General features: G+C 40.5%; 1 long non-coding RNA gene across 1 annotated transcript; it reads left to right on the top strand.

Moving 5' to 3' along the window:
• The first annotated feature begins 38,619 nt into the window (after nucleotides 1-38,619).
• Nucleotides 38,620-47,442, top strand: LOC144588506 (uncharacterized). The gene is made up of 2 exons (XR_013544123.1): nucleotides 38,620-44,984; nucleotides 46,286-47,442. It is a non-coding gene; the product is annotated as an uncharacterized LOC144588506 (long non-coding RNA).
• Nucleotides 47,443-72,089: the final 24,647 nt, after the last annotated feature.

Below are 72,089 nucleotides of genomic sequence, written 5' to 3'. Positions count from 1 at the left end.
CAGCCAACAGAGTGTTCAATGTGAAAGGGATTTTTAAAAAAAAGAATTGTTAATAAAACAATTTGAAGTGAGGGATAAGAAAATGTAAGGGAAGGCAAAAAGTTTTTGTAATTTTGAAATTCGTAGATGTTGGCATAGTTTTCAAAAATGAAATCCTTCCCCAAATTCAGCTGCAGTTACACACTATTAAGTCACTTCCAACTTGTTTATCCATTCCCAAGGAAGCGGCCATTAAAGCACTAACAGCATAAAACCAAATGGCATTGTTGCTGGATTGCTACTAACATGAACGAAGAACAACAAATACAGCTATATCCTGTACAGACAACAACATGTTGGATCTCCCAGACCAGTAAGTGTTAAATTGGGAACATCTTAAGGGGGGGAGGGGAGAGATGGCAAACCTAAATTTTTAGCACTAATATGGATTAAATGTGTAAGGATTCAAATCCAGAGCTTTATGAGTTAAGCTCTCAGAGCTCTACACCTGAGTGGACACATTTATTAGTACCTTTTTAATATTTGAAGTTTTTAAGTCCTTAATTCTTTCAATCTCATACATGAATGTGTTGGTTGGTTTTGGTAAATCTTTAGCAAACTGAACTGAACTGCCATTTTCACTCTTCATGAATGGAAGATTTGGGTAGAAACTGCAATTTGGTTAACTCCTTAGCTGCCTTTTACTGCTTTTGCCTAGTGGAAAACTTTTTCCCATATCCCATTGCTCTTGGTAGGTTTTCTTGTGTGTGATAGGATCCATTGAGGTTCTACTGGATGGGTTGAAGACACTCAAGGGCCAAGGAAGAAAACACATAAACATACCAATAGATTAGGGGAATGGATACTCTTGTCTCCAGACTTGCAGGTGCATCTAGGGCCCAGGTCAAGGAGAGACAGGGACACAATATGCATATCTACATGTAACCAATAGATTAGTGTAGTTGGCATCAATAACCCAATGAGGGACTAGATCCACACTATATGTTCAGAGTCTTCTGTGCTTTTACTCAGGGCCTGTCCACACTGTAAAATTTGATGTGATCCACCTGGTGCTTAAAAGGTCCTTATATTCAGTGCAATCTATTTTAATTCTTGGTAACTGTTCCTAAAGACAGAACAAAGAGCTATTTTGCACCTCAGTGAGTTGTTCCACAAAGATTGCATGCCCTAGCCCTGTGCCAGAAAGACACAGGCTGGTTCTTGAAGGGGAAGGATGGATCATTTAAAGTAGAAACACAAGTGGAGAAGGTCTTTTTTCTGTGCCAAACAGTACTATTAGGGAACCATTTATCATAACAATATGTCAGCGTGGACAGGCTCTGATTCCCATTGCTGAAATTGGGTGCAGGCAAAACAAAAATAACCAATTGCTGAAAGAGCAAAGGCAAACAGCTTGACAAACTTTTAAGCAAAGACAAAACTTCTATTGGAATTCTATTTAACAGGACAAATGCCTCTTTTTTTTTCCTGCAATAATTACACCTTGCAAGAGCAATAATTATCCCTCACAACAGGAATATTGCTTTACCATGAATGCAGACACCATGTAAGACTAATTTCTCCCTTATATTTGCGGGAGGCAAGATAGTTTTAGTGCTTTTTTCAGTGGGATAATATATTTCAAACCAGCTTCTTTCTTTTTGTGACCCTGCCTGCATTTTAGTTATGGGCAAAATGCCATGTGACAACTAAAAGTTGTGTGAATTTGTTTTTGAAAGGCAAATAGCAGGGACCAGGGTGTCTGTGTGTGACAAGGACTGGGACTATTATATGCTGGGAGAAGAAGGCTTAACCCTTTCCTTTCTCCTGTCAGAGTGCTATTAGCCCTAGAAAAGAAGATCGCAGGATCTTTGACTGATGGAGCCTTGCAGCTTTTCCTCCCCCAATGTGTAAAAAGGAATAACAGGCTGTATAAAAAAAGGCAATCCCTTTGACATGCAAGTCCATTCTCAGGGTTAAGCACACCTAAGGTGCAGATTCTCATGACACTTCAATGGCTAACCTGTTTTATTTGGCTTAAGCTTTTGTGGAGACTGTATTACACCCGATAAATGGACTACAGCCCCTGAAAATGTATGTAGAATACAACTGCTTGGGCCTAAATCTGATTGCTAATCCCAGCTAGAGTTAGGGTTTCCAGACATCCGGAAAAGGGAGGACATGTCCTGCTTTTTAAGCGAAAATCCTGCGTCCGGCAGGCAAAGCTAAAAAGCTTTAAAATGTCCGGCATTTCTACCTGAAAATGTAAATCACCTCTCCCTCCCTCCTTGGTTGTAAGGCATTTGTAAATCCTCCCGGCAGCGGCTTGTAAATCCTCGTTCTGATGGTTCTGATCGGAGATAAGCCAGTTTAATTGGTCCCCCGCTGTGCAATAGAGCCGGGGCAATCAGTGACTGCTTCCGGGGGAGGTGACTGAGAGCACGAGGGAAACTTCAATCAAGGAGGGTAGACAGGTGCGAGAGAGCTTGACAGAGGCTTGTTTAAAAGTAAGATTGGGGAAAATTTAGGGAGGGAGGGAGGATGTATGTGAGTGAGAAAGAGACTTAGTTTTATAAAATCATGAAAAAAAAGGTTGTGACTGCAAGGGAGAGACGGCTCAAAGGTGCGAGGGAGGGATGGGTAGAAATGGACATGAGAGGAAATGGACATAGTGAACTGTGTGTCAGATGGAGGGAGAGGGAGAGGGAGAGACATACACACACACACACACAGAGACTTGACTTTTTCATAAAACCATGGAAAAAGGAACATTGCAAAATTTAATCTCCATTGCATTTAGCTCTGCTGAGAACAGCAAGTATTTCAAGGTAGTAGTTGTACAATTAGCTGTTTAAATAATATTCTTTGGTATTTTGAAAAAAGCCTCCATTGAATTTATTTTTATTTTTTAACATGACTGTTTCTTGGACAGTTCACTAAGAGACGTTTATTGGCAGGAATTGTAATAAAATTGTATTGATTGCGGGTTTAATGTGGATTCAAATGAAACATTCAATATGTCCTCCTTTGTCCTCCTTTTTGTCTTTCTATGTCCTCCTTTTGGTACCAATGTATCTGGCAACCCTAGCTAGAGTAGAACCATTGAACTGCTGAATGGTGGGAGCCAATATTTATGTAAATCCTATTGATTCAATAGGTGAATTCTAACTGGGATTATCAATTGGATTCAGGCCTCAGGAGTCTAAAGACATTTTGTAGCTTTTGCTGCAAAACCGCTGTCTCATTCAGACATTTTTTTTTCAGATCATCAGAAAATCTCTAACTCTTTGGAGGTGCAGCCTTCCACTCCCCAGTTGATCAGCTGAAGGACCTTTGGGTGAGCTGGGAAGTTCCTCGCCTTCTCCGCTAGAAATGGAGCATCACTACTTCCTCCCAAAAACATTCTTAAGGAAATGTTACAGAATGCTGTGGAAAGGCTCCCATCTGAGGGCTATCCATGGAGCTGTCAGGATGGCATGGGGGGGGCACCAGGGGAGGAGCACATCTGCCGTGATTTCTAACTACCCTTATGACATGAGTACACCCACAAATACAGCAGCAATCTCTGCCAGGACCAAGAACTGGAAAGGGTTACTCTTTTGGGGGGCTTCAGCTCTCAGAATTTCACAGCCAGCATTGATGCTATTTTAGATCGTAACTTCTGCCAGTTCTAGATTGTGAGAACTACTGTACCATCCAACAATACCCGGAGGCCTGTATGTGGCCCACCTCCAGCATAATGTGAACGCAGAACCAATGGTGCCTAGAATATATGCTCAATATTTATGACCAATGTTCAGAACTTTTGCTTCTGTTTTCCTTTCTCCATTGTTAACATTAATGTGTGCAAGAACAACACACATCCATCAAGATACTCCAAAGGACTGTAGGCTTATGGTTTTATTTAAAGGGATATTAACTGGTTTCTGTCCCCTTCTGAATTATTGCATATTTTCAAAGTTAGAAACTATAATGATCAGATATGCTGCTTCCCCCCCCCCCCCGGAATACCAGAACACTTTTTTGCAAGGACTGTAGTGCTGTTCACAGATGCCTGAAGTTGCTGATAACAGCAGGATGTGCTTTCCCCCTCACACACAGCACACAAAAAATTGTGAAGGTGTTCTATAATGATAAACACAAACTAACATGAAAAAAAACTAGAGAGGTTTGGACCAAAGAGCTCAAGAGTAAAGGCAAGTGAAGGCTGGTGACATTTTAATCTTAGAAATGCAGCTGGCATTGATTTTGCTGTCCCTTTGGCCCCAGTTGCAACTTCCCCGTTGCCTGGACATTCCGAGTCCATGATTCTGCCCCTCCATGTTTTTAGTGGCTTCTTGAGATACCATTTGTCTCATGATTGTACTTTGTGCTTTTACAGCTTCTTTGGCATTTTTTAAAATCATATTTTGCACACAGTCCTTATAACTGTGTACTGAAGTCTTGTTTAAAAATACTTTAACTAATTAATGATGGGGCCACTTTGCTCTCTGCTAGGTTACAGATGGCTTTTGGTCATTTTAAATATATTTATCTCATAATGTGATATAAAAATAAGCACAGCCTATGCTCATAAGATACATTTTCTCTCACCTTCCACTCCCAGTTAGAAGATTAGGGAGCCAAACTCTGACATTAATAAGCCAGGTACTGTTGGAGGTTTTTTTTAACAGCCTCACATGCTGCCTGGAGAAGCTGTGGCTCAGAGGAACTGTTCTTGGTTCGGATGACTGTTAATCTATCTAGCACTAACCGATTGTTTTGTCTCTGAATTCAAAGATAGCCCCACCTCTCTGCTGAGAGTAGTTTCCCTTCAGTATGTTGAGGTCTGTTGCTGAAATCAGTCATGTTTTTCAGTTTATTATTTTATCTGTCGATCTTTAAGTAAATGAAACATTTTTATTATTTCTCCTTGTTATGTCTCAGAGTGAGCTATTGAAACTGTAAATGCCAGTGATAAGAAAAAGGGGTGAACCAATCTGGGGAACTTGAAGCTATTCTGCTCTGTGAATCCATGCACTTCTGCTGTGAAGTGCATGGATTGAAGAATGTAACCAAAATTCTAAATTTTGCAACAGATTCTAGTCCCAGCTGATTCATGAAACTCAGTCAGTGACCCAGGCAGTCATCCTCTCTCAGCCTGATCTACAGGTCGGAGGAAGAGAGATATGAATGCTGCCTTCAGCTTATCAGAGAAAAGACAAGATATAAAATGATAAATGAAACTCTTCAAATAATATCCTCCATGCTTACATTCAACATGGAGATTGAAGGAACAGGGTCTTCCCCATCCATCCTGTTGGTCTTACCTATCATATATTATGGCTAGCATGAGGTTTGGAACAGGAATCTATGTGTATAAAACTGTATGTGTGCAAACATTCATTGCACAGGGTCCCCAATGAGACAGACAGTCCAGAAGTCATGTGCACAAAGTTGGAAGTATACATTTATCTTTGAATTGTTACTTGGGAATGTGTGGATATCCACATGACAGTTTCCTTCTGTGCCTTGCAATCACATGAGCAGGGCATCAGCTGATTTCCTTAAATCAAGGAAGAACATTTGGAGACCTGGTGGGAATCTTGTGCTTCCTCCATGCTCACACGGAAACCTACCATCTTAGGCTCTGGATCTTGATTGGCTTGGGTTCTGATACTTATAGATGTCCTTTGAATCTGTGTTATAAATACTTCCCTGCTCCTAGAGTAGGTTGGCCTTACCATCCGGCAAAGTGAGGTGAACACATCAGATGGGAGATACTGTGGGGGACCAGAAAGAGCCCCCCCCCAGCTGTTCTTTCTGAACTTCCCACCACAACCATTTCTCTCTCTTGGTAGGCAGAGCTGTATGTGACACACAGCTTGTGCAGCATCTCCAAAACTAGCCGACTGCCTTCTGGTGTGGCAGAAGATACAATCTTATCAGGAATGGTGAAGTAAGATCCAGCTCCTGATGTAGCTATGTTATGTACTCTGGGCGAGCCTTGACATCAGCTGCTACACAGGAAAGCATATATAGAGTATATTTGTTACACACACACACAGAGAGAGAATACAAGAGTGTGGATGATCTTGCTTTTGGTCTCCAGTGAAACATCCTTACACTTAATTATCTTTCATTCATTCATTGGAGTCCTTCTGAGTCTCAGTCTTCACCTCTTTTCTTGGCTGCTGACTCCATTTGGATTGATGATTGAGCAAGGTATACAAAATCTTTAACAATTTCAAATCTGTTTCATTGTCAACACTAAAGCTATATAGTTTTTCTGTAATCATGATTTTTGTCATCTTCGTGTTCAGCTGTAGTCCTGCTGTGGCACTTTCTTCTTTCACTCTCTCCAAAAAGTTGTTCCAAGTCTTTGCTGCTTTCTGCTAGTAAGATGGTATCATCCATGTATCTTAAGCTGTTAATGTTTCTTCCACCAATTTTCACTCCTCCTTCATCTGAATCTAGCCAAGCTTTCCATATACGTTCTGCGTATAGACTTAAAAGCTAGGGAGATAATATGTACCCTTGTCTGACACCTTTGCCTATAGGAAACCATTCTGCCTCTCTAACATTAGCATTTTGACTACAATATAGATTATGCATCAGGACAATCAAATGCTGAGGCACACCCATTTCTTTCAAAAACATCCATAGTTTCCATGAACTCAGAGGCTTTGCCTTGTCAGAGTCTGTAAAGCACAGACTGAGCTTCTGAAATTCTTTGGTGTACTCCAGCAGCCAGTAGATATTTGTAGTGTGATCTCAAGTGCCTCTTCCTCTTCAGAATCCAGCTGAACCATCAGGCATTTTCCATTCCATATATGGTAAAATCCTTTGTTGCAACACCTTGAGCATCACATTGCTTACAAGGGAAAATAAGAGAAATGATCCTATAGTTACTGCACTCCGTAGCATTTCCTTTCTCAGGGGCTGGAATGAATGCATATCAAACACTTCTAGTTTGTGGACCACTGTTCTGTTTTCCATATTTGTTGGCATATGCTTGTTAGGATGTTGGCAGCTCCAGTCTTTGTGGCTTGAAGTAATTCTACAGGTATTCCATCAACCCTGGTGATTTATTTCTGAATATAGATTCAAAGGCCAATATCCTGTTTGTTTTCCTAGAGTGCAACAACTCAGTGAAGGGAATGATCTACATTTTCCCCTTGCAGTCACACAGTCAAGAAACTGCCCTGTTCCTTCAAATAGGGTTTTCTGCTGGCACAAGGGCTCCATAGATTCCTCCAGCACAAGTGGCAAAGCCAGAGGGGACCAGAAACTGGAAAAGGCCATTCCACACACCCTCTGGGAGCAACAAGATACCAGTCTCCTTACTATAGAAATTTGTTTGAAATGAACACAAGAATTCATATATTAAATGCAACCAGAACCCCATGCGGTACCTTCAGACTCGCTGACTCACAGGGCAGCAGGCCTACTAAATAATTTTGACCAGATGCATAGACTATCTCAGAAGCATTCTCCAGAGTGTCCAAAGTCCAATTCTTATGTTTAATTTACTGTCAAAATGTTAATGTCTATCATTACAAGGCTTTGCAGCACACTGAGAATAGCCCATAATGCAAATTATGTTGAAACATGTGGAGAAATCAAGCAGTCCATAGAACATTATGTCCCATGTGGATGGAAGCATTAACATTTGAGAGCGGATGTGAATGTTCCTGCAGAATTGCTCTCAATTCCCTGAAATAGAAATTCTTTAATGCCCTACAATTAGGACTTTGAAGCCCCATGAATCGTAGCTCACTATAGTTAAGTGTTGAGCAGACATTCTTCCATTTTGGGAAGAACACTGCTAGTGATAGAGATATGTGATTTAGCTGGAAGGCAGGCAAGAGTTGGTAAGTAGAACTGGAATAAACAGCACATGTGTGTGATAAACAGATTTTGGGCCCTGCTGTTTTAATTAATTTTGCTTGCCAAATTTCCAAAGTTGCAGTGACTGAAATGATCGGCATGCTCTGGGACAAATTCTCTTTCATTCACCGCAGGAGGAGGACAGCTCCTGTAGTACAGATTTTAAAATATGTAAATGTGCAAATCAAAGGTCCCTCTACTTACTGATTGCTTAAGTAAAAATAAGAGTTGACCGTCATCTCAGGAAAGTGATCTCTGAGGCATTGCTCTTCAGCATCCATCTATTTTTCTTTGGACCATCTTAGAAGCAAAAAGAGGCTTAGTTAGTGGAAATGCAGGATTATTCTGGGGTGGCGCCCTGGTTATTGAGAACCAGTGTAGTACAGTGGATGGAGTGACAGACCAAGACTCAGGAGACCTGGGTTCAAGTCCCAATATGGCCATGAAAACTCACTGACAGAGGATGGCAATGGTAAAGCCACTTCTTAAATATATCATGTACCTTGAAACCCTATTAAGGCCACTGTGAGTTAGATGTGACTTGACAACACATAACACACACATACCAATTATAAAATTCCTCTCCCACCCTAAGTTAAAAACTAGTTCAGTCTCTTGTATGATAGCAAAAACAATGTTATTTTTTGCTTTGCATGATTTGAGATAAGAAAACATTGATTCTGCGCCCCCCCTTTTGTATTTTGCTTTAATTCTATTATGGTTTGAGTCGGTTTAGTGCCACCCCCTGCAAACCACCACAGAGTGAGAGGGACCTTGCTAGGGCTAAAAGGTGTTATAGCTTTTCCCATCTACTATTCTCTAGAGATGTTGGAATTTTACTCCCAATCTGACAACCAGCTGTGCTCAATATGTTATTGAACTCAAACTCCCATCCAACAACATCTACAGGGCCGCTGGTTCCACATAGCTGAAGTGTAGCTAGGGACAGCCATCCCCTTAGTCTGAATGTGGCAGTTGCCTCACATGCTAGAACAGTGAGGCCAACAAATCTTTTGCTACCTGCTTCCCCAGAGAAAGGCCCCTGCCAGTCCTGACATCTGCAACTGCTCTCCAGAGGCTGGAGAGAGCCGCTTTCTAAATGAAGAGGTGAGCTGTAGCTGCTGTTGATGATGCCCCCTCTTCCCTTTTCCCAAAGACATACGTAGAGGCATCAATGACACTCCACCCTGTTGCCTGAGGTAGATGAGGAAAATGGAGAGTTGTCCCCTCAAGAAACAGTTATGGTAGGCCTTCCTCTTACAAACCTGAAATGGAAGATCAGCCAGCAGTGACGTGAGGGGATTGGCTGCGGTTGTTCTCTTTTGCCATCTTATTCCCTTGAAGTTTGGGGAAAAGGAGCAAGGATACCATTTGTCCTTCTTCATCTGCTTCTCTAGCATGTTGTAGGTGCTCTAACTATTGCGGTGCAATATAAGGATTATCTTCTTTTTTTTTTCTTCCTACCTCAAGCAGGAGAGTTTGGGGCTGCCTTGAGCCTAGCATTGTATGGATTGTATTATAAAAGTGTCACAATTTTCTGCAGAATTTTTAATCCAGCCAACAGAATCTAAGGGGAAAACCAGATGCAATGAAGGAAAAGTTGGGAAAACCAAGATGATCACCCTATTTAGGTATTGTCTAGTTTAAGGAAAGAGGGAAACACTCCTTCAATGCCTTCATCTCCTCACTCCGGTAACACAGAGAAAAACAGTATGAAAAGAAAACTCCTCTTTTATACTTCAGAGACTTTCCACACAGTTGGGAAGCTGGGAAAATCAGGTTCCCTGATCTCATGGAGAACCACCTTACATGGAAGAGGTTTCATCTTGAACCTGTTGTCAGCCAGGGTAGAAATGGATGCCAGGAGGAAGAGAAATATAAATGTACATTCCCCTCAGATGGTCCCCCAGGTCCTCTCAAAGGTCTGGATTGTCCCAGATATATTTCCACCTTCTTGAGGCTTCCTAGCTGTGTTGAAAATTTTAAACATGACACAACTGCAAGGCCAAATAAAGGTTGAAACAGAGATATTGAGACCCACTGTTTTTTTTTTAAATAACTGAGTGGTGTTCTAGCATTTTTCTGGTTGCTTAAATTTGCACCTCTGTGCGAAAGAGTATGCCACATTTTGATTTGAGAAGCATGCTAATGAGGAAACTTTGCAGAGCTTAGTCAGTGCCAAAAAATTAAGAGAGGTCTAAGTTTGAAGCCTCCTTTGAGCTTGAGTCCCAGATTAAATGGGCCTCCTGTCACCACTACCGCCCTCACTGGCTCTTGGTCCTGCCATTCCAGACACATTGTTCCTCTTTTGCCTATGCCTTCCTCTTTGCTTTTTCCCATGTGCTCATGAAAAGAAGATTTCCAGAATCTGCCTTTGCCAGGATAACCTTTTTGTCCTGCCCTCCATTGTGTGATTCTTGCACAAATGGCTTTTCTTCTTAGAAATAAAAATATGCTTCACTTGGGGACCAGCAGCAAAAACGATTGGTATTATGGAGGGAGATAGTGTGTTCCTTCTGTGTCTGAGTAAATGTGGCAACAGCTGCCTTCTGCTCAGCAGAAAAGAGCCCTCTGCTTTTTCTTCAGGGCCGAGAGCTGCAGGACACATACTCTGAGTGCTGAGAAGGGAAGGATACCAATACTGTATTTCCTTTCTCTCAAGCCAAGTCCACTCTCTTCCAATTTGCACTTTCCCTCATGGCAGCATTTCCCTCATCTGCACGCACCATCTTGATGCCTTCAGAGACACAGGTCGGTCAATCAAATTAACCTCTTCTGGAGCACAATTTAAATAGGCCAAAGTTTAGCTCAAGCTAAAGAAACTGTCTTTCAAGCAATCCAGATAAAACTTTAAAAAAATTAAATAAATCTGAAATTGGCCATTGCTAGTTGAGGGATTCTGGGAGATGCAGTCCACAAACCAAAATTTTTCCCATTCCTGCTTGAAATAAACTCATATTATGGGAAAGGGATGAGGTAAGCCTGCTTTGCTTTTGCACTTTTTTACTGCTTTCACATTTTCTTCTCACTTATTGTTTATTCTGCAGGATGGTCATAGAGTTCCTACCTGGAATTGCATCCATTTCTATTTGGGAGCTGAAACCGTTCAGACACACTACAATCCATCTACAGTATAGTTAAACATTCTTAATGCACCAGGAAAGGGAAAGAAAAGTAAGGCCAGCCCAGGACATTTTCTGCCTGAGGCAATTGACAGCATTCTGTCACCTCCCTGGGTCAGAGTTTAGAAATCACTGACCCATGTTACGGTTAACTTGTTACTTTCTGTGGATCGCATGGGCATAATGGTACAGTATTAGTCTGATGAAAGAGTTAATCTCAAACTTTTTAGCATCACATCAAATTTTAATTTTGGGGACAACCTTGTGCCTCCTCATCTTTTCTTTACCATCATCCTATCTTCTTTTAAACCAAATGTTCAATTCATAATTTAAAATTTAAAATAAACACAAAACTTAATAAAAGTGTATTTTAAATTAATAAACACAAATAGTATTTTTAAAGAAATCATATGTTTTAGTAATAATACCTTTCACATAAATTTGTTTTGTTTAAACTCATAAAAATACTGTATATGTATTTCTTTATGAAAACATCACTATTTCATCCCTTTCACCTTTGAATTTCTTTGGCTGTAACAGTGTAGGTCTGAAAAATGGTCTGAAAAACCTGCAATGACTGACAGAATATTTCCTACTTGTTGGCTAAAATCCATGGAGTAGAAAACTGAAATAGAGTAGGCCCATTGAATCAATGGGAATTTGGTGTAAACTCCTCCATATGTTCCATGGATTCAAATAGTTTAGCATTGTAAGTTACAGCTAGAGTAGACTCATTTGAACCGATGAAACCTATGGAAGAGTTTACTCATTATTTTCCCATTGACTCAATAGGCCTACTCTAGTGCAGTCTACTATACTGAGCAATAGGATTGGGCCTCTGTGCAATAAATACTTGTTTCTTCAGAAATGTTGGTTGTGGGAGGTCACTGAGGGGTATTTAGGACTGTTCATGTATTTTTAATTACGTACATCCTTATTAAAAAACAAACAAAGAGCAACCAAAACCCAGTGTTTTTCCTCAATAGATAATGCACAATGAGCAACATTAATGAACCACTTTAAAAAGTATTAGGCAATGAATAATTAAAAATAATAATATTCCTAACTTGGCATCAGTCTATGTATAGCAGCTGAATTTTATTTCAGCCTTGGCAATGATACAGTTGTCTTTTACCAGTAAATAGTCCATCATTGGACTCATTGAAATCTTGCCAGTCAGTTTCTCTCAGTGCTTAATGGTGGAAAAATACTAGTAGGAGATTTCTGAATGTCAACGAGCATTTGAAGATTAACAGGCTGGCAATGTTTGATTACGTTTTGATTACCTCTGTCCTAGGTAACAGAGTTTTAAAGCAGTGAAGTTTTTGAATTCTCAGGCAATTATAAACTGCTAGTTGAGGAGGGACTTGAAACCACCCCCTCCATAGGCCTCTTGTAGATTGCACCCATATCCAACTAAGAAGCTGGTGTAGCCTCAACATCAGCCATGTGGCTTTGGGACATTAATAACAGCATGTAAATTTTGAAGCTACTCACAATAACTTGATGCACATCATTCAAGAAGATTTATCACCAAAAGCTCTCTGTTTGTTTGTTTTATATATTTTAATGGTCGATTAAAGGTATCACCTGTTCATGCTGCTCTTTGGAAATCTAATGCAGGATTAGCATTTGTGCTGCCTTCTTTAGAGGTCTGCGTTGCTTCTAATATCATCCCCTTCTGTCTTTGTAAATCAGGAAGTTACAAAGGGCGAAATCTAATCCACTCTTTAAGTTACCTTCATAATGTAATGTTGTGCCTTTGTTAATGGAAACAGAAATTAGTTTCCTTTCCTAGATTACTAGACATTTCCAAGCTCTAAACAATCCTTTTCATCTTTGGCAGCTGTTTTGTTTTAAAAATCAATCCATCCTGGTTTGTCTTCATCCTTAAAAAAGCTCATCCGCATCATGAATAAATATGTGTTCCAGTAGCACATACATCCAGCAGCAGGTAGTAATAACTGCTGAAGTGCAGGAGCTTGTTATGATATGCCCCATATCCACATACAGCAACTGCAGCAGCAACAGGAATACCTGATTTATTAAGATTAGCTACCAATGGCATTAAGGGAAATCTGAAGGTATAAAATGTCTTTGAGCTAAGTTCAATTTTAGTCTCCTCAAGAATAGACCTATTGGCCAAAATCCTGTTGCTCGGTGAAGTAAATCACGCTAGAGTTGTTGTTGTTGTTTAGTCGTTAAATCATGTCTGTCTTTCGTGACCCCATGGACCAGAGCACGCCGGGCCCTCCTGTCTTCCACTGCTTCCTGGAGTTCGGTCAAATTCATGTTGGTAGCTTCGGTGACATTGTCCAACCATCTCATCCTCTGTCGTCCCCTTCTCCTCTTTCCTTCACACTTTCCTAACATTAGGGTCTTTTCCAGGGAGTCTTCTCATGAGATGGCCAAAGTATTGGAGCCTCAGCTTCAGGATCTGTAGACCCACTGAATTAATAGGGATTTGGTGAATCAATTTCTCCATAGGTTCCGTTGATTCAAATGGGTCTACTCTAACTGTGACTTTAGTATTGATGCAATGGATCTACTTTAGTTTGATTTATTACACTAAGCAACAGGATTTTGGCTGTTGAATCAATGGTACTCACATTAATGTTGTCTTGAAACATTCACTGATACCCTGTTGAATATCTTCATGAGAACAAATGGCAATGATGTCTAAGTTACTTTAATTTAATTTAATTAAAAGCTTCTCCTCCTTCTTGGTTTCCAAGGCTTCATAGGGATCTCTTTTGATCTGGGGAAGCCTTTGGGAGCCTTGGAATGTTGGGGGGAGGAGGAGCCTTTAATGTCTAAAAACTGTGGCTGCCAGTCCTGCTGGTAAAGAGTACGTATATCACCAGCTGATGACATAATCAACATGTACACCTGTTCAGGTCCACCAACAGGATTCCAGCCAATATGACCATAATGGTGACTAACTACTTCAGGGATAGGCTTTTGAATGTATAACTGCGACTAATTTTCAAGATCTGGATGCTATATTGCTCAGTTGAGAAAAGATAAACACTTCTATGTTCTTCGGCAGCTCTTATCCCTTGGAGGACTTGAATAAAAATGAGAGGAAATGTAACCTGCCACATAAATATTCCCTGTCACTTTTATCTATCCAAGAATCCAGAAAGTCTTCCCCTACGTTTAGGGCCTTCCATATCAGACTGCACTTGACCTTTCCTTGATCCCAATTTAAAACTGGCAGTTTTTCAACAGAGAGCATCCCTCACCAGCAAGGGCATAGATCAGAAATGCTATCAAAACTCTTTTCCTAATTTTTATGAAATAGAGACTACAAGTCTTTCTTCTGGCCTGAGCTTCATCTGTTGCTCTCAAGCAGAAGGCCTACAAATATTTTATGACAGCTTCTTAGAACATTGGATTGTAATGCAAAAGGAGTGCTACTGAATGTTTCACAAGGGTTTTACAGCTAGTAAAAAATGATTTTAATTGTGATAATAAGAGTAATAAAAAAAGAGCAAGATTCTACCCTTCCTCATCTTTTGGTGGGGGCAGTAATTTGTATATAATTTACAGACGGAAATTGAATGGAAGAAGAATCTCCTCCTGAAATATGGCTTAAAAATAGCAGCAATTGTCTGCCTGATTAAAAAGCTTTGTGAGGTTCTTATGCAAATACCACCAGAAAAGCTGTATGGTTTTATTCTCCCCTGTGATCCTTGTATTAATGTATATAATATTTGAAAAAGACTTAATTTTGCTATAGATCTAAAACCGACACAAAGCTTTTCTGGAATATGCTATTTAAAGAATCATTTAATGTAAATTCTTTTCTTTTCCATCTCTGAATACTCTGCATACTATCAATGCATAATCGTGCCTGCTTACATCAGTGCTACTTTATGTAAGATAATTTGCCGTGTGCTAAAGGGAGACAGGTTCTACTTTTCAGCTCCTCGATTCTCTTCCAGTTCAACCCCTCTCCCATAACATTACCTGTACCACCTAAAATGAATAACAGCTTTACGTATTCCAATGTATTTCAGTGTTGTTTAATCTATTCTAATACATTTTAGCTTTAGCCATGGGGACTGCTGAATGGTGGCTTCCATTATTAACTATAAACCCTCAAATCTGGATCTCCTCAAAAACTGTGCCAAAGTTTTGCAGATCACATTGAAATCTCATGTGTCCAGATACACTGAGAGGCAAGACATGGGAAGCTGATGAGGCAGCTTTCCTACAGGTAATTCCTGTAAGATTACAGGCCCTAAGAAATAGTCAGTAGATTTGCAACACATTTACTATCCCAAATAAATCCCCTTCCATTGTTTTCTTCTTTGAGGTAACACCATTACTTGAAAAAGATGACTGTTATTTCTCCATGGATGTAAAACTGTTGCCTTAAAACCACAGAATAGCTGTATGGATCACAAGGTACTGAGTCATATTCAGTCAGTTACACCTATGGCCTAGTACAAATATTAAAAACTACAATAATGTTGGTGTGGAGTGAAAAACCCAATGTTGGTTTTGAGGTGCTCAGTAAGCCCTCCCACTGGTACACCAGTTTCACCTCTTAGAGGACTGCTGTGAAACAATTGCAAAATTTTAGCACAAGTTGAGAATCAAAGGGACAATGATACTTTTATAGATATTAAACAGAGAACCCACTTTTAGGAACAGTTCCACTGTCTTGGAACAGCCAAAAATTGGTTGCTGTGAAGACTGGAACAAGGTTTAGAGGGAACAGAAGTTCTGAGTTAATTGGAGGTAGTCTCTGCTAAACAGAAGGTTTTGGAGCTTCTTCCAGTGAGAAACTAGCTTCTGGCCACAGACTGTGTAATGAAGAAGGGTGAATAAAGAAAGTGTGTTTAAGCAGCGTTGAAGCAGAGGCTGGATAGCTTCAGTATGTGTTTTATAATGCGTAAAATGGAGCAAATAATTACATACCTGGAAGAATTTCCTTTCACTTAATTTCTTTCTGATGCTCATGGAGCCCATCAGGCACAGAGAAGTAATGTGATGCCATGTTGGCTGGAGGGGATTTTGAGGGTTGTAGTCCACAACAATAACAGGACCAAGTTTTGGAGCAGAGTGGATGGCCATGGGGAAGGATGAAGGCGGGAGGGAGGCTGGGAAAAGCATTGGCAATGTGGATCATCTAAGTTTATGGGACATCTTCCTCCTCTTCCTCCACTACCATCACCAATAGCAAGAATAATTACAAAAAAACTATCAAAATAAGTATAGTTTGGGGTTCCAGCTGGGCATGCCCTTCTTCAGTTTACTCCATTACATTTCAATACCCTATTTACCTCTTTTTCCTTTTTTTAAAGCTGACACCATTCTGTACCTACCAATCACCCTTTCTGAGGTTGGATTTGGTGGAGAAGTTGCATTGCAGAGCTTTGAATTTCTGATAAAATTCCTTTTTGTTATGTAGTAGAAGTCCCTCCCCCCACAACCTATGCATATTGTGCCTGATCCAGATTAGTTTCCTGTATGTCTGCTTGCAAGTTGCAAAAATATCCTTGCACACTATGCATGTAACATGCCAGATTCGGAGTGTGTGCCCCTTGTGGCCCTCCAGATTTTGAGTGTTATCTCCTCTTCCCTAGCCAGCCTAGTTAATGGTGAGGGAAGAGGAGGTTTACAATCCAAGAAAGAGAGCTGCCCATTCTTCATCCCTAGGGTAGCCTTCTGCTTCTGGAAATGATGGAGTCCACAGTTGCATTCTGGTCATTAAACAATGACCACTGCGAGAAGGCGACTTCCTAATGACCAGAGTTGCTATCAGTACACGAATTAAAGTGCCTTCAGCTCTCTTGATGGTCTACAGGGGAATTTGTATGAGCAAAGTATACAAAGCCCAAATGCTGCTTGACCAACAAGAGAAATGGATCCCATCATTACATTTTCCCAAAGCCTTAACATACATGGGGACTCCTTTTCACCCAGCTATCTTCCTGCATGGAAGGAATTCTTATACTGTGCATCAGTCTCTCCTGCTTTCACACCATGGAGCTGATTATCTTTGGGGGAGCTTTCAAAAGGAAAGCATCTTAGCCAGCCCTGCTTCTCCCTCTGTGGAAGAGGAGTCGCTTTCTTCATGCATTGCTAATCACTTTCACGTTTGCTCCCTCCTGTGCTCTGCTTGGTCATGATATTCATTAGCCTAATTGACAAAAGAGTTGCAATGCATTTACCGTTATTAAAACGATTAACACTTCTCTCAGAAAATAAATAAATAAAAATTTTAAAAATTATTTTTGGCTCAAAAGCAAACTTTCCAGAAAAGCAAAAAGCAAGGAAATAAAATGCATTTGGAAGCACTGCATGACCAGAGGTCTAGTGGAAGCAGAAACGACTCCTTAGCTTGGTACTCAAGAATGTGAGCTGAGAAGCCCTGAATTCAACTTACGCCTCATCTATGAACCTGCTAGATCAGTGGTCCCCAACCTTGGGCCTCCAGATGTTCATGGACTTCAACTCCCAGAAATCCTGGCCAGCAGAGGCGGTGATAAAGGCTTCTGGGAGTTGTAGTCCAAGAACATCTGGAGGCCCAAGGTTGGGGACCAGTGTGCTAGATGACTTTCAGGATCCTGACACGTGAATTTAATTCTCTCCTTCTGCCACTGTTTCTGTGCTTTGTATCCACCTTCGCAGAACCTGTCTGCAGAACACAGTACGTAGGAATGAACTGCTCTGCTCAAAGAATGTTATCTTCTCATTGCCAGGTTTCGAGGATCTCTCAAACCCAGGCATTTGCCATGGGCTGGCCAGAAAAATTGCCTGTACTGAGATATACCACATAGCCGGCTTCTGGAGACAGCCCACAAAATGTGCGTGGCTCTGAGAGCTTGCAGTTAGAAAGCAGCTCCTGGTGGGGAACAGCAACAAGTCTCCAGAATTTGGGGAGTTCAGAGGTGGTGGCAGCAAGTTTGCTGATGTGGTTCCCCTTGGGGGAGCCACCTCACTTCGGCTAGTGGCCAAACTGTTTTAATGCAAAATCACTATTTCAGAGGCAGAAATTGAAACATGCTGTTGCCAAGAGGTTTTCTTCTTCTTCTTCAGAAAGTAGGCGTGGGGGGTTCCAGAACAGACTGGTGGGACTGCACAACAACCATGAGAGCTGCATGCAGCCTGAGAGTTGTACTTGGTCCACCTCTGCTCTGAATCCCAAGGTATGGCAAGGATATTTAAAATTTATGCAGCATTTTAAAAATGATTACAGGACTTAATGTTGGGAGTTTTGTTTGCAGCTTCACGTGCTGTCTACAGTTTGAATGACCGGGAGGGACTTTTCTAGGCTGGTGTGATTTTCTATCTATCCAGCACTAGCAAATTGTTCCTTACAGCCTTTGAATTCAAAGAGAGCCCTGCCTCTCTGCTGAGTGTTCTCTTTCTCTCTCTTTAGTCTGTTGGTGGCCATTGTTTGTTTGCTATGGATCTGTTTGGTTGGTTGCTAATTATGTGTGGAGTAAAGAAAGCAGTATACACAAGTCTGTAATTTCAAGCAACCATAAGCAAAAAAATGTTTTTACTCTTTCTCTTCACAATCTCTCCGAGTGAGTGATTGAGACTTTAATGAGAAAGGGGTGGACTCTGGGGAATTTGTAGTTATTCTCCTCTGTTGATCTCTATACTTCTACTTCATAGCAAAAAGAGATTTTTAGTAAAAATTCAGTACTGCAACATTTCACATGTAATTTTTTTTAAAACTAATTCTTATAACAACCTTGTAATGTAACCTAACGTTTTAATTCCTGTATCAAAGACTGTGGGGGGGGGGGCTATATCTGGAACACAGAGAACTCATAATTTAGGTGTCATCTGAAGCCCAGGATTTGTAACATTAGTTGCTATACAGTGGTGCCTCGCATAGTGATCACTCTGTTGAGCGACAAAATCGTTTAGCGACAGTTTTTGCGATTGCAAAAGCAATCGCTTTGCGATGGTCCTATGGGTTTTTTTTCGCTTTGTGATGATCGCGGGGAAGTGATCATGGCAAAGCGACCCTTTTTTAACAGCTGATCGGTGGTTTCAAAATGGCCGCTGGGCAAACAAAATGGCCGCCCGCTGTTTTTTCTCGCTTAAGAGGCAGCGAAAATGGCGGCGTTATGGAGGATTTTCGCTTAAAGGTGAGGTTTTAAGCCCATAGGAACACATTAATCGCATTTTAATGCATTTCTATGGGCTTTTTAATTTTGCTTAGCTATGTTTTTGCTTAGCAACACTTTATGTAAAATGTGTAAGTACAATGGATGTCTTCCTTAAAAATAAGAGCTCTGAAGGCAGGGAGAATGATATTGTGAAAAGGCTTACTGTTCTTCCTCTATATTGGACTGCACTCCTCATAATCTCCAGATTATAGGAGTTGTAATCTTATAACATGGAAGACACAAAGTTGGTGGGAAGGCCTGAAAACCTATTACTCTTCCTGGGAATTTAGAATTGAAACCTTTTATTTCCCCCCTTTCCAATCTAAAGTACATAGCTCATTGCCTTAAAATTATTAGGTAATTTAAAAAACTCATTAAAATGATTTATTGAGGAATAGAAAACAAAGGAACTTTACCACACAACTTTGTTGATATGAGAGATTTTTGCAAGACAAAAAGATTTCACCCATGAAAAGGAAAGGAAATGGGCAGCACCTCAAGAACACACGTTGCTTATTTGTGTTAATTTTTTGTGTGTGTGTGTTTGTGCTTATTATCATCACTAAGAAGAGTACCAGCTGACAGACACTAAGGTTCTAGTTCTTACATTAGCCTGGACCAGAGTAAAATCTCTGCAAATGGGGTTGGTTCTTAATGGAATTCACAAGCATTGAATTCCTGTAGTACCTCTCCTTTCAGTGAGAATGATTTTTTTCGAATGCCATTGAAATATGTCGAAATGACTTCTTCTTTAGAGCACGTGTTGCTGTTGTTGAAAGAATGATTACAGCATGACATGATGATGTGGGGGGCTGGCACTGATGCAGATAGGGTTGAAATAACCAAAGGCAGATACTTTGTAGGTCAACCCAAGGTCTCAAAGGTTGCTCTGGTTTTTAAATGAATAACCTTCAAAAATGGAGATATAGCAGAGGAATAGCTAGCCCTTTCCTTGCTGGTTGGTTTTCCACAACCATCACAATCACATTATAAGAAGATGTGCATTTAAAAGGACAAATGAGAAGTGAGGAGCCTAGTGATTTACCATCAGGAAACAACTACAGTGGTGCCTTGCATAACGAGTGCACCATTTAACGATGAATCCGCATACCGATCTAATTTTTTAGATCGCTAATGCGATCGCATTGCGATGTTTTTTTAAACAGCTGATCGGCGGTTCCAAAATGGCCAACGAGTGCCTAAAATGGCCGCCGTAAGTGTTTACGCTCCCTGCCCTCGCTTACCGAGGGTGCAAAAATGGCGGCGCTATGGAGGAACTTCGCTTAGCAGTGAGTTTGGGAGCCATAGGAACGCATTAAACAAAGTTTAATGCGTTCCTATGGCTTTTTCCATTCCATTTAGCAATGTTTCTGCATAGCGACGATTAATCCGAAACGGATTAATCGTCGCTATGCGGGGCACCACTGTACTGTACTGTGGTGGGGAAGCCTGAAAACCTATTACTCTTCTCAGGAGTACTGCTTCTTCATTTAAAACAGCAGCTTGAGCTGTTTTTCACTACAGTGGGAAAAAAATACTGTAGTCACATACATTTGTGTGCAATTTCAAGTTTGTGCTACCTATGTAATTGCCTGTGTTTAATTTAAATAGGACCATTAAAATGTAAATGTGTATCGATCAAATTAAAATCAGGTCTATCGCATCGGTGCAGAAGAAAGATCCCCACCGAGCTTTACTGTACTTGAATATCTACTCTTACATTTTTTATTTCTCGTATGAACAGGATGATGACTAATGATCTGATGGATTTAGTATTCCATTCATCTCTGGCCATCAGTTATTTGGTGTTAGATCGTGGTTATCCTAAGTGGGTATAATCAGTGGTGTATTATAATATCATGGTGTGAATTTAAGTGGTGCCAATTTCCCTGGGATGTAACATTTCAGACAATAGATGGAGAAATTTGGATGTTTAAATGTTCTCTTGTTAAACTTCTCTCGCATAATCATGTGCTGTCAAATCAATTTCGACTTATGGCAACCCTCTTCAGGGCTTTCCAGGTTCAGAAGACTTCAGAAATTGTTAACCATTCCTTTCTTCCAAGGGTTGTGTAGCTTGCCCAAGGCCAAAGCTGGTAATACTCATTGGAGGCGCAGTGGGGAATCAAACTCCCAACCTCTGGCTCTTTTTTTTTAAATAAATGGTTTTTATTATTTTTAGAACAAAAACAAACACAAAAATACAGAAATACAAATAACAGTGCTTACTATACACTAAATTCTACCGTGCACCACGGGACCCCCATTGGACAATATTTTTATTACAAACTTCCTTTCCAACATTGTATAGATTGTTGTTTAGAGCCTTTCCCCTTTCCTTTCACTAATACAAATTCAACAAATCTACCCCAAATAGCATAAAAATATTTGAACTTATTTCCCCTTTTCATCTTGAGTTCACTATTCAATTTATCATTTAATGCAATATCCCATACTTCACCATATGAATCTTCTAACTTAATATAATTTTTATCTTTCCAAAACCTAGCTATTAATATTCTAGCACTTGTCATAAAGTTAGAAATCAGTTCCTTCGAATAATAATCAAGATCTATCTTATCAAAAGCTGACAACAAAGCAAATTTACTGTTAAATTCAATATCTTTACCAAATATATCACATATTTCCTTAAAAATCAGTTTCCAAAATTTCTGAACCAATTTACAATCCCACCACATATGATAATACGTGCCAATTTCTTCATCACATTTCCAATAAACTTTAGAGTAATCTGAATTTATTATATTCAATTTCACAGGAATCATGTACCACTTTAAATAGATTTTTAAAAATGATTTCTTTATTCTTACCAATATTAACCTTAAAACTCTCATCCTCCACATTTTTATCCAATCCTCTATTTTAATTTCTTTCTTTAAATCATTTTTCCAAATTAATTTCAAACCTTCTGTTCCTATCTCTTTTTTAAAAATTATATTATATATTCTACTTATTAATCCCTTCATCAAAGCATCTTTCTGCATATCTTCATGTGATGATAGAAATTGTTCATACTTAGTGCATTCTCTACATTTACCATTAATTTTCAACCATTCTTTTGTCCAACTATCTAATTAAATATTATTATACCACGATAGTTTATTAGTTTGAAGTTTGACCATAATCTGATCCTTCAGTTTCATTTTACTCTCCCGATCCTTCAATCTTGCAACATTTTTATCCATAAACAAATCCACTAAACCCTTCAGGTTTGTAGGAAAATTTTCTATTTCAGTCACTAATTGTAATGGTGGAGTCGAGGGACATAACTTATCTCTGTATCTATTCCATATATTTAACATATTTCTTAAAAAGGGGTTATTCATCTAATTTGTTGTATTTCTTTTTATTATATTAAACAAATATTTTTCAACATTCCCATTTATTTCTGAGGATTCCGTATGCCACCAAATGAATTTCACTTTATTGTATATAATCTCTCCAATAAATCTTAATTGATTTGCTATATAATAATTTTTTACAGTGGCCAGAGCATTGGAAAAGATCATTCTACATCCCAATCCCAAAGAAGGGCGGTGCCAAAGAATGCTCCAACTACCGTACAATTGCACTCATTTCACACGCTAGCAGGGTTATGCTCAAAATCCTACAAGGTACTGTAGGCTTCAGCAGTATGTGGGCCGAGAACTCCCAGAAGTACAAGCTGGATTTCGAAGAAGCAGAGGAACTAGAGAACATACTAACATACGCTGGATTATGGAAAAAGCCAGAGAGTTTCAGAAAAACATCTACTTCTGCTTCATTGACTAAGCAAAAGCCTTTGACTGTGTGGACCACAGCAAAATATGGCAAGTCCTTAAAGAAATGGGAGTGCCTGATCACCTTATCTACCGTATCTCCTGAGAAGTCTATATGTGGAACAGGAAGCAACAGTTAGAACTGGGTATGGAACAACTGATTGGTTCAAAATTGGGAAAGGAGTACGACAAGGCTGCATATTGTCTCTCTGCTTATTTGACATATATGCAGAATACATCATGCGAAAGGCTGGACTGGATGAATCCCAAGCCAGAGTTAAGATTAAATGTATTGAGAGGAAATGGACATACTGGAAGAAATATCAACCTCAGATATGCAGATGATACCACTCTGATGGCAGAAAGTGAGGAGGAATTAAAGAACCTCCTAATGACAGTGAAAGAGGAGAGTGCAAAAAACGGCCTGAAGCTCAACATTAAACAAACAAACAAACAAACAAACCCAAGATCATGGCCACTGGTCCCATCACCTCCTGGCACATAGACGGGGAAGATATGGAGGCAGTGACAGATTTTACTTTCTTGGGCTCCATGATCACTGCAGATGGGGACAGCAGCCACGAAAGTAAAAGACGCCTGCTTCTTGGGAGGAAAGCAATGACAAACCTAGACAGTATCTTAAAAAGCAGAGACCTCACCTTACCGACAAAGGCCCACATAGTCAAAGCTATGGTTTTTCTAGTAGTGATGTATGGAAGCGAGAGCTGGACCACTAAGAAGGATGACCACAGAATAACTGATGCTTTTGAATTGTGGTGCTGGAGGAGACTCTTGAGAGTCCCCTGGACTGCAAGGAGAACAAACCTATCCATTTTAAAGGAAATCAATCCTGAATGCTCACTGGAAGGACAGATCCTGAAACTGAGGCTCCAATACTTTGGCCATCTCATGAGAAGAGTAGACTCCCTGGAAAAGACCCTGATGTTGGGAAATCATCAGTACATCATCAGTACGCTGATGACACTCAGCTCTACATCTCCTTTTCACCAACTGCAGTGGATGCCGTTCTGTCCCTTCAGTGCTGCCTGGAGTCTGTGCTGCAGTGGATGCAGGAAAATAGGCTGAGGCTGAAACCAGACAAGATGGAGGTCCTGAGGGTGGGTGGCCCCACCATCAGCAGTCTGGGAAACTCTCTCTCATTTGGAGGGGTGACTCTTACTGCAAAGATTGAGGTTCACAGCTTGGGGATCCATCTGGACCTGGTGCTCACCATGGAAACTCAGGTGCTGTCAGTGCTCCATACTGCCTTTTTTCATCTTTGGCGGATAGCCCAGCTGTGTCCCTATCTTGATGTTGGGGCGCTCACCAGTTTGGTGCATGCACTTGTAATCTCAAGATTAGACCACTGTAATGCACTCTACATGGGGCTACCTTTGAGATTGATGCGGAAACTCCAAATGGTGCAGAATACAGCGGCCAGACTTCTTAGTGGAGTGAGAAAACGTCATCATATCTCTCCCACTCTGGCTGCTTTGGATTGGCTGCCCATTCAGTTCCATGTTGACTTCAAAGTTTTAATGCTTACGTATAAAGCCCTAAACGGTTTAGGGTCTCGATATTTGACGGAATGCCTACTCTCACCAAGATCTACCTGTATCACCCGATCGAGTCAGGAGGTGAGGCTGAGGAGCCTAATGCCGAGGGAGGCCCGGAAGGAAAAAACAAGAAACCGGGCCTTCTTGGTGGTAGCTCCTCGCCTCTGGAATAATCTTCCTCCGGAGATTCATGTGGCCCCTTTGCTGGGCATCTTTAAAAACCAATTGAAAACTTGGATGTTTAGGCAGGCCTTCCCTTCAGTTAGTACTTGATTTTCTTTCTTATTTTTTCCATCTTGAATAACTTGTCTACTGATGTTTAAAATCTTGTTATATTTTATATTGTTTTATATATGTTGGAAACCGCCCAGAGTAGTCAATTGACTAGATGGACGGGGTATAAATGTAATAAACAAACAAACAAACATATAAATAAATAAATATATAAATATAAATAAAGAAATATACACAAGCTTTGTATATTTTTGTGGAAACAAAGAGTTGCTTATGTTTTTTTGTGCTTCCTTCTTCCAGACAAAGTGACTAAAAGTCCTGTATATACTTGGGTTAGCGAGTTCAAGACCCTCCTAGGAAAAAATGCCAATGGGCAAATTTGTACCCTTCAGAGCCCTGGTTGTCCTGTGCTACTTACAGCTCTTAATTACAGCCCCTGCTTCCACATCTTATGTACCCTGAAATATTGTTGTTTTTAAATTGTCTTCCAAGACCTCCCAGTAAGTGAGAGGACAGATGACTGATGACTCGTACAAAGCAAAACAAAGTGTGCTGCTTATTTACCTCACTCAGCAAAACTAGGAGCGAGAAGGATCTTGGAATTGTCATAGATCACAAGCTAAATATGAACCAATAGTGTGATGTGATTACAAAAAAGGCACATGCTATTTTAGGCTGTATTAATAGAAGTATACAGTGGTGCCTCACACAACGGTCGCTCCGTAGAGCGACGAATCCACGCAACGATGCCGTTTTTGCGATCGCAAATGCGATCGCAAAACGGCACCTACATAGGGGAAAATTCACAGAGCGAAGGTCGGTAAGCGGTTCGCTTACCGACCTTCGCTTTGCGACCCGCCGATCAGCTGTTCCGCAGCTTCAAAATGGCCGCCGGAACAGCTGAAAGGGCCCGGGGTGCAGTGTTTTCGCGCCCTTGGTAAGCAAGGGGAGCGCACGAAAACGCTGCGGAAGCCCCAAAATGGCTGCGCGCAACCATTTCGGGGCTTCCGGCAGCGTTTTCGCGCGCTCCCCTTGCTTACCAAGGGCGCAAAAACGCTGCGCCCCGCCATTTTGGCTGTTCCGGCGGCCATTTTGGACCCGCCGGACAGCTGATCGCAGCGTTTTCGCGCCCTCGTTCAGCGAGGGGAGGGCGCGAAAATGGCTCCGGCTATACCAGAACATCGCACAACGGTGAGTATTCGGCCAAACTGGAACGCATTAAACCATGTTTAATGCGTTCCAATGGCTTTTTACTTTCCGTAGTGCGATGTTTCACACAGCGAGGGTTAATCCGGAACGGATTAACCTCGCTGTGCGAGGCACCACTGTAGTTTCCAAATCCTGCGAGGTGCTAGCCCCCTCTGTTCAGCACTGATTAGGCCTCACCTTGAGTATTGTGTCCAGTTCCAGACATCACGCTTCAAGAAGGATGCTAACAAATTGGAACAAGTTCGGAGGAGGGGGCTGGAAACCAAGTCTTATGAGGAAAAGCGGAAAGAGTTGGGCATGTTAAGCCTTTAGAAAAGAATACTGAGGGATGATATGATAGCACTTTTCAAATCTTTGAAAGGCTGTCATACAGATGAGCAGCAGGATCTGTTCTCAATCATCCCAGAGTGCGGGACATGCAACAATGGACTCAAGTTAAAGGAAGTCAGATTTTGGTTGAATATCAGGAAAAACATCCTTTTAGAGCTGTACGACAGTGGAATCAGTTACCTCAGGAGTTGGTGAGTTCTCCAACCCTGGAGGCATTCAAGAAAAACTTAGATAATCACCTGGCAGATATGCTTTGATTGTATTCCTGCATTAAGCAGGGGGTTGGACTTGATGGCCTTGTAGGCCCCTTCCAACTTAACTTTTCAATGATTCTATGATACCATCCCATAGTACCTAAAGCACTCTCTGGGCAGCTTACAGTTTAATTACGCAGGCTACATGCTGCCCCACCCCCAGTGAGCTGGGTACTCATTTTACCAATCTCAGAAGGATGGAAGGCTGAATAAACCTCGAGCTAGTTACCTGAGCCCAGGATTGAACTCAGCCTTCACTGCATTGCTGCATTTTAACCACTGCACCATGAGGCTCCAAATGCCTGTCTCTGAGAGTGCAAGGAAATAAGTGGTCAAAGCACACAGTTCTCTCCAACATGCAATTTGCTCATTGAAAAGCATTTTTCCAACACAAGTTTCTTTTTTGTAGCGAACATTTCTTGACAACATAATTTTAAGTGCAAGTTACGGGCTCTGCTCAAACTATCAGCTCTGCAAAATGTTTTATAAGAGCTTATTAGGAGGAGGAGCTGTTTGCTTTGTACCAATGTGTATGTGATGCATTTGATATTTTACGGTGCAGGCCATATTTAGGTATACAGAGTTTGATTCCCTACTGTCCCTCCTTGACAGGGGCAGGACTTGATGATCCATAGGGGTCCTTCCAGCTCTGCAGTTCTAAGATTATTATGATAAGACAAGTGTTAGGAGCCAATTGTCAGGCAGCCCCCTAAGGTTGCAGTCTCCATCTTCTTTCTGTGATGCATCCTTGACAATGGTTTGGGCCAACTGCCCTCTATGAATCATATAAAATGAACTCCTGCCTTCATTCTACAGCGTGGACTTAACTACTTATTTAAGTGAAACAGATTTTTTCCTGCCTATTAAACTTTGCAGACTGACAGGAATTACTCTGCGTTTGAAATATCTATATTTAAATTGCCTTTGTACAAAAAGGAAAAAAAATGGATTCAAGAAAGTCAGGTTATTTTAAGAGCACCCAAAAAAAGACAGAAAGAAAGAAAGAAAAGGAGGAAGAAAAGGGAAGAAAGGACGAACTCTGAAAGGACAAAAATCTGATTTTGTTCTTATACATTTCGAACAAGGTGATTTTCAGGCTATTCATTTATATTCTATTGATTTATATTCTCTGTAAAATGCAGGTGTATCAATGGTACACTTCTGCTGCTCATTAAAACCAGCGCCCTCCCATGTTGCTTATAAATGTTATCTGGAGAGTTGGGGAATAATTTTTTTGGAGGGGGGGTTGCTAGAGGGCAGGAGTGTGAGGGTGCACATAGTCCACGTTGTCTACCCTGTAAAGCTGAAAAGAAGCCAAAAATCTAAAATTCACACCATTCATGTTTATTTTTGCTCCAAAAGGGAAAAGATGCAAGTTATTTATATCTCTATTATTTGGAGGAAGAAGCAGCTCAGAGGGAGTGAATTATAGTAGAAAATGTCATCAGGGAAAGAGATTCGGGACCTCCTGCCCTTCCCCCTTCCACACATACAATTTCTTTGGTTGCATTTCCTAAAATGGATAAAATACTGACATTTAAGGTGCAAATGCAGAAGAGCAGCATTGGGATAGGGAAAGGGACAGTAAGCTCTTGATTTTTGATGTTGTTGTTAAGGGAATAAAAAAAAAAAGAAACAAGAACAATGACTGGGGACAAATCCATATGGCCATCCATGATGTGGAGCTTGGCAGTGTCATCCGATCTGATGCGCCCTTGTGGCATTCATCTCTGCAATGTTTTTCTGTTTTCTCCTGTGCATTTTCCTATTGTAAAAGAAACAGGTGTCTGTGGATGAGACTGGCAGACCATTTGTGTTTTTCAGAGACAAATGTGTTCTGCTGCTGTTCTCATTGTCTGAAATACATAGCCCTCCTGGAGTATGACTTGGGGAGAAAAACATGCATTCAGGCCACAATAGATGAAAACAGGATTATGATTTAAAGAAGCATAAACAGTCCAGAATATTTTCTTTTCCTTCAAACAATCAACCTTCTTCTCTTTTTGCCATGAACGTTCCAGAACAGGCAGAAGCTGTTTTTTTTAAGAGCAAAGGAAAAAAAAGAGAGCAAAGCATGCTGCTTATATGCTGCCCCATAGCGCTTCAAGCACTCTCTGGGCGGTTTACAAGTTAATTAGCAAGGCTACGCATTGCCCCCTCCCCCCCAGCAAGCTGGGTACTCATTTTACCGACCTCGGAAGGATAGAAGGCTGAGTCAACCTTGAGCCGCTATCTGGGATTGAACCCCAGGTCGTGAGCTCAGTTTTGGCTGTAGTACAGCAGTTTTAACCACTGTGTCATGAGGCTCCTTTTAAACTTTACTCTAGCTTTATTTATGTTTTTAATTCACATGTTTTGATCAACAATAGTTTAAAATCTCTGTAAATCATTCTGAGGACCCAAATCTCTTCCTCCTGCCCCAAAGAAATACTTAATCAAAATAAATAACCTACACCATTGGCCAGTGTAGTTCCTATCCAGATCGTTCTGTGCAGTGCCTGGGAGGTGGCACTTAGTTTCCAGCCCCAAGCTCTGCCTCCAGCATCTTCAGCATCACAAACAGTGTGCCTCTGTATATTAGTTTCTAGGGGACAGGAGTTGAAGGGCACAGCGGTGCCCATGATCTCCTCCCTTTTGGCATCTGGTTGGCCACTCTGTGTACAGAATGTCAGACAAGATCTAGCCAGGTTCTCCCCAAGTTCTTAATCTGTAGTCTAGAAAAGTGTGAGGATTAGAAGCTTCCAGTGGGAAAGCTTCGGTCCTGCACCTTATGAGCACATGAAAGTGTCCTCTTCAGTCACAGAAGAATGTCAAGCAACGATGGTAACAAAGCAGGACAAGAGCTATAAAAGTCAAAAGCCGGATATGAATAACTGCATGCCGCACTCTGGAGGTGGGAGCAATAGAAACGTCAGTGTAAAATGATGAAACGCAGTGAGGCAGGCTGGCATCTGATAAAAGATGAAAGAATTCAATACCATTTCACTAAGCAGTCTGCAGATGTGAAGGGCAGAAAGGCCACAGGATGTTGAAAGCTGCCCTCCTAGATGTTCCACTGAAACCAACTTCTGACTGGACTAAAACTAAGGCAAGAAATCCAGGGCTACAAAATTAAAATGGTAAAACCATTACAGTAGCTCATACATACATTTTATTTATTTTGCCATTTTTATGTTCTGACAGACGTAATCAGCCACCGAAGGCAAATATTTCACCCTGCACCAACTGACATGCACGGAGTCAGTTCCCATACAACCAGTCTCCAGGAATCAAATGTTGTGCTGTTCAATGATGAGAAATGGAATGATGTAAAGATGTGTGAAATATCCCCTGGTCTGTAATGTACTGTTCACGATGAGTTCTATATATCATCTACTGTCACACATCTGATTTCAGACTGGTGGCCACGGCCCTCAAAACCATTGATGCTCTCTCACAGTGTATATGTGTGATATCTGATACTTGTGAGAATACATTCTGGAAGCACAGAGGTGCCATTTTTTTTAAAGAAAAACATGCTGGGGGGGTCATTTTGTTAGAAAAGACACTGCACAGACTGTAGTTTCTGATTAATGGCAGGAAGGATGGGCATGCCATGTCAGTTCTGTACGAGCTTCAGATGTGAAGTCAGTGCCAGGAGTGGATACACTGAAAGCACTGTTCAAACCATTCCTCTGAAATACCTGATTGCTACCTATCTAATAGGTAATATTAGATATTAGGTAATACCTATCTAATATTTCAACAAAACTACAGTGACCTCTATTTATATACAGTGGTGCCTCGCTAGACGATTGCCTCGCGGAATGAAAAACCCACAAGATGATTGGTTTTTGCGATCACTATGGTGCCTCGCAAGACTTTTTTTCTATGACCGTGCTTCACAGGACTTTTTTTTTTTTTAGTCCGATGCATAGGGAACCTCGCAAGACTATTTTTTCACAAGACGACGATTTTCGCAGAATGAATTAAAATTGTCTTGCGAGACACCAATGTATTCTATTTATATATTTTAGAAGGTTATTAATTTGATTTCTTCCTCTCATCACTCTGTCCCAAAGTGGTGACTTGGTCACAGCCTTATGCAATATGGCGGGCAGTAGTATATTCCCATTTGCAGGTATCAGTTTAAATCCGTATATGCAAATTTTATATGACATATCCTCCTTCTTAGAGAACAATATCTTCCTTTCTGGTGTTCTTTGTGGCCCATGTCCTCATTTTTGGTAATAGAATGGTGTCCGCTCTACTCAGGGGTCGTATGTAGTCCCTCAGTGGCTACAGAGTGGCTGCCAGCATCTCTAGCTTCTGCCCTCCCCCCTTGATTTTATTTTATTTTAGCGCCCTTCGGTTGCTTCAGGTTTAGGGATGGGGGGAGGCTGAAATCTGGTTGGGGCGAGAAATGATACAGTTTCTCCTCCTGCCCCCTACAGGGCATAAGAGGCATTTTATTTTGCAAAACATATTTTTTAATCATGTTAGAGAGCATGCGGGAAAACACTGGAAACTGCCTGCTTTGCCATAACAGAACTCTATTCCACCTCAGAAGGCTTCTCACCCATATGCCCTCTGTGCTCTTTTTCTAGCTGCTGGGCTGAGTGTTGCCTTCGGATTGTGTAGCCATTGCTGTGTGCCAATATATGCCTCCTGTGGGCTTGTGGTGTACAATGACAACACTGGTGAAGGACAAGTGGATATCATACTTTGTCTTGATGCTGTTAAATTAGCTATGATTTGCCCAGTGGTCTGATTTTGTTGATTCAGTTGCCAGAAGCCTTGACCCCAGTGGAGTGGGACCCCAGGATCTCCAGACCTAGTTCTAGAGATAAAAGGACAAAAGTTTGCAAATTCTGTATTCTGTAGCAATCCGTAGGCCTTTTAGGAAAATACAATAAGTAGATATAATTGTAGCAATTTTATAAATATTTAAGATACTGCAAGTAAAATGAAAGTGATTATCTTGGATTTATGGAATGCACAGTAATTTCCCAACCGTCTAGTGAAACAGACTCCCTTTCTTTAAAGAAGCATCTGGCAGGAAACAGAGAAAGAAAGGAATGCTTCAGGCTCTCTCTGTGTTTGGGCAAAGAGCACCTAATTCTGTTATTTTGGGTTTTGAACAGATTGCTCTCTGACCTCCCTGCTCTGGTGGCACAGTAACATATTTTAAAGGTAATAGTTTATATATTTCTCTTCTACCTCTTTTTTTTAACAAGTGTTTTCCTCCAACAGATATTCCAGTTTCAGGCTTGAAGCTTTGCTGGAGCAGTTCTGAAAACGTATTCTCGATTCTCTGGAAATACTCAGGGTGGAATTAAAAAAAATGATAGACCAGGTCAGCCTCTCAGTTCCTAGTGACTGCTTTTGCAGTAGTAGCAGTTTGCAATGGAATTTACTTCTGAGTAAACATGTGTAGGATTCCACTGCAGAATGAATTATATTCCCCAGGTCAGGCTGCTCTCTCTCTTTCTCTCCCTCGGGCCCACTCAAAACACACGCCTCCACCTTTCATCATTGAGTAGGCTCTACAAATAATTGTTCATTTATGTCATGGAGAGCTGTCATAAAATATTTTTATGCACACTAATCCATCATTCTCTCTTTCTTTTCATTATTAACATTATTAAATTAGAAAGTTTATAGAAACTAATGAAAAGAAACAGACAGAAAAAGTCCGTTTAGTGGGACTCACATTTTTTTCCCCATCAAGTCTCATCATAGTTTCAGTAGCACTTATTTTCCAGTTGAGGCCCTAGGCCACCTGCTTGTGTAAAGATGGCAGTATGGGAGTTACAGTGGTGTCATTCCCTTTTAAAAAGTTGTTTTTTTAAAAATAAAAATACAATTCCAAAATCCATTGGCCTGTGGCCATATTGGCTAGGGAAATTCAGGGATCTCAAGTCCAACCCCTCCCCCCAATAGTTTCTCCAACATCGTTTTCTTCCTTTGCCACAGGGGTAAACACGTCGGAGGAGTCATGCTGCCAAACTTCCTCATGCCAGGGTGCCCTCCCTGAAAAGTGGAGCAACATGGCAAAAGCAAGGAACTCAGGCATGTAGCACATGGCTTTATGCTGGGCTAGACTACGTTTCTCCTTTGACTGACCTCACATAACAGTCTTTTAGTCTTAAGAGCTGCTATGCACAGCTACCCTGTATGGCAAACATTGAGAAGCCGTTGTCAGGGTTCACTGTTGGCATTTTTTGCTACCTGAGGAAAATCTTGCATGCCTCTCACAATCTTTAGCTGTAAAAAGATAATTATAATTAATTCAGCAGAAATTGATGGCCCTTTCACAATACTTTGAATCTGCTACTGCCTTGCCCTCCCTAATAGTACCATTGGTGTTGGCTTCATCTGAAGGACAGTGCCTGGACCCTTCACCATGAATGGATTCCATCCATGTAGATTAACCACTGGATTTTCCCATCCAGGAGGGAGTACTTGCTATTCCAGATGGCCCCTGTTCAACCCACAAATCTCCTTGTTGACTTATATTTTTTTGAGCCCTTAGATGTTTCATTTAGTCCTGAGGCCTTTCTTGATCCAATAGACTAAACACCAATCTCTTCTATTCCTTTTTCTCTACTGTCCGTTCCCCACGGCTGGTCCAAGACATTTTGTTACCTGAAATGAAGGATGAGCAGGTGTCCCCTTTCCATTCCATGGCCAGAAGCCAACAGGACAGGTTATTGGATCTTATTCACTTACAGAAGATGAAGGAAAAACCATCTCACCAAAGATGACAGACCAGTTTATGAGCTCAGGATAGGTTGTGTGACCAAAAAAAAAAAAACAAAAACAAAAACAAGAACAAAAAACCAAATGGAGAATTAAAGATCAGTCTGTCTTATTCCCAGCATAACGTATGTTATGTAACTGATTGCTTCACTCTGTCCAAGAGAGAGCTGGCACTGTCCTCCCACATGACCCAACACTTCATGTATTACCAAAAAGAAATGAGAAAGAAGTTTGACTGCCTGAAGCAACTCCTGCTGAAGTACTGTTAGCACTGAAACCCAAGGATTCTAAAAGATGTATTTGCTTAAATAACTCTAACCCTAACTCTAACATGGTTAGCTTTGAGATGTGGTACATATCCATCCCCAGTAGCCTGTTCACACTCCACCCTCAGTTGTCTATAAAGATCAAGTCCTTCCCATCCTGAATGTCCAAGAAATTAGTAAATTTTGTTAAGTTCTTTAAATTCTCTTCCATTTATGCTAGATGAGCTATAATGTGGTTGAAGACTGTGACGTGTGCCATGACGTCACCTGCCTGTCTTGGCTAAGGCTGGAGTTTCCTGGCCTATGGCAGGGCAGGAGGTGGGTCTTAAAGGGGTGGAGTTTGTGTATATAAGGGGGTGTGTGCAAAGAGGAAAAAAGGTTGTTATTGGGGAATGAGTGGGAGAGTGAGAGGGTTAGGTATAGGTTAGGTAACTGTGTGTTAAGTAACCAAGAACTGTGCAGGGTTAAGGTCTGAGAAATATAGTTTAATAAGTGATTCTTTTACCCAGTGATTTCCATTTTATTTTTGTAATCAATAAATCATCCTTTTTATTTTAAATCCACAATAAGTCTGAAGTGACAGGTTTATGTGTGGTTGGTGGCGGCGAAGAAGTACTGTGTGTGTGTGTGAAGGATCGTGACCTGTCATTTCTTGTGGTGACGTAGAAGGAGGTGGCAGTCGCGACAAAACTGGTGGCAGCGGTGGGATACGAGTTGTCCAGTTGCCCAGTTGCCCAGAAAAGCCTTGGCTAGTGTGACCAGAGCAAAAGGATTTCAGTTAGGTGCACCTGAAGTGGGGTGTGGGTAACTCTCTAGGATTTGTCTCCAGGGGGGAGCAGATCTAGTAGAGAGGCACCTAAACTTCAGAGTGAGGGAACTGACTTATGAGCTCTAGAAGGTCCATTTTGTGAGGGAGATTGGCCCAAAATAGGAGGCTGTTGTGACTTGGTCTGAGGGTCCAGAGTTGGGAGAACTCGGAAGGGACAGACAGACCAAGGGCAGCGAAGATTTGGGATCTCTCTGGTGAACTACAGAACCTGAGAGAGGGTGAAGCTGTGGTGGATTTGGAAGTAGAGCCAAGGGCAGAAAATTAAAGTAGCTCTAAATCTGGCAAGAGGCCCAGTGAAGGGGCAGAAGCCATTAGAGACTACAGTAACAAGCCTAGCCATATCTGTTTGTATACCCTGTTAGAGAGGGTCAGACCTTAGCACAGGAAAGGAAAAAGTGACGTTTTAAACAGAGGCTTGAAAATAGAAAAGAGCCTTCTGTGTGATTAAAATGCCTCTCACGCGCAGTCAAATGGCAGAAGTGAGTGAACAAAGAGACCAAGCAATGTCAGTCTGGTCTGGGGATGAGTCAAATGGTGAGGGAAGAGTTGCCTCAGTGCAGGAAGAAGCTCATGGTGAACAGTTATCAGAACTGAGGAAAATTCAATTAGCCCAGGCACATGAATTTCAAATGAAACAGCTAGAAAAGGAGGAAAGAATAGAAAGGGAAAGGATTGCCCTAGAAAAAGAGGAAAGAATGAGACAAATGGAGATGGAAAGAGAGGAAAGAGAAAAAGAGAGACAAAGATAATTTGAACTGGAGAGAGAGAGGATGGCGTTTGAGTTAAGAAAATTGGAAATGATGAACCAGAACAATAATAATAATAGGGAAAATGAGGAGAGCCAATTATCAAAAGCAGATTTGAAGAAATTACCTACATATAAACAGGGGGATTGTCCTGAATACTTCCTTAAAATCTTTGAACGAAGTTGTGCTGATTTTTCTGTGAAGGAAACAGAGAAAATGATAATTTTGAGGTCTCTCCTGAGTGGAAAAATGGCTGATGTGTATGCTGATATGCCAGTTGAGCTCAGTAAAGATTATTCAGAGTTCAAAAAAATGGTTTACAATCGATTTGGCATTAATTCAGAACATCTTAGGCTGAAGTTCAGAAAACTTACTAAAAGATCAGATGAATCTTATACCCAACTTGGTTTTAACTTAGAAAAGTGTTTAGATCGGTGGCTTGAACAAGAGAATGTAAAAACTTTTCAGGAACTGAAAAATGTTGTGGGCCTGGAGCAGTTTTATTCCTTACTCCATGGGGAACTTAAATATTTAGTTCAAGAACGGAAACCAACTGATGTTAGAAACGCTGCTCAAATAGCTGATTTTATTTCTCAAATAAGGGGTCCTAGTTGTTATGAGGGGAGAGGTGTGAGGAAAACATGGGAACCAAAGTTCTCTAAGGAACAAGCACAGAGACAGACTAAAGTGGGCGGCCATTTTAGTGAAAAGCCCTCAGAACAGGGCCAGCACAGTAAACAAGTTTTGGAGGGAAAAGAGAAACTTGAAAGATTTGATGGGAAAAGCTCATGGGGGGAGAGAATCTGCTTCATTTGCAAAAAGAAAGGCCACATTGCTGCACAATGTTTTAATACAAGGCAAAATAAAGGAATTCCACCTCAGAAAGTTAATGTAAAAGAAGCAAAGGCTGTATTTTGTGTTCAGAATAAACCTCAAGCTTCTTCTAGTGAAAGCTCTGTTGCCATGGAAATCCAGGCAGAGGCAGTTAGGAGCTCTGAATTGGATACATTGAAGGAGCTACCTCTCGCTGAAGTTGTCCACTGTTATTATATAGAGACCAATGGTGCTTTATTCGAATCTGCTGGGGACAGGATAAAAGTTTTTGAAAATAACTATTCAGCTTTGAGAGACACCTGTTCTCAAATTTCTATTTGCCACTCAGACATAGTACCACAAAGTTGTATGGTTGCTGACCAGACTCTATCTGTGAAAGGGATTGGGTCAGAACTAGTTTCACTACCTGTAGCTGATTTGAAAATTGAATATCAAGGTTGGAAGGGATTGTGGAGAGTGGGGGTGTCTTCTGAGATTCCTACCCCTTTTCTTATTGGTAATGACTTAACAAAGCATGTCAAGAGTGCCCTGGTGGTAACACGTGCACAATCAGTACAAAGTGAAGCCAGTAGTGAGACTGACTCTCAAGAGCCAGAGAAATTTGTACCACAACCTGAGGCATTCTCAGTTGAAATACCTCAGAAAAGCCTCTTTGTCAAGGAACAAACAGCAGACCCCACCTTAAAAGACTGTTTTGCAAAGGTGACTGATAAAGATTTATCACCTGAGTGCCCTGAACGTTTTATTATTAAGGGTGGTTTACTGTATAGGGAAAAACTGAATAATATTTCAAAAGGGGGGGCTGAAGTTGGTGGTGCCTGAGAAATATCGCCCTATGATTCTGGAAAAGGGACATGCAGACATTTTCTCAGCTCATATGGGGATAAACAAGACCAAACAAAGAATAGCCCAAAACTTTTACTGGCCTGATATGGGTAAACATATTAAGAGTTTCTGTCAAAGATGCCATATTTGTCAGAGACAGGGCTCTAACTGTGATAAAACTAGAGCAAAACTATGCCCATTACCAGTGATTTCAACTCCTTTTACACGTCTAGGGGTGGATATCATAGGTCCATTGCCCAACGCCACTAAGCGGGGGAACAGATTTATTTTAACTATAGTAGACCATGCAACGAGATATCCGGAAGCGATCCCATTACGTAATATAGAGACCCAGACTGTAGCAGAAGCCTTAGTGAATTACATGAGTAGGATGGGTTTTCCTTCTGAGACAATCACAGACTTAGGAACCTCTCATACATCCAAACTTATGAAAAGGTTAGGCAGGGGGGTCATTCACATAAATGCCCTGAAGCCTTATTGCAGAGAGACCAACCTTGTGCAGTTGGCAATAAAAGCAGCTGATAAGGAGGAACATGGGTTGCCCTTCGGGGAAGGGAGGGGCCAACAAAAGTTCAATCCACAAGAAGTGCAGATCAGCCCTGCTCTATCCAGAGAACAGCAGAATAGTTGTAGAGCGCTGGTTACAAAACCTCAAGAAGTGTTCTCAAACAAACCTGGTGTTGACAAGGGAATGCTACCCAGGAATGACACAGGGAATGCTTCTCAGTCTGTAACACCATATAGAGTAAGAGGTTATTACTTCGACAATATTCGCAGAACGCTAGACGAAATGCTAAATGATCAAATTATTGTACACTCATCTAGCGCTTGGTTAGCCCTTGTAGTTTTAGTAGTCAAGCCGGATGGCTGTGTCAGGTTCTGTGTGTACTACAGCAAGTTATATGCAGTAACTAAACCTGATGCTTATCCTAGGCCTAGGCTTGATGACCTAAGCAAGATGATTGGGGGTTACAGAGTCATATCCTTTTTAGGTCTAACCAAAGAGTGTTGCCAAGGAAGAAGTGATCCTAGGGCCCAAGAGAAAACCGCAATTTGCAGTCCATTTGGCCTGTTTGAATTTCAAGTCCTCAGTTTTGGCCTGAGAAACTCACCAGCAACATTTCAAAGGCTCATGGACCATACTCTGAAAGGGCTTAGTGACTTCACAGTAGCTTATATCGATGACATAGGGGACTTTAGCAACACCTGGCAAGATCACCTGCATCATCTAGAGTTAGTGCTACAAAGATTGAAAGATGCTGGCTTAACCGTTAAAGCTAGTAAGTGTCAGCTAGGTAACTCAGAGATGAAGTACCTAGGTCACATAGTGGGAGGAGGCCTAATCAAACCTTTAGAGGCCAAGGTAGAAGCAATCCTGAATTGGCCCAGACCTACCACTAAAAAGAAAGTGAGGTCCTTTCTAGGTCTGGCAGGGTATTACAGAAGGTTTATACCCGGTTTCAGTGAGATTGCTGCACCTTTATCAGACCTGACAAAGAAGCAGAGCAGCAACAGCGTTTCCTGGTCGGAAAAGTGCGAGATGGCGTTTGGACAGCTGAAAGATGCTCTAACCAACCATCCAGTGCTGCATGCTCCTGACTTCAACAGAGAGTTCATCATCTACACAGATGCGTCTAATGCCGGTGTGGGAGCGGTACTGTGCCAACAGGATGACAGCGGAGACCAACATCCAGTGGCGTACCTGAGCAAGAAGTTGCTTCCCAGGGAGAAGAATCTTTCTACCATCGAGAAAGAATGTTTGGCGATCATCTTTGCGATCCGGAAGCTGAAGGCTTACGTCTGGGGTCGACATTTTACCTTGTGCACTGATCACTCACCTCTATCGTGGTTGCGAACTATGAAATCACAGAACAGTAAATGAAGAACATTGTAAATCTTGGCAAATCCCTATCAAACCCAAACTGGAACAAAATCCTCATGTCTCCCTAAGAGTTACCTGCTTTTCATACCAGCTGATGACTATTCTATGACAAGCAGTCCTTCAGGGAAGTGCTACATTTAGGTTGTCTTCTGCCATTGAGATGATGAGCATTTCACCAAGGCACTGCGTATGTTTGTCAGTTACTGTAGTTTGTGTGAGGATTAAAGAGAAAAGCTCATGACAATGTGTATGACAAATGGATTTGTTACTTTGAATTTTACAGCTAATTTAGCATCTTGTCCTTATAGAGGAAACACTGTAATCATTCAACCTGAACAAGATACATTATATTCTTTTTCTTTCTACTGGTAGCAAATTAAATTTTAGTTAATTGGGTCATCTTGCTAAGATGGTTTTTTTAAAAGGAAAAAATCTGGAGACTTCTTTTTTTCATTGTAAAGAAATGACTAATTTAAATATTTCAGTGAAGAAAATCAGCTGCATCTACAATAGGATTAAATATAACCAACTTAAGGCCATGGTTCATTGAGCTAAAAAGTAGATTAAATATCAACAGAAATGGAATAATGTTATTTGGAAGGCCGTGTTAAGCTACTTTTAGTCTTTCTGATCATGTTACATAAATGTTCCCTCACTTGATGCCCATTAGGATTTCAGGACTACAAATCCCAGTATCTATGAATACTGAAAATGTTGGCTGGGACTTACAGGAGTTGTAATTTAAAATAAATGGAAAACAGCAGGTTGTGCGGAAGCTGTCATGTTCAAAGAGGTTTCAAGCCCAAACCTATGTTTTGATTTATCTTGGTTGATAAGAAGGCCTTCCCATTTTAAGATTTAGAACTGTAACTCACCCGGGGGAGCATTCCAGCATGTCCCATGAAGCATGGGGGCTGTTCACAATACAACTAATAATAAGATGTGAAAAGAAGTACACACAGAAAGATGTCACAGCTGGAAAATCTAGAATGCAAATGAAGAGTTTTATACCATGCAATGTAGCAGTGCTCCTGTGGCACTTAAACTGAATCTGTCTGTACTTGAGACCATAAATAACTTAAGTCTATGGGCATCATCTCAAGAGAAACAGAAAACATGCAGGCTGGAAGGTGGGCATGTGCTGTACAGATCATAGAACCTTGGAGGCAATGTAGTCCCTATTGTTAAGGGCAGTGCAGTGCAAGGCAGGATGCAATAGCAGCAGTCCTGACAGATGGCTGTCCAGCCTCTTCATACATCTCTCCAATGAACCCTTCCCATCTCCCAAGCCATCTTGCTTCAGTGGCGGCATAGCTCTCACCGTCCAGATGTTTCCCTTAGTGTTCTGACAAGAGCTGCTTCCCTGAGATAGCTGTCTACTGTTTGCCCTCTGGCCGTCTGGAGCAACAGCGAGTAAATCTCTGTTTTCTGCACAAAAGCTGTTCGGATGTCTAAAGAACAATCTTCCCTTAATCTTCTCTTTGCCAGGCTAAGCATGCCCATATAACTCATTGGGTAAAGGCAGATCTTTAACTTGAAGCGCATGACTGATTATATACGCATGTATACGACATCTATAGCACATGCCTGCACACTGCTTTCAAAGGAAGCCACACAATGCCTTCAGAATAACAGCCATTGGTATGAATAGCAACAAATGCCTTATACAGAGATATTTCTGGATTTGTACCCTTCAATTATGGAAAGAGAAGAGGGTGAAATTCCAGTCAACTATGAGAACAACTAGCTTGCAAGTATGTAAAAGAGTTTAAATCTGATGCTGCGAATGAAGAGGGCCAGAGCTGTACTAGTTTTCTGCTCTAGGATGCTACTAGAAATGGAATTTTGCGGATGGAGAAGTGTGTAAGTCGAACCGTTTGTAAGTTGAGACCCCACTGTATTTATATCAAGGGAAGTCTATTCTTCCTCTCCAGATTTCCAAACAAGTGCTTTGAACATTCTTGATTCTTACTCACTGAAGAGAGAATCTCCTGTTGTAATGGCTGCATGGTTCAGGAACGGAAGAGGAAGGCTGTTTTCAAACAGAGCTTCTCTGAGAATAAGCAACCAAAAAAAAAATCTTATATGGGTGTTTCATCCTTGTTGTCCAAGTGGATGTTTTGCGATGAGAAAAAAAAGGAGTAGTAGTGGAGGTGTATGGAAGAATTCCAAGTAGAAGATCCTGTTGTGTGGACCTGCTCCCCCGTTTAAATTTTGTGTTTGAGGCTGAGCACATGCAGCATTAACACCTCATCTGGAAACTTCTCAATCCTATGGAAAAAAAAGAACACTCTATGCTCATTAATAGGAGGGTTTTTGAAATAGCTAAAATAGACAAAGAATATTTAATTGGAAAATACAGACTAGGGGCATGGAATAAACGTGGAGAGTGAACGATACAATTCTGTCAAGAAATCAATAGTCATCAATACCATATTGGCATCACCACTAAGGAAACTATATAGAGTACATGGAAATTTGCACAAGATGGCACTAATAACAATACTGTAAAGAAGAAAATAGATAATACCTTAGTTCAGGGGTCTTCAAACTTTTGATGGTGAGGGTCACACCAGATATTTTCAACATTTTTGAGGTGATGTACCGATAACAGGAGACAACTGTTTTATCACACGATGCTGAGAATTTATTGGATCAACAGCTTGACTACCAAGAAATAATAAAGAGAATGCATAAATATATTAAACCATGAATCAAAGAAAATGCAGAAAATTAAAATCCTTTGGTTATGTAATGAGAAATGAAACTGATTGTTAGAGCAGATAATTCAAGGCAAAATAAATGGGAGATGAAGTACATGAAGGAAAAGAAATAATTGGCCAAATAATCTTGGGGTCTGGTTTGAATGCAAGACAACATTATTGGTGGTCTGGAGTTGCCATATGTAAAGTCAGAGTAGCTGTGGTGATGTCCAGCCTGCAGTAGAAGAAGACAAGGAAACTTCTCATTATAGCATTGGTTCCCAACCTTGGTTAACCCAGGTACTCTTTGACTGCAATTCCCAGAAGCCTTCACCGCTCGCTGTGCTGGTCAGGGTTACTGGGAGTTGTAGTCAAGAACACCAAGGTTAGGAGCCACTGTATTATAAGGTGAAATTAGATTCCCTTATTATCAAAGCACAGCTGGATAAAAGCTGCCTTTCAACTAACCTTTGAAGAAGGCAGAAATAATTTGCATGCAAGTGTTTCTGTAGAATGGTATGAGAAAATTGTTTGGCAGGGGGAGTGCAAGTTATAATTTGGCCGTTCTTTTTTAACATTGACAGTTTATGAATCAGAGTTCTGTTGAAAAGCAGTGAGATATCTGTGCCTTTCAAAATAGTAAATGTCAATCTTGTAGATTATGATCCCAGTTCTGCCCAGGAAAAATCATCTTATCTGATTGTGGAAGCTATTTTTAGACAAAGTAAAATTGTTCAGCTTGGGGGAAAAGATAAGTCTGAACAACACTCTGCCTTTTGTGCTAGAAGAGGAAAAATATATAGATCTACAGTACTGGAGTTTAGAGCTTGGGAAAGTTACATTTTTGGGGTTAAAACTCCCAGAATCCTTCAGCCAGCATGGCTAGTGGCCATAAGCATTGTCGTCCAAATAAGTAACTTTTCACAGCTCTCTAGAGTAAGAAAGGTTTGGGAGTGCCATGCAACACTATTAATAAGCAGGAAGAGTTAGATAAACCATAAATAATTAGATAAGCACACAGACAAGCCAGGGACAAAATGTATTCCTGTGACCAGCTGACACATGGCCCTTATAAAAGACCACTTTAAAAATGCAGTCCTTGTTGGTACTGGATAGTGGAGCCATTATATATAATGCTTTGTTTAGCAAATGATGTTATGTAATCCTATTTTTCATTTGGACTGATAAACAGCAGTTTCCAAAGTTTGTTTACTTGACCTGAATACAACGGTGCACTTGAGTCTTCAGGTCAAGTAAACAAGCGGAGAAGAGAAAAGAAGCTTGCAGTTCATGTCTTAAACTATTCTCATTATAAAGTTTTAAAATGTCACCAGGTTTTGTCTCCTTTAGTGCTCTTGCTGCTATATCGGCAGCTGAGAATGTAAATGCCTTGGCACAATTACAAGACCAGAAAAAAATGCAACTGCATTATGGAAGACGATTACTCATGAATGCTTTCTGTTGTCTTTGACTGAACTTACTTATGCATGTGTTTGTTTTAGTATCTGGCCATGGAACCAGAGGTTTGGGGTTTGATTTGCTGCTGTGCCTCCTGGTGTGGCCTTGTAGAAGCTGACACCCCCAGAAGGAAGGAATGGTAAACCACTTCTGTGTATTCTCTACCTGGAAAACTCTGGAAAGGGGCCACCGTGAGTCAGAATTGCACACAATTAATTGATTCATCAGTCCATGATCCTGAAGCAATGGCCTTGTGGCCTTTGCTGGTTTTCAACATGCTGTCTCACAGACTGTAAATTATAGTTGATGTGGTCATGTGAAGTAAGGCTGGAAAGAAAATCCCTTAAATTCTTCATTCGTGTTGATAGGCAACCTCAAATTGGCAAGACTGTATAATAAGGAATTTTCAAGGGCACTTGCCCTTCATACAAGGGCAAGTCAAGCAGTGCTATTTTTTTTTCCTCGGGACCTCTTTAATTTTTTAATCAAACTCTGTGCCAAAATAGGGTCATTTCTTCTGGAGAATAAAAGCATATGCACATAGCGAGTCTGGCACAGAATGGTTTGCCAACTGTTAAAAAAAGGCCCAAACAATTCCTCTGATGCTGCTAGTCCTTAAAGGTTCATCCAAGAAAGTACTGTTTTTCATCAATCGGAATGGCTTTTTAATGTGCTTTGCTTGATTTTTACAGTTTTATGGTGGAGTAGATTCAGGCAATTTTGTTATTGTTTTGGCTAAATCTACTTTTATTTCCTTGAAAAACTTTGTAAGCCACCTTGAGTGCTGTCTTTTAATGGAAAGGCAGGGTATATAAATGTAATCAATCAATCAATCAGTAAGTCATTCGATAAAGGCAGCCGCTATGGTCATGCACAATGTGCATTATTTGCATTATGTGAGCAAAAGAATCACTCTGTTGTTAGAAAGTGCATCAAAATACCTTGCTCTTTACCTTTGTGACATGTTGTCCTTATGCATGAAGATAAGAGAAACATCCCTAGCATAGAAGGAGAGCTACTGCTCCTCAGTTTTGGAGTCTGGCTGGAAATTATGATCTAATTATCATCTCATGGTCTGCCAAAGTGTAATTACAGATTAAACCCTCTAATAGTGATACCATTAAGCAGCATTTTGAAGGGTATGGCCAGTGGAGCTGATTCCAAACTCTCCTGATGATCACATATTGAGCATGCTACTTGACAAGGTAATATTTCTAAACTATAGCTCATAAATCCCCACCTTAGGGTACATCAGACAGTCACTCAGTTTCGAGTGTCATGAAAGAGCAGCAAATTGCTTGTTATTATTTTATTATTCAGTGCAAAATAGGTGCTTCTAGGATTTTCTGTTTCAGGTAGCAAACTTATTTGGCTGACTTTGGATGTTATATACTGTATTAGGGATGTCCTTTTTCATGTTTTCAGACTGCAACTCTCAGATTTCCCCAGGCATCGCCTCCCAGAACTGAACTGCAACTATCAGAATTTTCCAGGCAAAGTTCTGGGAGTTGCAGCCTAGTTCTAGGAGGTGATGTGTGGGAAGTCTGGGGGTTGTAGTTGAAATACATGAAACAGCATGTCATTGCTGTTTATCTTTGGGAGTAGGTGGTGCCTGAGAAGCAAAATGTTTTGGGCCAGCATAAGACTTCTGCTCTAGTCATTGTGATAGGTTTTGTGTCATTCGGATTAAAACCTATTTGATTACTGTGGAAATGTTTGGGACTGGTAGAACACTGTTGATGGTCTTCTATTAAATAATGGAAAATGAAACAAAAACATAATGAATTAGTTCATGTGCAGACTATCTCACAAATGACAGATTTAAGAATATTTACAAGGATATATATTTTTTCTTTTATCTTGTGAGGAAAGAAAACAAATTCTTGGCAAGTTTGGGAGTATGATTAGTAATTGTGAGCTAATTATGATTTCATTTTGTGCTAGGGTGTAATTGCAGAGTAAACCTTCTAATGTTAATACCATTAAGTAGCACTTTGAATGGCATTTCAGCTGGACAAAACAGTTCCTGCCGTTAATTAAAATCCTTCGAGTGATTCCAGAGAGGGAGAAATCACTTTTCTGAGTAAGGAAAGAAAGAAGATGGAGCAGCTCTCATCATACTGCACTGTGCTACATTTTTTGTCTCTTTCCTTTGTCACAAAGGAATCAAATAGTTTAGGAAATGACCATGACACCGAGACCTGCAGGTAAGTGTTGCATACAGAAGGCCCCGGGTTTTGTTTGTAGCATCTCTTGCCTGATAATCTTGGCATACTGGAGATCTCAGCACCTGGGAAATTAGATATATATATATATATATATTTTAAGCCACAAGTCCCAGAATCCTCCAGCTACTATGACCACTGTTGCAATGTGAAACGTTGCAGTGCAAAACACAAGGAGTATGTGGTATTTATACTTGCATAGCGGTAAGCTTGTAACTAGAGAAGAGCTATCATGGATAAACCATATGCTGTTCTCTAACCAAGGATAATTCAGAAGCAGGAAAGAAGATAGGAAATCTGAAAATAGCAATCTACATGTAGATCTGAAATAGGGAAAGCAGCTGGGTTATCGAATTCTCTATAATTCCCCAGGCTGTATTTCAATACAAAAAATAACTTTTCAAGTTCTGGAGAATACCATGCTTGATTGACCAACAGTTTAATTAGACATAAGTAGTTTCATATGTTCATATGTTTACTGTTTCAGGGAGAACTGAAGAAAAGACAAAACACCAAAACACTCAATAGTTCAAAATCATTAAAGTTGTACTCTGGATCAGCCTTACATGGAAATAAGGCCCAACAAAATCAGTGGAATTTACAGTATTTCCCAGGAAGAATAATTAGGATCAAGTTCTTAATTTAATTTGCTTTATGCTTTAAGTATGTTGGTAGAAAGTGAAAACTGAGAGCATGTCCAAACGGGCATATAGATCACTCTTTGGATCACTGTTGGTGCTGTTTCGTTTGCATCAAATTATAGCATCCACATGTGTTTTGACTTACAGCAGTCCCAATTAGGAGTGCTCCGAATTGCATCAAAAGAACTGTAGCTGTAACACCGTGCCAAAAAAGAGCTATCCTGCTCTTTTTTAGCATGGTGCTATGGTTACAGTTCTTTTGGTGCAATTTGGAGCACTCCTAAATTATTCCATTCTGTAGCCCATACAGTTGGTTGGTTCACATGAAAATAGAGCTGTGTGGTGAGTTGTGTCATAGAAATGGACTACAGAGAAACCGCTCCTCTATTTTAATCTACTCTTTCTTTTTTAAATATACTTTCCTATTGATGCAGCGCTATTCTAGATAAATGAGGTATATTGTAGGTATTATGTGCACCATGATAGGTGGATGCATTGCCATTGCACCATATCACTTACTTTATTTAATGACAAGAAAAGAAAAGTTGCTGCCAGCTGCTGAATAAAGGCTGTTGGAAAAGCTGATAAAAGGAGCTGGAAGGGTAGTGTCATTAATCTCTTAATAAAAATTCTGCTTTTCAGGATGTGCTCCCTTCACAATTATTGGTCACTTAGTCATAATTTGACCATTATATTCTACAGTCTGAAAATTGACCCTTGAGATGGTAAAGGATATTTGAAGATGGACAACCGAAGTCTCCAGCACATGAGTCAAAAGGAAGCAAACAAGTAGACTGGGCAGTCTTTGTACTTTGCTTTGAACAATGTATTCAAATGGTGAAATAAACTAAAACTGGATTTAAAACAGGGCTGGCAACCAATGAAAGTTTTTGCATCTGTTAGTCATTGATTTTTCACTTTATTGATTATCTTTTTTTAAAAATTGCTTAGTAACACAAGCTAAAAATAGGAGCCCTTTTGAGATATTGAAAGAAGTGTAACATGATTTACAGTTTAATAAAGAAAAGCCAACTCTTCCTAGAAGGAAAGCATCTATTTGATGTCTTTTCTTTTTCACTCTCTGTTACACTAACCAGTATATTCTGAAATCTTTGAGTCAGTGTAGTGTAGTGTAGCACTTAGGGTTTGAGACTGAGCCTTGGAAGACCCTGATTCTAGTCCCCACTAAGCAATGAAACTCATTCATTGACTTGCACAGTAATTTCTCTAAGAGTAAAATCAGATGCCATAGTTAGCATGTCAGGAAACGAAGAGAGAGTGTTTCGTTGATGCAGCAGTGTGTGAAGAAGCAGGCTGTAAATACATTATAGATAACTTATCTTCAGAAGGGGAAAGTCCTTAATGGCTGATTGTGTGTGAGCATCAACAGCAGTTTCTTTAGCTTCCTGGAGTTTCCAATTTATCTTCCTTTCCTTGTTGCCTGGTCTTCAGGATCTAAGTTTGGGATTTCTTCCTAACAGAGCTTGGAACGTAAGGTCGCAGTGAGCTCTAGGGGAGCGGCAACAGCAAAGCTGGGGCACAGAGTCCTGGATCACAGCAAAGCCAGGTTGTTGCAGCAGCTCAGCTTCACTGCCGATCAGTTGGGCAGCTGAGAAGAAATGCTAACAAAGCTATTTATAATCACATGACTGCCACATGATTATAAACTGAATTAAACAACGCTGAAGCATATTGCAAGGTATATCAGTAATTTGACCATGTTCTGAGGTAGGATATCCACAACATAAAAGAATTGGCTCTAACCATACAGTCCGTAAAGACCTAAAATAAAATAAAAATGCAAATGCAAATACATAAAATTGCTACATGGATTCACCCTTCCAGTGCCCCTCCTGCACAGACGTATGTATCCTAATCTCTTGTAATTTCTCAAATCAGATCCTGTATCACAGCTTCTTCCTAGGATTTTCCCAACCATTGGGCTGAACCAGATAGTTCATAGAAGTTACGTTTGTTTTAACGGTTGCATATTTAAGACTTCACCATAGGTGTGCTATACAATATTATTACAGTTTATATTGATTTTGTTCACACCGTATACTTTATGATTATAGTTTATATTGATTTTTTTCCTCTGCTGTATTGAGAATGAATGTTTGTTTTCTTTTCCTTTGTAAGTCATTTTAAGATTGTAGTGGGAAGTGATGCCTGCAGTCAATGAATGAATGAATATATCCTTCCATGATTATTCAGGAGTGACAGAAATAAAAAGTTCTGAAGATATGTACTCCTAACCTTCAAAAAAAATCTTATAATATAGACTGAAGACAGTGATCCATTCAAGATGATACACTACTAAACCATGAACTAAGGTTGCGATCAGACAGCTTGTAAAAGGCACACACTTGATTGCTCTGTAAAAGGTCACCATACTGGCATACTGGGAGTGATCTCTCTTAAAGTGACCCTTCCGTCTGCTGAGGAATTGGTCCAGCCCCCCCCCCAAATAGAAACCCTACAGCTTGACCAAAAATGTCACCGATTGCAGTTGAGATGGAGCATATTTCCAAACACATGTGATTGCTCCACAAGTGGCTCCAAATTATAATATATTTCCTTGTGTGATCACATTCTGAGTGGCTCATCTGAAATGAAAGATTCTCCACATTGCATTATAGATTAGAGATGGGGACGAATAAAAAAAGTGCTTCATCAGGTTTTGTCATTAGTCAAAGTTGACGAATGGACAAAGTGACAAATCACCAAATTTTAGCAACAAATCAATGAATATCCATTGATTTGTCTTTAAAACACAGTGTCCTGTCGAACAACTGACCAGCAGGACATTGACAAGCAGGCTGGCTGCAGAACAGAACCGGTTTATGTTTCTGCAACCAGCCTGCTTGTCGATGACCCCGACCATCAGCTGATGGTCCAGTCATTGACAAGGAGGCTGGTTGCCAGAAGGCAAATCCTGGGTTCAGTTCCTCCAGCCAGCCTGTTTGCCAAACAGAAAATGGAGTTTGCCTTCCCGCAGCCGGCTTGTCAAGGTCCCACTGATAAGTTGGCTGAGGGAAGCCAAACCCATTTCCGTTCCCACAGGCAGCCTGCATGAAGGGACAAATAAAAAAGGGTAAATTTTCATCCCTTCATATTCATTGGGGTCTCTAGACCTGATGAATACAATAAAGGAATGAACAGCCCACAAATCAGCAATATTTCACGAATATCGCAATTTCTTTTTTATTTGTCCCCATATCTGTTACAGATACTATTTTACATTGACATATAAACCAAACTGTATTCCTGCTATCCATCTTGGGATTTAGTTCTCATCATGTTCTCTAACTGTACAATGGATCTAAATTAGGCATAATGCTTGGTTTCCCAAGTATACTTATTAAAGACTTAAATATCAGAGTTGGAGAGGATATAATGGAAGCAACCTTCCCACTTGCTGTTATTTTCTTCATTTTGTTTAATTGGGGTCCTGATCATGAAGAGGTGAGTTCTTTGGTAATGCCCCATACTGTACTATTTTTGCCCCTGTGTACAATGACGTTTGGAAAAAGTGACATTCTAAGGAAGGCAAACATGCATATGCAAATAATTTGCAAACAAACAAAAAATGGCTGTTAAAAAATTTTTAAGGTAAAAAAGAACGTTTTTGTGTTTATTTTAAAAAAAAAATCTAGAGACCTATAAGCAGCAGAGCTCGCATTAATGTCAGGCAGCACTAGATGCCTCCCTGAGACTGCTAACCTGATTTAATGCGATGTGCTGAATTTCTACATTTACCTTTATTTATTATTTATTTATTTATTTAATTTATACCCCGCCTATCTGGCCCACCGGACCACTCTAGGCGGCTTCCAAATATAAAATCAAATAATAAAACATAGACAAATACATAATAATCAAACAAGAACAGCAGTAAAGATAATGATGTGCTTTCAGATGGTTTCAGAATGTTTAAACTGAGAGTGGACACGTTCTAGATGGGCGGTATATAAATATAATTAATACACAAATAAATATTTTAAAAGTTAGTTCAAATGGAAACAGTATTTTTGTGGTGACCATTTTGAAATTTCTAAACATTGTGAGCAGTATAAGGCCCCAGGTGCTATATACTGTACTATACACAGAAGGTCCCACCTTGTGATGATGATTCAGTTTTCCTTCTGCTGCGGTTGATCAAATAATAAACATTTATTGGTATTAATTCAGTGCTTATGTGTAATTGAGTTTCAATATCCTAATTTATTGTGTGTGTTTTTTAAATCACTTGTGAGCCACACTTGATCCCTGTAAGGGGAGAAAATAAAATGGCATTAAAATAAAATGTTTCTGCTACGCCTTACTGACTCTCAATTAGTCAGCTGATATTCTGCATTACCTTAATGTGGCAATTTAACAAGTAGCCCCCTGTAGAAAAATGAGGCTCCTATGTCTAAGTTATGCACCACGTTGGAAACATATTTTTGCCAAATTGCATAACACTGAAGTTTGAGTCATTGGTGCTGTTCAAATCTTTATCAGCCCTTGCGCTCAAAGTTCCTTCAGCTTCTTGGTCATGTGTTTCCTTTTTTTCTAAAGGATTTCCAAAGAGTTAGTGTTGATTGGTGGGGAATATGTGATTTAAAATAATTATGGGTGTAGGAGGATGCTGTGTGAAGAATGAAACTGAAAATGTTATTTGCCAAAGCAAATGTGGGAATGTTTTTATTGTTATTATTATTATTATTATTTTGTAACAATCTCTCATTTTGCTGGGTGGAAAGTAGCCCTTTTAATTGCATACCTGTATGTAAAAGGTTCCCCTTGACATTTAGTCCAGTTGTGTCCGACTCTAGGGCGCGGTGCTCATCCCTTGTATGTATGTTCAGATAAATAACCATTTCTTGGTGGAAGTATAATATCCTGATGCATTGTGTATTAACGAATCAAAAAACAAAACAAAAACAGAAAACCTCTCTCTCAAAAAAACATTTCTTTTGAGTTACCTTTTCACACATGATAGCTAGTTATAAGAACTATCGAGTTATGTAGTCCCAACTCCTACACTGAAAGGTGTGCACGTTTTATGCAGTGTAGGCAATCTTTGCATGCTTTTTTGGAATCGGCCCCTTAACTGTCCCCAAAGGCAAGGGAGTTTTTGGACCACTAAGGAAACTCCACAAACATAAGTTAGCTTTTAACCCACCATTGGGGCTTTCAGCAGGCTGGACAGCACAGAGCTGTGGGTGGTGCAAGACAACAACAACAATGACCCAACAAACATAGAAGTTCCAAAAACCATGGGCAGATGTGTGGGGCAGGCTTCTTTGATTAAAGCAAGTTTCAACATGGGGGTTGTGGATTTAGGTCAGAGCGCGTATGTCTAAGATTTCACCTCTGGTGGTATGGCTTAGAATGCCTCTCCAACTTTTGTTAAGTAAAGGGTTGCCAGGCCTCCTTAGCGCTAATAAAGATATTGCCCAGCCTTGCCTTCAGAATGTATGCAAGAACCACATGGCTTTGTTTTTGTCAGGTATTTTAGGAAAAGTTATCTAAAAGGGATAGTGTTAAAGAGTCATTATAGCAGCAGAGAGAGTCTATGATCCCTAATATTGCTTGGTTGAAGGCACATAGTATACAAGGAGCCCAGAATCTTTTTGGACTATAGATTCGATTACCTTTATCACTGGCAGTGGTGAATTGGGCTTCTGGCAGTTTACATCCAAAGTATTAGGAGGACCAAACCTTCCCTGTCTACAGCTCCTAGAATCACCCAGCCAGTATGTCACTCTGCAAAGTCATGTTACGATGTTGCTTCCGGTCCGTAAAAGAAAGGTAGCAATCACAAAATGGCATAACAAAGCAAAGCAAAACAAAATGTTGGCTTCTGACCATTTGAAACACAGCACAGGCACAGAAAGCTATTTCACAGATTGTGGGAGATGAGAAGATCAGGAAGCAACTAGAAGGTGGAAGTACAGTAGAGAACTGTGTGAACTCTTCTTCTTTGGAGAAGTGATGGTTCCCAGGTTACTAGGATCAGTAAGAGAAACCCAAGGCTAACTTCCATAGGGAGACACATGTTCTTAACTGCCTTGCATATCAAGATCTAACCCTTCAAGGAGATAAATAGAGGGCTCAACTTCTGTCTTTTTATTTTCCCAGGAGGAAGGAAATTGGCTCTCAGCTTGATATATGCTGCTAAGAGGAATTATGAGTGCTAGATACTTAGATACTATGATCCTCAAGTAGAACAGACACAGACACAGACACAGACACAGACACAGACACACACATACACAAATGGAGAACCGATCTATCACTGCATGTTTTCATTATAGATTATTTGCTTGTTTTTCCACAACTTTATGTCATTTTAGGTCCAATAGATATATGTAATAATAATGCATCTCCATTATTTTCTCTTGCTGCAACTTATTGTGCCCTTTGCATTCAGTTATACTGGATATAATTCTGTTTGAATTTCTGCAAGCAGAGCTGAACCTGACATACCCTGCTCCAGGTAGACTGTATTGGCTTTGATTCTGACTGAATCTCTGCACAGGACCAGCAAAAAAAACACATTGCTTCCTGAGGAGCAGCAGTAAAGAGCCCACCCGTACCTACAACCAGTCAAGGCATGAAGAGCCAAGAGCAGCCAAGGTACTTTGGCATCCAAGGCAGATAGTCCATTTGTAGTTAAGTGCTGAACTCTAGCCTGAACCTGGGAGTAATGCATTTAAAATAAGGATGTTACTCCCAATAAGGGATAGCAATGTTATATATATTTTTTGAAATTATAACAATAATCTCAAAAGATTGCAACCCACAAGCATCTGTGGGATATTTTGAGTCATTTTTCACTGGTTTTAGCCAGTTTCTTTTTAAAGTAATGAACAACATCACTCATAACTTAATGGACAATCTTTGTAACATCAGCCACCATTGATTACTTTGGGAGGCTCTGCAAAAAGCAACATGGGATACTACTTTTAAAAAATTTAAGTTTCAATCTCTGCCCATAATAGTAAATGTGCATTAATAAATTTAAATTTCAAACCCTTTGGAATCACTCTGAAGTCCTTCTAAGCCACCTGTTTGGTTCACAAAGTTATGCCTGATGATGATGGATTTTTGTCTGCCAGGGTAAAGACAACAGGGAGAGGGTCATCCTGGCCTTCTTCAGCAGAGAATTCCTCACCATGGGGGCAGGCACTGAGGATCTTGTGTCTTCATTGGATGTGCTTGCAAAGATGACAGGATTTACAGAAGGGTCTCCACTAAAGACCTTAAAACCAGAGAAGTTCATTTGGGGAGCTGAGGTATTTGGACCCAAGCCATCTAGGACTTCAGAGGCTATAACCAGCACTTCATGTATTTTGGGTAGGTTTGGAATTCAGATACCCACTTTGCAACAGAGTTCGCAAGCTGAATTAGACTCAATTGTTGCCTCTCAGTCTAACATGCTTCAAAAATTGGCCTGCTGCCCCTTGAGCTCTTTTGTTCAAGGATGTGACATTAAAGAATCATCATATTGTCGGTTTCCTATCCAATGTATAGTAATACATGTATATTAATACACTCTGCCCTCATGGTGAAATATAAACAGAAAAAGGCTTTCTTGAAGGTATTCTGGACAATGTCGGCGGACAGCTTTAAAGGTGTGAATCATCAGTTTGAACTGGGCTCAATAAATAAGAAGCAGTCACTACTTCGGCCAGTTAAACCAAATCAGTTTTCTGAATTGCCTTCAGTGACAGTTCTTGGAGAAAAGTTGGGATAGAAGTGAAATGAATACAATTATGTAACTTTCTTTCCCCCCCTTTCCACACTTCCTTACACCTTTATGTCCTCTTACTTTCTCCTGAATCCTTAAACACAATCAATCTTATTTGAGGTCAAACTACATTCAACATGTTTTTAGAAGAGGTGCTCACTTTAAGTGGTGAAAGTCATTTGTCAGATACATGTTTTTCCAAACTCTTCCCTCTTCATATTGCAATAGGCATGCTTTGTTTGTGATTTGGTTGCTGGAAGGTGAACAGCTTATAACTGTAGGAAGGAACATGGGTTAATTTCCTATAACATCTGGGAAGACAGGAATCAGGCCATTAGTCCATCTAGCCCAAAGCTGTTCACACCAGTTATGACTATGGATATGCACTGCCTCTGGACTAACGTGCAAATATGAACCAGGTTATTTGTGCATTTTTGGATGACCATAGTGCAAAGGCCTTAATGGGCGAAGGGACCCTCACAGATTCCTCATGTTAAATTGGCATTTATTTTCTTTGTTTTTGGTTTTTTTAAAATTAGAAGTGGTGAAAGGAAAAATTAAGAAAGACGCATAGCTGGCAGTAACAGAGGATGACAATATCCTATTTGCCTTAGAAATGACCCTTTGATGCCTTTCTTTCAAAGTCATTCATGAAACCATCATGGTTTACCTCCAACAACATGCAGTGCAAGGGAACTGTGGCACTGCCTGCTCTTTGTCTCTTCTCCTGAAGAAAGAGAGAGGATTGAGAGATGCTTGTAGTTGATGTACAATTGCCACATTGTACAGGCTCAGGGGTGAGGACTTGAGTTTTATATAAGGCTGCCTCACTCCCAGTGAAATATGTCTTGGAGTTGTTTGACCTACACAGCAACCCCATGGGTCCAGTATGAGACTAACTGGTTTCTACAGTGCTGTGTAGGAATTTTTGGCCTGTCTCACTTGATTGGCATATTGAACCAAAAGTAGACGAGAAATAGCTGCCTATCTTGTACTGATTGCCATGGGCCATGCATAAGCACACCAGGAGTGGCATCATGATTGACACAGGTCGTGTGGAGAGGGAAGAATGGTGAGCTCCCAGTGGGGCCCCTTGGTGTGGTGCCACATATAACATTGCAGCATCGCAGCAAGAAAGGACACCAAGTACAGAGAAGACCAGGGTCTCTTCCTTACCTTTTAAAGAAAGAATCAAAGAGGACTGTACCCATTACTCTTTTAAGTTCCTGACTCACTCCCTTCCTGTAGCTGCTTAGGATACCTCTTTGCTCCCTGGGTTTTATCCTGGCACCTGGGGGAAAAAAGAAAGAAAGAAAGAGTGAAACTGAACAGAGCCCCTGGCTCTGTTGACTGTCAGAGGCCTCCATCTTCTGGGTGCACCATTCAGTCTTTGACTGACCTCTATGTTTCCCCATTTACAGGAACAGGAGTATTCACAGAGAATGGGAAACATGCAAATACTATCATGGATAAAGACAAGGATGAGCTCAGAATGTCTTCAATGAGGACCGACTTGGAAAATGGGAATGGGTAACAGTGCCTCTTCTTAATTATAACTCTTTTGGGTTTCAGGGAGTTGATCCTGAAATAGTATTGATGCTGGGAATCAAACTTGGACCTTCTGTAAGTAAAGAATCTGTTATCTTTGTTTTAAATGTTTATTACTTAGTTTCATTTGTTAATTTTGAGGAGAAAGGTGGGGTAAAAATATTTAAAATAAATAAATAAATAATTGTAATTTAATGCAGCTGATTATGTCACATTTTAAATTGTGACTGTCTATGAACCACCCGGAGGGGCGGTATAAAAATCAAATAAATAAATAAAATAAATGGTAAATTCTGCTTCAGAGCAGTTTATCTCCTTGTCACTTTTCTTAATCCCTTCACTTGCATGCTAATATGGCGGCTGCTGTACCAACACCATATCCATTCATCAGTAGCAATAGGAAGACCCATTCAACAGTAGGAGACCATGTTGAAAAAAGAATACTGCTCTTGTACCTTTAATTATTAATGTTTTGTAGTTATTTATTTATTTATTTATTTATTTATTTATTTATTCAATTTCTACCCCGCCCCTCTAGACAACGTCTACTCGGGGCGGCTTACAAACATTAAAACACATTAAAACAATGTAGAAAAATAACCTGACAGGCATACCTGCTAAAATTCCCTTTTTCACACAACTGTGACAGGAACAGCAGTCCTGTCCTCTTTTTTGTGTGACCATGCTATTCAACACAGATCTATTGTCGTTCTTTTCAGAAAACGTACTCCCCCACCCTAGGAAAAAGGGAGTGCATTTTGGATGTACTTCAGAACACACAGCATTAATTGAAGAACCGCAGGTCTGTTGTAAGAAAATTAATTTTCTTTCTTCACAACATGAGTCTGTAATTGATTGCTTCTTGGAATAACTTCAAGCTGAGCTAGCATAGGTATCGGTATTTGTTTTGGCACAGGAATTCAGGATGGATTTATAGGTGCCCAAATAGCTGAGGGCAGCAGTTTTGCTAATTTTGTTCATCTTTCTTAGTAATACCAGTGTGAGCCTTCTTTTCCATCATATATGATAATACCCATAGACCACAGGTGGGCATGTTTGCAGCCCCTGCTGCTGCAGCTGATTTTAGCAGCATATTTACAATTCCACTGCCATTTTGTGGTAAAACCTGAGCCCTGGGGAGCATGAGCCTATTTCATTTCCAAAAGCTTTCAGGAAGCATGCTTTTCCTTTCAAACAAGGTCAGCACCACACTCATAGGCCTTGTTTCAGCATAAAATGGGCTTTTCCATAACTGGACATGAACCCGCCCTTCCCCGTTGCAGCTTTATGACCACATATCAGTGATGCTGGGAGGGGCCCAGTTTGTGGTAGGATCTGTGAGAGCTGACCCTAGAGTGGTGGTTATTGTTGTTGTTTTTAAAAAAGTAATGGGGCAGATTTACTTATGCCTCAATGTCACTAAATTTTTCTAGGATTGATTCTAGTTCTCATGTGAGTGTATATCTTTTGCTTTGGATTACTCGGCTTACTACGAATACAAATTCCCATGTGTAAATTCCTACTCTTTAAAGGACTCACTGAAAGGCACAGGTCAGGATGAATATCCTTGTTCACTGAAGACAGAATAGGTGAGGCCAAGTGCAAAGTGGGTGGTAGTAAATAAGGTTCTAATATATTCCTACTACTTCAGTATCCAAAATACAGCTAGATAGCTTTTAGACATCGAGACTTTAAATATTGTGCTGCTTAAAAGATCAGAAAGGCTCAAAGTTTAAAGCACCTTTAAATCCCATATTATTACCAATCACTGATCCATGAAAAGCTCACAATCGAAGTGGAGGAAGGGGGTCAGCCCACTACCAGTGGTAGGGTCAGGCACCCTCTCTGGGAATAGCTACAGTGATCAGAAAGAACAGCAAAGGTTGGTACCCACTGTGCTGTCTTTCTTCAGCAATGAGCAGGGAAATCTCAGCTCATTATTTCTGATCGGTCAGCACAGTGTTGGAGAGGAAAGAGGCAGGGTAGGGAGAAGGCTGGATATAGTTTCATAGTATTCATATACTTTCTTTATACCACTTCCTCATCCTTCACTTACCTCATGGGTGGGCAAAGTATAGTTCGTGGGCCACCTGTGGTCTCCCATGGGCTTAAACGCAGCCGCCCATTACTCCTGCCCCTCAGGTGTTCAAACCCATCTGTTTAAAACAAACAAATTTTGAATGCTGTGTTGTTCAGAAAGGCCTCTTATGGCCTTGTCACAACAGTGGACACATTAAACAAGAACATATGTCAAGAGTCATAATATGCATACCTGGGAAGGCTGGATAGGATTAACATTCAAAGAAAGGGTGTCTGTGAAATCAGTGGCAATGCTACTGATGATTCAAAGGTATCAGCTGTTCAGGCTGATTGAGGGATTTTGAAATATCCATCAAGGGTTTCCTTCATCCCCTTTTGGACTGTCCGCTCTCCAGATGGCTATAAACGAGCCAATCCCCAGATCTAGAGGAGATGAGAGACAATGAGATACTTGAAGTCGAATCAGGCCCTTACATGCTAGTTGCATCCAGGATTACAATTTTGTTTGGCTGTGCTGAGTATGCAGAAATGCGTACATATATTTTCCTTTATCGTTATACCACTTCTATAATTTTTAAGTTGTGCCCAGAGACCTGACTCTACAATTTTTCTGTTTTGCATTAACTTTGTGGAATGTATTGCATTCTGTTTCTTTCAAGATGTAATAAAGATTAATTCCTTCTTAGAACTTATCCAGCCTGACCATTGCCCTCTGCTTGGTTCCCATACTAGAGAGTTTCCTGGTTAAGGGAAAGGGATGCAAGCCATTAAGCTTAGAGTACTTTCGGGTTTTCTGTTTCTATATTTTACTTCCCAGTCCCATGGAAGGAGGCAGAGACCACAGCAGAATTCCTACCATCTGTTGTAATTAGGGAATCTGCTGGATGATGGAGGAGGAGGTAGCAGTAGCTGCCATTGGTTTTAAGGTGAGTCCCCACTGGCTTGTCAGCTTTTCATAGAAACTGCCCAGGGTGTAAGCTTTATAATCATCGAGGGACTTGGCACCATTTTGCTTTGAATGTCTTTTGGTGTTGCTTATGTTTTTTAGTATGGTATTTGTTTAATCTTTTTTAGTATTCATATAGTTACTGTTGTTAGCTTTGTCATTGTCTTTTAATGACGTACACCACCTTGGGTCCTTTTAAGGAGAAAGGCAGGGTAATGATATTATCGATCGATTGATTGATCGATCGATCAATCAATCAATCAATGTTTTGCATCTCACTGAGCCCTCTGCCCTCCACCCATTTCATTTTGTTTTTTAACATGGAGAATTAGATGGAGAATTTGGGGAAATTGCATGCATTTTGGACCGCTTGTGGCACAGTCTGATGTGACTATTTTCTGGCAATCGCACAACACCCAGGGGATTGTGAAGCAGCCCAGCCCTAATTTATGCCCAAGCTGAACCTTTCTCCTCTGGAAGCAGGGGTACTCTTTTGTGGGGAAGGCTGGAGTGATTCCCTAATGGATTGGGTTGCTGTAAGGGAGACCAATTCAAGCAAATTGACTCTTTTTGGTGTGATCAGATGTGATCCTTTATCACTGTTTGATTACACTCTTAAGTTGATGTGTGGGAGTATCTGACAACAAATAAGAGCTCAGAAACATTTAGAACATTCAAGACCATACTTACAGGTCAAAATCCTGTCACTTAACCTGTTGGAGTAAGCCTGCTGGTGTGAATCTCAGTGGCTCAGTAGTATTTTACTTGCCCCCTTTTCAAAAGCAAGCTGCTTGTCTCTCGTACAAAAAATGTAGTCCCCTTGCCCACCTCATTACTGCCTGACTGCCTACAAGAGAGCACAAGGTAGCAGGATGAGGCCTGCACCTGAAGTATGTGTTGTTCCTCCTCCTTCACTCAGTGAGACCACACTCCTGTAACTATAAAAGTGAACAAATGTTACAACTACACTGTAAATGTTGTGCAGTTATCCCTCATTACACTGCAGTTGTAATGTGAAGTGATTATTGTATTCGCGAAGGCTTTCACAGCCGGGATCTAATGGTTGTTGCGGGTTTTTCGGGCTCTTTGGCCGTGTTCTGAAGGTTGTTCTTCCTAACGTTTCGCCAGTCTCTGTGGCCGGCATCTTCAGAGGACTGGCATGGACAGAGTTCCTACTCCAGTCCTCTGAAGATGCTGGCCACAGAGACTGGCGAAACGTCAGGAAGAGCAACCTTCAGAACACGGCCAAAGAGCCCGAAAAACCCACAACAACCATGAAGTGATAATTTCTTCATCATTGGAAAAAAGGAATTAATTCCTAAACTCTGGGACATAATCATGTCATGCATTGGTCTTCACATATAATAATGCAGAAAGGGTTAGATGGTACCCATACATCATTCAGTCTGTCTTTATATTATATGTTAACTTTCACTGCCTTAATGCTACTGCAGTGAGCAGTAAAGAATCTGCAGTGGCTATAAAAAGAGGTTCTATCTCAATCTCTTCTTTGGTTTCATAAATGAATCCTGGAGGCAAACAGAATCTGTTTCATTTCCTGTCAGCTGGATTCTAAGCCACTTGTTAACAATAAGCAGCTGTAAATGCCTCTTAACAGGTAGCTCATCAACTTCTTTTCTTAAGGATTGCTTTCTTTGTCTTGGAAGCAGCATGTGTCAGAAATGTCACTGTTTATAGTAAATTGATCCTGTAGCTTAGCCATTCTTAGTGGGGAGCCATATGGCCCCCCTGGGGGGCCCTGGCAGCTTTGAAGGGGGCCACAGACTGGAAAAAGTTCTTGACAACTACTCTAAAAGGTTCGTTATCTGATTCAGCCTATATTTCTTTCATACTGTGTTTATGACTGTGGCAAAAAAAAGAGGTTAAGAATGGCTGCTCTCTTGTTTTGGTGATTCTTCATATTTAGGGTTCCTATTTCTACAGCTTATTTCTCCTGGCCTACAGCAAGAGTAGGAATTGTGGGATTACAGCAATTATCATAAACCCCAGACATATTAGGTGAGCCGGGTGAGATCCAACAATTTCTGGCTGATTACAGATTCATCACCCATAGCCCAGGGTGTTGAAATAACTTTACTTGTTTACTTAGCTGTCCTAGTTCTAGGACAACAAACAAAGGAAGGGAAGATTAGACCAGATCCAGGTACCAGGTGTTGGGAGGAAAGGATTCAAACAGCAGCCAGTTTCCCTGCTTCCCTCCTTCTCTCACTGCTGCTGCAATGGCTTTAAATTAGAGAACACGAATCAATTCAGGCCCTTTTGTATGAAGTAAATCATGCAGCACCATAGGTGCTGCACATACCCTCTCCCCAACCCCTGGCTGGCTGGCCCACTCGCATGTTGTCACATACCACTGGAGTCCTTCTTCTCTGCCAGCGCTCTAGATGCTTGGGCTCCGTGTCCCCACCTTGTCGGCAACTGAGCACTCATGGGTTGTGTGTGGACAATCCTTGTCCCATCCCCCTGTTGGCTGCTCGAGGAAGTGGGGATGGGCAGCCCAAGCTCCTGTCCGGATTGGAAAGTTTGTGAGGTGGGTGGAGAGCCAGGCTGGGGTTGGGGCGAGTATAGGCATGGCACCTGTGGTGCTGTGTGGTTTACTTCATATGAAATACCCAAATTAATTTGGGCCCTTCTCTACTTTAAATAGAGCATCTACAAAGCCTTCTACATTGGCTCGAGCCACCTGAACCAATGCAAATGCTTTCTCTGTCAAAAGATAGAAGCCCCAGCAGTGGAAGAAAGAACTAAGGATATGGGTGAGCAGACCCCAGGCTGGTTTACATTAACATTTACACCATGTAGTCTATGGAAAAATAATGCAAATCAGGTCATCCCAATCCCGGAGCATTTCCTGCATTATTTGTCAATGCAGTTATACTCTAGGCTAAGTTGTAATAACTAAGCACTGGCTATGCATGTGAGAACACCCTGCCATAATGCAAAACAGCCACTTCTGGCCTTTCAGATAAAAGTGGATCACAAAACGCATCATTACTCACTTATGATTGTGATGTCTAGAACTGAAGGGCCTGATGTCTGAAAACACCTATAGGGCCTCAAGTTACCCATCTCTCCCATAATGTGTCATATTCTATTATTTCTGCCCCATGTTCATAAAAAACCCAAGTCGTCCTTTGGATTCTTACTAGAATCAATTCCTTTGCACATGTATAAGCAATGGAAGAATAACATAGAGAGAAAACACTATGTCTGGTATGTGGGTGTGCAAAAATCCACACTTAGTCATTAGCTGCTTTTTGTGTGTGCGCGCAAAAAGCTGCCCTCAAATTCTGGGAAGACTCTCACTGGTATAACATAGAGTTGCCACACTTGACATCCTAAAATAGCAGGCACTTATAGTATAATGTGAAATCAGACAGAATTCAAAACATGACAGTACCTGCAGCTGTGTTTACCTGTTGAGCTGCAGCACAATGAAACTAATCAGATAGGAAGCTGACGGAGGGGGGGTGGAATACAAATTATTGCTTTTGGTTAAAAATTGAGTTTTGTTAAAAATGGGTGTTAGCAATCAGCAAAAATTGTGAGAAGGACATCTTACTGCTTGATGAACCCTAGGCTAGTTTGGATGTAATAGAGGATCACTATGTTGATCACTATAAAAGGAAAAGTGGTTCTTCTGCAAGTCATCCTTCCTCTCTCAGACACCAAAAATCTAGATTGCCTTGACATTGTGAGAATGACTGAGTTCATGAAAACAAGGAACAGAAGACCCTGCACCATTCACAGGAGTAATAAATGATGAGAGGTACAGTTTTATAACTTGCCTTCACCTAAAGACGCATGGTTCAGGGGAATTCCAGTGTTTGCTGAATCATTTCAGAAGCCAGTGCAGACAAACAATATCAGATACTCCTCCTTTTTTGTGTCTATGAAGACCCTGTCTTTCAACATTCAAGGGAGAATTTAAAAAACTCAGGTTCTAAGCAACAGTCTATGACATTTGCCCCCTCCCCCAAACACAACAACAAAGCATTTCGTGTGCTGACACTATAGCTCTTAAAAGGAAAACAAAATTCTACATTGTTCTGAAGCTTGATTTAAAAATAGTATTTCAAACATACAGTTACATTTCAAATGTACAGTCCATTGTTATCACAAATTCACATAATTCACTTGGCATCTCCAGTACCTTCAGCTTTCTGTCCCTGGCCTGTTTTGGCATTTCCATTGCTCTTGGTCCTTAATTTCACATGAGATTCTAGACTCTTAAACAGGGCTGGGAATCCTACGGCAATGGGTTATGTGGGGCAAATAGTTTACACCAGTCTGATAAGAATTTAAGGGATTTCCCTACATTTATTTCGGTGGGGGTGATATGTATTTTATTGATTTGAATAGCTTTGTTGAACAGAGAAGGAAAAGATTTACAAAAAAAAAAAAACCTTTAGCAAAAGATATTTAAGTAAACAAAAATAATAAAAATCCATGAATGCAAGTTATTTGTTTTGTTGGATTTTATATTTAATTGCATATATCTGTTATTTGAACTGCTAATGTTGGCAGAAGAGAGAAACCAGCAGTTGTAGTTAAGAAATAAGCCGATACTTGCTGTTAAACTACCTTCTGGGATGCATTTTTTTCTTGCTTGTTTGTTGTTTGAGAATAGCTCATTCTTGACAATGTGTGTTTATTTGCAAACTATCTGGCAGCAAAGCAAACACTGTCCAGATATATTCAGTAGCTCAGTGTACTCTCCAGCTTTTCTTTTATCAGACCGTGTTGCAATATTTTTTCTGCAAAGGAAATGATAATGTTCACTTTTTGCTAACAGTACACATATGATTTATTCATGTATGAAGTCATTATTTATGAGTGCCTGATCTGCCCTTTGAAATTTTGAAGAAGAGTAATTAGAGATTAACTCATAATTAGAATTAAGTGAGAATGCCTAAAGAAGATGGATTTATTATGAGAAGATTTTGATTCTACCAGGATGTTTTTAAAAGGCTTTGACTTCAATGTTAGCAAAGATCATATTATCAAAGAAAGCTGTGTTTCACATATCTCATTAGAAAATGGATTCCTTTTATGTAATTTCTTATACGTGCTAAGAGATAAGTCTTATTTAGGAACAATGATCCATCTCTGGCCAAATTCCTATTGGTCTCACACATAAGTAGGTAATCATGCAAGTAAGTTTACCTTTGCTCCCAGCTGGTGATTGTGCTCAGCTTCTTCAGCTTTTTCAGTGTTTTCAAAGCACTGAACACTGAGTTAAAATTGGAATGGCTGCTGCTGATTGTTCATAATAATAGAACTATATATTGTTTATAACATGCATTAAAAAGGGCCTAATTAATGGCATGTGTACCAATTATGGGACACTGAACCAGTCAAAATAGGACATGGGGCTTACATAACAATTAGTAAGATTCACTTCCTCTCAATCCCCATGCACTCCTGTAAGGGTGATGAAATATCATCTACTTGCCTCAAACTACCCATGACCTTTTAACATGCTAGTGATAACTTTGGAGAACCAATGCTTCTCCTAAACCTGGATCCTCCCACCACCAGCTCACTGTATACAGTATTATAAATGTAACAGCAGAACGCCTGGGAATGGGGTGGAGAGGTCTTTTCTCCAGAGAAAAAGCAGGATTTTGTCATCATCCTGGTGAGACTCAGGATAGTCTTTGATAAAGATATTGATAGAACATAGGATGAAAAAAGGGTGAGACCTACTGGTCCATGCCTCTCCTTGCTGCAACCTTTGTCCAATATGTATATATTTATTTTTACCCTTTACATAGCTGTCTTCAGAAATCCCTTCTTGGGTTCACCATTGACTGGAAGCCTGATGGGCAGACAAGTGGCAGAGGGCTTTCTAAGTGATGATAGTCCCAATTTTTCCAATATTCTCTCTAGGGACACTACCGAGCACCTATGCTATTCTTTTCCCTGTGCCAGGGCAGGCAAAGTGTTCTCTTCCAGTTTTTAGTTAGTTTCTGTGAGCTGGTTCTGTTCCAGTTGGATGTTTTAGCTTTTATCGTGTGGGGTGTTGTCCTAGTATATATCCATGAAACTTCTTATGAATTTTATGGTATCTTCCTCAATTTTAATCTCTGAAACACCTATAGAGTCTTTGTCTCTGAGGCATTTAAGAAATTTTAATTATAAATACCCAAGCAACATATTTAGTAAAGCAAACCTCCCTACCACCACCAACATATGGACAACACAGAAACATTCTTCTAGGATCTTTGTAATAATGAAATAAACCAGCACAGGCCTAACCGCAGGGTACACTCTTCAGGAAATATTTCCATATAAGTAAAGCAAAAGCCAATGTATTCGCGAAGGCTTTCACGGCCGGGATCTAATGGTTGTTGTGGGTTTTTCAGGCTCTTTGGCCATGTTCTGAAGATTGTTCTTCCTAACGTTTCGCCAGTCTCTGTGGCCAGCATCTGCAGAGAACAGCACTCTGTGCTCTGGTGTAGTTTGCTTGGGAGTTGAGTATTTATGGCTATGAGATAAGCTTTTGTCCTTTTCAGGAGATGGGTGATTCGTGTGTCTTGTTGTGGGTGCATTGTGATAAGGAGGAGAAATTATCTGTCACTGTGAGATAGGCTTTTGTCCTTTTCAGGAGATGGGTGATTAGTGTGTCTTGTTGTGGGTGTATTGTTGTGATAAGGAGGAGAGATTATCTGTCACTGTGATTGATGGGTGTCATTAGCTGGTCTTTTGTGTGTAGTGATCCCCGGTCCCTGTGGCTGGGTAGAGTTCATTGACCTTTCGCACGCTGTATTTTTCAGAGCTGGGAGCCAAGTTTTGTTGAGTTTCAAACTTTCCTCTTTTTTGTTGAAGTTCTGCTGGTGCTTGTGGATTTCAATGGCTTCCCTGTGCAGTCTGACGCAATGATTTCTGGTGTTGTCCAGTATTTCAGTATTTTGAAATAGAATTTCATGTCCAGCTTGTTTTAGGGCATGTTCAGCTACTGCAGATTTTTCTGGTTGCTCTAGTCTGCAGTGTCTCTCATGTTCTCTGATTCTGGTGTGGATGCTTCATTTTGTGGTTCTGACCATGATATTACGAATTTAGAACTGCTAGTTTAGCATGTAGAGGAAACAGGGATCACTAGAACAATCTGTGATTACATAGTGTTGTGGTGATAGCAATCTTGCATGCACTGGGTATCAATGGGAGGGGGCTTTAAAGCCTAACGTGATTGTCCTTTGGCACTAAGATGATTGTTACAGTTATTTTCTCACCTTTGGCATTTTAGCCCCCTCCCCTTCTTCCTGTTTGCTTGCTCACTTCTCTTGCTGTTTTGTTGATAGTCCTTCTTCCTCAGACCATCCTCCAAGTAACAAGCAAGGTCTCCTACATGCCAGAGACTCCATTTCCCCTCATTTTTTCTTTCTGACTGTAACTGCAGATGGAAACTGTAAGTAAAAATACTTTAAAAAACTTAAATGTTTCTTGAGTGACTTTATCATGCAAAATGCAAGTTTGTGTACAAAAGAAACCATGGAAGTGTGTGTGATGAGACTGAGCTGCCCTGTCTATGTTTCTGTGTTGTTGTTTTTTCTACGTCATACTTTGCTGACTAAAAGGAATAACCAATAATTCCCCAATAGACAATACGTTAATTTTTTTAAAGAATAAATGGAAATGTCAGTTGGTTACTTAAAGCCATATATAACCTATTCACATGCCATATAACCTAGCAGGAAAATCCTGCTTAGAAGGGAGCACCTGGTCCTGCTCCCTCCACTGTCATGGTCTCAGAGTTTCAGCACTGAGTCTGGAGAGATTCTTGTTCACGTTTACAACCTGCAGGTGAGTAGGAGCCATTCTTCGCTTCATACCTCACACTGAAACAATGAAATCTACAGTGAGAGAGGGATAGTGACTACATTGTCACCTCTAAACATATTCCCTCATCAAGTTGCATAATACCTGAAAATAAAACTATTAACAAATTGGTTGATAGAAGGGCATATCTGAAATCTGGCATATATCTCTGACTGGAATTACCTATTCTACCTACTGACCGACCGGAGCCGGATGGACGGACGGACAGATGTTTAATTAGAAAGCCACTGTCCAGAAGAATTGTCTGAAAGCAAAGACACTTAACAAAGGCTATGGCAGATTAGTCCATATGGTATGCAAAGGGACACCAAAAATAAGATTGATTTTCCATTTGAAATTGACTTTCCATTTCACTACCAGCATTTTGAAATTGATTTTCCATTTCTCACAAGAGTACATATCTAATTTTCAATTTATCATATCCTGGAAAGCTTCCAAAGTATGGATTAATACAGTATCATTTAGTCTGAATCTTGGCATGCCTTGAAAGTCACCCTGTTGATAGGAACTGTATGGAGAGAGGCTGAACTAGTTTCTTCAGAGAGATGCAGGGTGGGTGGGTGGTCACTTCTCTAGTCACTTACAGATGTGATTGCAATCCTCCTACGCTACCAGAAATGAGCAAACATCTCGGCTATTTAAAGTGTTCGCATCCTTGGCATACATAATACAGTTCATACTATGATTTTTCCTTCTGCAGGCATACTCCTGTAGTCCCAAGACACAGCAAATGTACAGTAATAACCTCACATCACCTGTTTCAGATGACTGTGTCCTAAATTGTTAAATGAATTGAGCCTGGTAGTTGACCCTTGTAACATATTCAGAAGCAGGGATTCCCGGGCTTCTCTGTAACACTGAACTGTACTTGCCAGAACAATATAGAGCAAAACCAGGCACCACTCATCCCAATATTTAATGGTGTTCATTACTTGATTTTCATTAAATATTCTTATTAGGAAGCCAGACTTAATAGAACTTGTTTGATGGGGACATTTCTAAACGTTATTGATTTTCTTGTGTAACTCAATCCAGGCAGTAGGATTTGCATTCCATACACATATATACACACACGTCCAAGGTTAAGAAAATAACCATACAATGGGTGGATTTAGCATTCTGCAGATGTATCCTCTTGGGAAGCTATTAATTTATCCATTACACAGATACAGGGCAGATAAGAGGTAGTGCATTCTGCATGCAACCTATACAAGCAGCTCAAAACTCTAGTCTTGGGCTTGTAATACTGAAAGGCACCAGTAAAATGGCAAAATTGGTTAAGAATGAGTTGGATCTCAAAACAATTGGCTTGCATTCAATTGGATTCCTGCATTGAGCAGGGGGTTGGGCTCAATGGCCTTTTTGGCCTCTTCCAACTCCCTTATTCTATGATTCTATGAATAAGGCTCAAAGGGAATCCTACAGATTATACATTGTAAATTTTGTTTAAAAGCTCTTGAAAGTTGTCTACTTCATGGCCATGTGGAACACAGAGAGGAAAATCTTGACAGCATGTGCATGATGTGTGAGGGAAACCTGTGGCTACTTGAACAGTTAGCATGTTTGAACAAAACCATACATTTATCCTCCACTTTCTTTCTGCAACCATCCATGGAAAATGTCTTCAAACGCTCTCAGCATATCTTCAGCATCCAGCATTTCCAAGCCATCAGCCGCTTTATTTTTAATTTATACATATTGCAGCTCTTGCCTTTCCTATTCTTATTATTTTGTTCAAAGTATTTGTAAATTGCTCCTCTGGAAGCATTGTGAGTTTTCCAGCTACTATATAAAAATGCAACCTATAAATACATTTTAGCACCTTTTCTACTTTGTTCCAGCTATGCTCCCCATATGTCATGTTGTTCCAAGGAGTCTATGTTAATGCTGCAACAGCGGGGGAATTAATTTCACAAGAATTCATACACACTGAAACTTTCCTTTAATCTTTTTCCAGGATCCTCAAGACATACATATTATTTGGGCAAATTTTGGCTTATTTCATCCTGTGAGATTGATACAAAGCTCCCATATTATTTCACTACCAGCATTTCTATTTTCTTTTTATATCCGCTCTCCTTGTTACTCAAACACTCTAGCATTGATCTTTTTTCTTTGAACCAGATTATAAATGGTCTCATTTGCTATATCAATAACAAGCAACAAAAACCCACCACAAACTCAAATGATGTAAATTTCTTTCACAGTAGTTTAATGTATATACAGTCATGGCCAAAAATATTAGCACCCTTGCAATTCTGTCAGAAAATGCAACCCTTCTCTCAGAAAATTGGTGCAGTTGCAAATGTTTTGGTACTCACATGTTCATTTCTTTGGTTTGCGTTGGAACAACACAAAAATAGGGAAGAAAAGTCAAATCTGATACAATCCCACACAGAAATCCAAAAATGCACTGGCCAAAATTATTGGCATCCTTAACTTAATATTTGGTCATACCCCCCCTTTGGAAAAAATAACTAAAATCAGTCGCTTCCTGTAACCATGAATGAGTTTCTTACACCTTTCTGTTGGAATTTTGAACCACTCTTCTTTTGCAAACTGCTCCAGGGCCTTCAGATTCGAAGGATGCCTTCTCCCAAACTGCTGTTTTGAGATCTCTCCACAGGTGTTCTATGGGATTCAGATCTGGAATCACTGCTGGCCATTTCAGAACTCTCCAGCACTTTGTTTGTAACCATTTCTGAGTGTTTTTGAAGTGTGTTTCGAGTCATAGTCCTGCTGGAAGACCCATGACCTCTGGTTTTCTAACCTCTGGCTTTCTAACACTGGTCACTACGTTGCGCCTCAAAATTCTTTGTTAATCATCAGATTTCATGATACCGTTTACACAGTCAAGGCATCCAGTGCCAGAAAGCAACAAAGCAATTCCAAAACATCTTTGAACCTCCACTGTGTTCTTTTCTTTGAATACCTCATTTCTTTTTCTGTAAACCGTGCCATGATGTCCTTGACCAAAAAGCTCCACTTTTGTCTCATCTGTCCACAATACGTTCTCCCAGAAGGATTGTGGTTTTGCCACATACCTTTTGGCATACTCCAGTCTTGCTTTATTTATTTATTTATTTATTTATTTATTTATTTATTTATTTATTTATTTATTTATTTATTTGCCTTTGTGTCAGCAGTGGTGTCCTCTTGGGTCTCCTAGTATAGCGTCCTGGATAGTGTGAGCTGACACTGTTGTACCCTGTGTCTGCAGATCAGCTTGTATTGTTGGAAAGTTAATCTGGGTTCTGTATCCACCATTCGAACAACTTTTGTTGTAATTTTTCAATAATTTTGCTCTTCCATCCACGTCCAGGGAGGTTAGCTACAGTGCCATGGGTTGTAAACCTCTTGATGATATTGCGCACAGTGGACACAAGAACATTAAACTCTCTGAAGATGGACCTGCAGCCTTGATGTTTTTCCACATTTTTTCTCTCAAATCTACAGACAACTTTTTACACTTCATTCTTTCCCTCATACTCAGTGTCACACACAACACAAAGGTTGAGTCAACTTTTCTCCATCGTAACTGGTTGTAAGTGTGATTACTATATTGCCCACACCTCTTACTTACAACAGGTGTGTCTAAATACAAATTAAAGGAGGATCACTTGCTTGAAAAGCAATTGTTTCTTACAATTTAGACTGGGTGCCAATAATTTTGGCCAGTGCATTTTTGGGTTTCTGTGTGGGATTGTATCAGATATGACTTTTCTTCTCTGTTTTTTTGTGTTGTTCCAACGCAAACCAAAGAAATGAACATGTGAGTACCAAAACATTTGCAACTGCACCAGTTTTCTGAAAGAAGGGTTGCATTTTCTGACAGAATTGCAAGGGTGCTAATATTTTTGACCATGACTGTATGTACATTCCAGAAAGAGAAAAGGATTCTTACATCCGGGTATACAATTGTATTAAAGATGGGAATCATGGGAAGAGAAAAAAATTATAGCAATTTTCCATAATATTTATCATTGCTAATCTTCCATTTTCTTGGACCTTCTCTTTCTTTTTATCTTTAAGCTTACTAGTTTTATAGGTTTAATATTATTATTAATATTATTCTGCCATTTCATATCCATTACTTCAAATCACTGCCACAACCATTAGTGTGTGTTCATTTTATATATTCCTTCACCACAAAATACCTTCCCAAATTTAATAACGTTTATCTCCACTACTCTATCTCCATATTTCAACCAACATTCTGTGCCCCTCTTATCATGTTGTCTTTCATTTCCCATCTTATGGACCATACATCCATTCTCAAGAGCTTCATCCACTCCATATTGTCTCCTTTGCCTCATCTGACACAGCATGTGTCCCATCATCTCAATTCTTTTCCCTTTCATAGTAAACTTTGTCATTTGCTGCACTTTTGCTGTTGGCATCTCCATAAGGGGGATTAACAAATTGGCTCTCCACTGCATTGTATCTTCACCTTTTCCTTCTAGAACAGGCTTGTCCAACCCATGGCCCGAGGGCCGCATGCGGCCCAGGTCAGCTCATAATGTGGCCCAGTGCAATTTTTTATTTTAAAAGAAATTCCAAAGTTTCAAGTTACACTGCCGCCACTTGCAGCCGGAATGTGGCCGGGGCATGTCACAACAGTAGAAGGGGAGAGAGGAAAGGAAGGAAGGAGTGGGAGGGGAGGGGACAGGGCGGCTGCGTGACTACATTGCGCCATCCCCATCAATAGGTGGACCCCCTCCTGGCCCCATAAAGCCACCAGAGTTGAAGCTGGCAGCCTCTGCTGTCTGAGATCGCAGCTGCCGGTAAGCACGCTTGAAGCAGGGCTGCGGAGGATGGCTAGGGCTGCCCCCCCATGCGGCCCAAACCAAATTTTCATCTTCTAATGTGGCCCAGGGAAGGTGAAAGGTTGGACACTCCTGTTCTAGAACCTTCTGGGGTTTAAGAATAAAATTGTCTGTCTCTGTTTGTGGTTTTAAAAAAAATTGATTCCCTGTCAAAGTTTCACTTCTTTCTCCATCTTTGACTGTAAATTCCATTTGTCTCCCCACATCTTTAACAGGGACGTGGTGGCGCTGCGGGCTAAACCGCAGAAGCCTGTGCTGCAGGGTCAGAAGACCAAGCAGTCGTAAGACGCGACGGAGTGAGTGCCCGTCGCTTGTCCCAGCTCCCGCCAACCTAGCAGTTCGAAAGCATGCAAATGCGAGTAGATAAATAGGGACCACCTCGGTGGGAAGGTAATAGCGTTCTGTGTCTAAGTCGCACTGGCCATGTGACCACGGAAGATTGTCTTCGGACAAAACGCTGGTTCTATGGCTTGGAAACGGGGATGAGCACCGCCCCCTAGATTCTAACACGACTGGACAAAAATTGTCAAGGGGAACCTTTACCTTTACCCCACATCTTTAATTTCTTCAAATAGCTGATCTACAGTATCTCTATTTTTGTCTGGTATAGTCCATTAAGTATAATGTTCTGAATATTCTTGTGGATGTCTTCTTGTCCCATAATTTGAGGTATTATAGTGGATTCCTTTCCAGCAGGTAGTGACCACAATAGTTATTCACAATAGTAGCTTGAGGCAGAAGGTTGACAGGAGGAAGGGCTTTTCCCAAGACAGATTTAAATCCATCAGTAGTTTATAGTTATCTTGTCCTGCAGGAGTGAGCTTCATTGCCGCAATAGAAGCAAAGTTGTTTTTTCTCCCTCCCCCTTTCTCCTCCTTTCTTTCTGTTTCTCTCAGCCAAGCCTCAGATGAAGGGGAGGGGGAGTGTTCACCGGTCTGGAGAGATACAGATCTAGTCACTTTATCTGACAGATTACATCCACTCTCTTCGTTGTATTAGGTCCTTAGCAGTTCCATATGTAAAACAAGCCACTTACTTCAAATTTGGTCAAGATTATTTTTCCAAAACCCTTCTGTACTTTTCCACTCTCTGTCTTGGGGCATTCAGAGCTCTATGCCAAAGATGGCACCCCTCAGTTCTGCTTTCAGATTGTGACTTCAAAGAGAGGTCAATCCAGGAATCTCCCAGGCCACCTCCCTTCTCAGTATGATTTGTTGCTTCATATTTTCACTTCTCCTAGTAAAAGTCCTCCCCCCCCAACCCAAGTATGGAGGGGTTGAAACTGAGTGGTCTCAGACAGTTTCAGGAGCCTCCTGAAACCCAAGGGATCTCTCGCTGCAACGAAGCCCCACCTCTTCATTTTCTGAAAGTTAGCTTTAAAGCTGCATTCTTCAAACAATCTGTATTCTTTCTGAAATACACAAAGAGCCTCTCTCTCTCTCTCTCTCTCTCTCTCTCTCTCTCACACACACACACACACACACA

This window comes from Pogona vitticeps, chromosome 3 (genome assembly GCF_051106095.1).
Source record: "Pogona vitticeps strain Pit_001003342236 chromosome 3, PviZW2.1, whole genome shotgun sequence".
Lineage (NCBI taxonomy): Eukaryota > Metazoa > Chordata > Lepidosauria > Squamata > Agamidae > Pogona > Pogona vitticeps.
This window is presented reverse-complemented; position numbering and strand designations above follow the sequence as displayed.